Genomic DNA, 53,116 nt, shown 5'->3' with positions numbered 1-53,116 from the left:
GCGTCTCCATAAGAGTGAAAAATTTTCGAGATCAATGTAAACAATATCTATACAATCATCTTTAATTAATATTACAGATGCACCATATCTAGGTATAAATTTACAATATGGTACGGGAACCTTCTGTACTGAATATACAATTGTGAACACTTATCGCAAATCTCGCTCAAAAGTAATTTACACTTTGACTTTATCAGCATTGCGTTGGGTGACGACACAATTGGATTTACAGTTTTACAATTCATTTCGGCTGTATACAAACTATACAATGCAACAAAGAATCTGATTGGTGATTTTTTATAAGCCCGCCCACCTTCTCATGGAATGTTTCCAAGATGGAACAGCTGTAGAAAACTTGTAAACGAGTGGTAGGCCCCCTTTGACTGAGCGAAGTATTCAGAGGACCCCCTATGCAAAATCTTATTAAATTATTGTGAGTGTGGGTAACCTGTAATGATCTTCAAATAATATCTGTCCCAGGACTTGGCCTTAAAATGATACACATCATCAGGGCATATTTTTGCGATTGAAAAACACGGCCGTTTTTTCCGTTTTTTCTTCAGTACAACAACATGATCAATAAAATTAAACGTACTTAGTTTTGGTGTATATATAAGTGATATTAATTATTTTATAGTGAACATGTAAATTATATTCGCTATTACAGTAAAAAGTGCACTGCACAAGGATTTCGTTTTTTTTTCCAGATCGCAACTTTAAATATTGCCATGACGACAATTAAAATAGATATGCAGTAGCACACACACATTTGAAACATGCAACTTTTGATACTCGTGACAACAAAACAGTAAACTTTTAATTAAATCCGATGTTTTGGCACATATGAATCTATGTTTTTCCAACGGGTGCTCCGGTATTAGCTGGATATGCTTTCTACGCACGTACGCGTTTTCAATTTGCACCACCGAAAATTGAAAATGCCGTGAATAGAAAATCGGCAGAATTATATGGAGAATAAAATGAAATTAGTGTTTGTCATCAAACGATTATACATGTACAGTCTGCGATAGGAATATATCATGCTATAAAGTGATTTCATAGTTAGTCTTTGTTTTTTTTCTCTCAAAAAATCACCATCGGTTTTCGACCATCACAAGGTCGTTGGACGCTTTCCAACTTACAAAGGCAAAGGATACTGCACGAGAGTGGGGCGGGTCCTAATCAACCAATTAAAGCGCTTGTTTTATAAAATTCAATCCGTGATTCAAATTGTTCAATTGTCAAATCCAATAGTGTCATCACTCAAGGCAACGCTATTTCGGCCGCAGTGTAATACTTTCAGGCGAGATTTGCGATAATACAGAAAATAAAATTAGGTAATAACAATTATTTAATGCCTGTCGAAATGATACACAGAATATTACATACTTAAATACATATCATATGTCATATCAGCCCGAGTGGCCCCATATCAATTCTATGAACTCCAAACACTGATATGGACACAAACAGACAGACAGATCAATAGCTGTAGATAGCTGAGACCAGTCAACTAGAACCATACATAAAACGTTTTCATTTTCAATGTTACAAATGAATATATCACAGAAACTGTACTCATGATAAACAACCATCATGTTTGCATGAAAAGATGCAGACTAGTTCTTGAAGCAATATAGCACAGTCATCAAACAAGACTTTAAAAAGAAAGCACAATATAACACAATGTCATATGGAATAAGTTTCAAAACTAAACATCTAATTTTTATTTTTATAAACACTCCTCTAAAAAAATTACTACAAGGATTTTCAGTAGGAGATATTGCACATTCATGTATGTATGTGGTACATGGACTTGTTTTACTATGTACAAGCTATTATCTTTCATGGTAAAAAAGAAGCAATATAATCAGCAGTTACATGAGCACTGCAACAGTCTTTTTAAGATATGTCACATTCACTTTGCTTATATCCACAGAACTGCAGCGTGATGTATGGAACGCCGGGACTGTCTTATATGATGATTAAATATTATATGCAGTGCTTACTTTATTATATGCGGTACTATTTTTATTATATGAAGTAGTTTTTACTTTATATTGTGTACAGCTTCCATTATATACAGTGCTTCTCTCATTATATGATGTAGATATGTCATTATAATATACTCTTCATCATTATATGAAGTGCTTTTAACATTATATGCAGTAGTTCTAACATTATATGCGGTAGTTCTATCATTATATGCGGTAGTTCTATTGTTATATGCGGTAGTTCTAACATTATATGCAGTAAACACAACAATATATTATTTACTTCTCACATTATATACAGTATATTCATCATTATACATGTATGTAGTATTTCTGTTATTATGATGATGATGATCGCTAAATATTATGTTCGGTCCTTTAAACATTCCGTGCGGTAGATTTTGCATTTCGTTACGACGTACACACAGCATTATATGCGTTGCTTTCTTCTTTATGATGATGATCTTCGGAAGCTACCCTTCGGAACCCCTCTGTTATATTTAGAAAGTTTTACTTTTTGCATTCTTAAATATGGACATTCTTCATGGATTTAGGTTATATTTTTTTTTATTTATTTATTTTGACAAAAAAAAGACATGTGGCGCAAGTATTTATATAGTCACATGGATTTTCTTATATTAATTAAATGCAACACGTATGAAGATACAAATATTTCTTGTATATTTAACATCTGCTGAATTAAGAATTTCATAAGTTATACATGTATTTTTGTAAAGTGTACAAAATTCACTTTTTAGTTCAGGCGCGGATCCAGATTTTTTTAGGGGGGGGGGTAACCCCAGTCCAAATAAATAAAATCCACCACCCCCGAAAAAAAGGTACAATCGCCTAAATTTCAAATACCTATTACAATGGGGGGTCAATGACTTCTAGTTTTTCAAATCTCTGACTTTTCATACCAATTTAACACAAATTTGCGGTTACCAGGGGGCGGGGGTCTGCGATTTCCGAGGGTGGTCCAAGGTTACCTTTTCTTGCTTTAGTATTTGCAAAGTCCAGGGGGGGGGGGGGGGGGTTCACCGATCCCCTCTAGATCTGCGCATGATAAGTTGTTTATAAAGAGGGCACAAACAAATAAAAAATTATGTTCATCTTCAACAACAGTTGATAGAATATCTTTCATCTCTTGGGTAACATAATCTGCCAACCTCTATCTTTATTTTGTGGACACTTATTTTCAATCCAGTTAAAAAAGAACAAAGATTTTTGGAATTGGTAAAAATTAAGTATCATATGGTTGAATTTCAAGCTTGTTAAGATTTTGTTGACTTATTAATTATATTATCCCTACATTACCGAAATTAAAGGAATTTCGAAGTCATGTCAATACTTCAGTAGTTTAATTACAATGAGAGAGAGAGAGAAAGAGCGAGAGAGATGCGCTTATCATTGAACTATTTTTACCATTCCATCGTATTAATTGTTAAACTATGGCATATAAAAAATGTATGATATTCACCGTCTTTTACTGTACTATATAAATGATATGTATCAGGAAAAGACATGCAATTTTCAGAGCAGACATTATACACGCGCGTAGTAAAACCCTCCCCCTTTTCCTAAACATAATTTTTACTATTGAAAATTCTCAATGTTTTTTGACTTGTCCACTTTCTTCAGGTAACTTGAGTTATTTTTTTTCCGGCTCAACCGCCCCCCCTCCCACTTTCAAAAACAACGTCTACGTCACTGTATTGAGTCGTCGTGGATTGTGCTTCAAGAATTTACTTTTAAAAAGATATGTGGTAGAAACCCTTGTGCCTATTAAATTGAGAGATAAAGGGTAATTTTACATTATGAAAAATTAGCACACCCCACCCCAAAAAACAAGTAAATAAATAATGTAATGTTTTCTATAACGCGCTGTTAAAGACCTGCGTACTCGAAGACATCAGTTATTTTTTTTTCATTACCCATTTTGAAATTGATTGCTCTACATATGAAACGAATCTATTTGAATGCCATATTGTTCACAAGAAAGAAAAAATCTTCATTTCTTTTCCCACTCCCCTTCTTTCTCTCTCTCTCTCTTACTTTATACCATAAAATAGATGGCATTTTATTTTACTCTATTACCATACTTCTTATCTTTTAAAAAACAATTTAATCAGTTCATGTAGCATTTATTATTCACTGCCTTAATCAGAGACATAAAGAATACGCGCATGTATTTTTATTGTACTGAATTCAACAGTTAATAGAAAGAACCTAGAACAGAGAGTTCCGAAGTGTAGCTTCCGAAAGATCATCATCATAAAGAAGAAAGCACCGCATATAATACTGTGTCTACATCATAACGAAATGCAAAATCTACCGCACGAAATGCTAACTGGACCGGACATAATATTTAATGATCAGCATCATCATAATAACAGAAATACTACACATAATGATGAATGTACTGTATATAATGTGAAAGTACATAATATATTGTTGTGTTTACTGCATATAATGATAGAACTACCGCATATAATGTTAGAACTACCGCATATAATGTTAAAAGCACTTCATATAATGATAGATGTACATAATATAATGACATATCTACATCATATAATGAAAGAAGTACTGCATGTAATGGAGGTTGTACACTATATAATGTAAAAACTACTTCATATAATAAAAATAGTACCGCATATAATAAAGGAAGCACTGCATATAATATTTAATCTTCATATAAGACAGTCCTGGCGTTCCATAGTGATGCATTTAAATCATTAGGAGGGTTCAAGAGTTTTCCCCTTTATCTAAATGCACTTTTTTGTCCAGCTGAAAAGATGTCAATTTCTTATCATGAGGTAGAAGACTGTGTCTCAAGACTAGAAAACAAGTCCATGTCATCCCAAGGAGAGGTTTGACCCTGTGAACTCTGTAAGGTTGATTGGTCGACCGGTGTAAAGACGAATAATGACCCCCATCGAATAATGACCGGGGGTCATTTTTTGACAGCGAAAAATGACCCCCGGTCATTATTCGACGTAGAAAAATGACCCTTTTGCCCAGAAAAGTGTCACTTCCCTAAAAATTTGCAGAACCCACGTGAAAGAAAAATGACCCCCGTAGAAAAATGACCCCCTGTAGATTAAAGCTAAAATCCCAAACAAAAACTTTTCTTAACAAATCATGCCAAAATCACATACAAATCATATCAAACTCACGAATTCATGGTTTTGAACTATGATTTAGACATGATCCATTAAATGGATCATACTGAAATCATAGATGACAAATAAGGAAGTATGATCCTGATGTGGTTTGTTTCTGGGGAATGAGTCTGCTATGATTTTCTTGCGATTCTGACATGTGCCATTAACTTAGAAAACAAAGGAACATGAGTTGGAAATGATTCGTTAACTTTAACTGCTAAAAGTTTGTGATTTTGATATGGTTTCTTACCCAAACAAAAACTTTTCTTAACAAATCATGCCAAAATCACATACAAATCATATCAAACTCACGAATTCATGGTTTTGAACTATGATTTAGACATGATCCATTAAATGGATCATACAAAACTCATAGATGACAAATAAGGAAGTATGATCCTGATGTGGTTTGTTTCTTGGCTATGAGTCTGCTATGATTTTCTTGCGATTCTGGCATGTGCCATTAACTTCGAAAACAAAGGAACATGAGTTTGAAATGATTCCTTAACTTTAACTGCTAAAGGTTTGTGATTTTGATATGGTTTCTTAACTTTGTCTTTAAACTCCATACGAGTTACACATGATCTGTTAACTTCTCTGTTGAGAATCATGAGTTTTATATGATTTGTTGACTTTGTCAGAATTGGTTGTATGATCCTGATATGGTTTGTTAACTTTGTCATCTATGATAGGTGAAAATGCAAGCTATAAATTCACTCTAGCTTGGAGAATCAAACAACATGCATACATCAATAAAAGTCTTATTTAAAAGAGAACAGGAAAATTAGGTTTTAATTATTAAAATGCACACAACATGTACAGGTATAGTTACAAAGACAGTAATTTTTTTGAAAGTGAATGAAATGACAAACATATACAATTATCATATTTAAATTAGCACACATGTTTTTTGTTTAAATAACGCAGCCAGGATTTTATCAAAACTTTTAACCTTCATGTAATATTTGCAATCCACTCCCAATCTTACTTTGAGGCATAAGATTAGGATTGGATCACTGGTCAGTTTCAGAGTCATAGTAACCTTGTTATGCAATTCTCCTGCTGGGCAGCACGCTGTAGTACAGTGGTTTGCAGCTGATCTAGGTCAGAATTTGAATTCTGATAAACAAGATGTGCGCGTTTTTTTGTTGCCGATTTAAAAGAAAAGCCTTTGCATCATATAAGCAATAAAAATAAGTGCTGGACTATTTATTAACTCTATACTCGGTGAGTATATAATTCATTAATTTTATTATTGACCTTTTTTTTTAATTTCTAATTTCTACCAGCAAGTGCATGATTTATTTTTTCTTTGTAAATGTGTAGAAGAGACATAGCAAAGCTTTACATGGATTTGAATTGAAAAACTTAATTTAAGCATCAAATTGACCTCCTTGATTGAAATATTTGCTGTACATGTACATGTTAATCGTTATATAAAATGATTATTTATAAAAATGAAATTCTTTTGCAGCTACCGACATTTCCATCTTCATGATTAACATCTGAGTTGCATTCAAATTACCAAATTCAAAAGACCCGCCTTCGGTGAAGACAACATTTGTGTACGTAAATAATATTACATTTCAACAATATTATTCTTTTGGTGATTAATCCAATTCTTTTCACTAATGCAATGGGAAAAGTACTTGAATATTTTATATTCATGATCTAAAGATAATTATATGTTGATCGATAAATAAATACCACTTTCTCTACGTTTCTTTTCAGGGTGCTTATATACACATATAAAGAGATTATATCAGAGGATAGACAACTTCATTTGGAGCCCTTTCAGTGTTTGTGATTCTGAATAATAGATCCACCACTGTGCTGATTCTGTAGTGAACAAATGTTGTAATTATATGGTTTTGCAGAATCATAAATAAGCAGTGATATCAATGAGTTCCGGATTATTCTTTAAGAAGAATGGATTTCAGTGATTTTGTTCTTACAAAATTCAGTGAATAGTTTGGATAATGTTTTATATGCAAATCGTCATTTTATTAAGGAAGATCATTTGTTGGGATTATATTTATATGACGTCATGGTTCATGTGACATATGTGCATAATATTTTTGTTAATTTTTGGTAACTTAAATTATTTATCAAATATTAAAGAGAACTCTATTGCAAATATCAAAGTGTTTAGTTAAATTGTATAAGAAGTAGAATTTTCCTATGAGTTGTTCAATTTAACAGATCATACCAGGATCATGATTTTGATACGAGTTGTTAGCTACAACAGATCATACCAGGATCGTGGTTTTAATACGAGTTGTTAGCTACAACAGATCATACCAGGATCATGGTTTTAATATGAGTTGTGAGCTAAAACAGATCATACCAGGATCATGGTTTTCATACGAGTTGTTAGCTACAACAGATCATTCCAGGATCATGGTTTTAATACGAGTTGTTAGCTCTACAACAGATCATACCAGGATCGTGGTTTTCTTGCTAGTTGTTTAGTTTAACAGATCATCTCAGAACCATGATCCATTAGCTCATTTGCATGTGAAATTTTCCTATACCGAAATCATATCAAAACCATGATTTACACATGAGTTGTTAGCATGATCCGATAGGCTGTTTTTTCTGTTTGGGTAACTTTGTCTTTAAACTCCATACGAGTTACACATGATCTGTTAACTTCTCTGTTGAGAATCATGAGTTTTATATGATTTGTTGACTTTGTCAGAATTGGTTGTATGATCCTGATATGGTTTGTTAACTTTGTCATCTATGATAGGTGAAAATGCAAGCTATAAATTCACTCTAACTTGGAGAATCAAACAACATGCATACATCAATAAAAGTCTTATTTAAAAGAGAACAGGAAAATTAGGTTTTAATTATTAAAATGCACACAACATGTACAGGTATAGTTACAAAGACAGTAATTTTTTTGAAAGTGAATGAAATGACAAACATATACAATTATCATATTTAAATTAGCACACATGTTTTTTGTTTAAATAACGCAGCCAGGATTTTATCAAAACTTTTAACCTTCATGTAATATTTGCAATCCACTCCCAATCTTACTTTGAGGCATAAGATTAGGATTGGATCACTGGTCAGTTTCAGAGTCATAGTAACCTTGTTATGCAATTCTCCTGCTGGGCAGCACGCTGTAGTACAGTGGTTTGCAGCTGATCTAGGTCAGAATTTGAATTCTGATAAACAAGATGTGCGCGTTTTCTTGTTGCCGATTTAAAAGAAAAGCCTTTGCATCATATAAGCAATAAAAATAAGTGCTGGACTTATTTATTAACTCTATACTCGGTGAATATAATTCATTAATTTTATTATTGACCTTTTTTTTTAATTTCTAATTTCTACCAGCAAGTGCATGATTTATTTTTTCTTTGTAAATGTGTAGAAGAGACATAGCAAAGCTTTACATGGATTTGAATTGAAAAACTTAATTTAAGCATCAAATTGACCTCCTTGATTCAAATATTTGCTGTACATGTACATGTTAATCGTTATATAAAATGATTATTTATAAAAATGAAATTCTTTTGTAGCTACCGACATTTCCATCTTCATGATTAACATCTGAGTTGCATTCAAATTACCAAATTCAAAAGACCCGCCTTCGGTGAAGACAACATTTGTGTACGTAAATAATATTACATTTCAACAATATTATTCTTTTGGTGATTAATCCAATTCTTTTCACTAATGCAATGGGAAAAGTACTTGAATATTTTATATTCATGATCTAAAGATAATTATATGTTGATCGATAAATAAATACCACTTTCTCTACGTTTCTTTTCAGGGTGCTTATATACACATATAAAGAGATTATATCAGAGGATAGACAACTTCATTTGGAGCCCTTTCAGTGTTTGTGATTCTGAATAATAGATCCACCACTGTGCTGATTCTGTAGTGAACAAATGTTGTAATTATATGGTTTTGCAGAATCATAAATAAGCAGTGATATCAATGAGTTCCGGATTATTCTTTAAGAAGAATGGATTTCAGTGATTTTGTTCTTACAAAATTCAGTGAATAGTTTGGATAATGTTTTATATGCAAATCGTCATTTTATTAAGGAAGATCATTTGTTGGGATTATATTTATATGACGTCATGGTTCATGTGACATATGTGCATAATATTTTTGTTAATTTTTGGTAACTTAAATTATTTATCAAATATTAAAGAGAACTCTATTGCAAATATCAAAGTGTTTAGTAAAATTGTATAAGAAGTAGAATTTTCCTATGAGTTGTTCAATTTAACAGATCATACCAGGATCATGATTTTGATACGAGTTGTTAGCTACAACAGATCATACCAGGATCGTGGTTTTAATACGAGTTGTTAGCTACAACAGATCATACCAGGATCATGGTTTTAATATGAGTTGTGAGCTAAAACAGATCATACCAGGATCATGGTTTTAATACGAGTTGTTAGCTACAACAGATCATTCCAGGATCATGGTTTTAATACGAGTTGTTAGCTCTACAACAGATCATACCAGGATCGTGGTTTTCTTGCTAGTTGTTTAGTTTAACAGATCATCTCAGAACCATGATCCATTAGCTCATTTGCATGTGAAATTTTCCTATACCGAAATCATATCAAAACCATGATTTACACATGAGTTGTTAGCATGATCCGATAGGCTGTTTTTTCTGTTTGGGATTTTTAGGGGGCAAAAAAATTGGATAAAGAAGCATATTGGCCAAAATGCTAACCTGAGCTTATTGGGAATAAACTGATGATATGTTGATCTCATAACATTATACAATTATAGCTATATTTTAAGGTAAATGCAATGATTCAGAATCTAAAGGAGTAAAAGATTTATCAAGCCTAAGGGTTAGGTAAACATTGTTTTTGATGGTGGAAATCATCGAACTGACAGAAAAAATCAGCAGTATCATATATTATTATATCCTCCGCTTGAAAAGCGGGAGGGTATATAGTGATTGGGATGTCCGTCCGTCCGTCTGTTACGCTTTGATGTATCCATCTCTTATCCGCAAATCCTCATATATAAAAAGATGTGTTTGTGAAACAGCTATGCCCCTGTATGGCAACATAGTGAAGATTAAGTTTTTCTGAAATGGAAACTAAATATATTGTTACCCAAAGTAGGGTCTTCTCACATGAAATACAACTGCAAAATAGGAAAGCCCTAGCACCACTTGTTCAAAAGTAATGGCTAAGGATAAGTTTTTGAAAGGTAGGTCAAACTCAAAGGTCAAAGTTGATGATTTCTTAAGAAAATGTTTAATGTAACAAGGATTACATATGTGAAGTATGAATACCCTAGCCCTTACCGTTCAAAAGTTATGGCCAAGGTAAAAAAAAATCATAAGTACGGAAAACTCCAAGGTCAAGGTCAAAAGGTCAAGGTTTTTAGTATCCAATGAAAGGTAATGCCAAAAAACTACATATTTGAAGTATTAGAGTACTAGTATCTACCGTTTTAAAGTTGTGGCCAAAGTAAAAATTTGGCATTTTTGTGTAAAATGGGATAAACTCCAAGGTAAAGGTCAAAAGGTCAAATTTGGTGGTACCCAAAGTAAGGTCTTGTCACAAGGAATATTCATATTAAGTATGAAAGTCATAGCTCCAATAAATGAAAAGTTATGGTAAAGGTTAAGGTTTTTGCGGACAAATAAACCGCCAGATAGACAGACGGACATACAGACGAACACGATAAAACTATATACCCCCGAATCTTCGACTACAGGGACATAAAAAGAAATGGTCTTCAAATAACTTTTCATATTAATATACATTATAAAGAAGACGTTACAACAATGAAAATGTTTGTTCTGATTTTCATATTAAATTCTCTGAAAAATATACTCAGAACTGAGTAAAAGGGTGGAGTAAAACAAGAATTAAGGTAGAACCTATGTCGGAAAAGTCTTAGTCACAAGATTTTCAAACTTTTCAAAATGATAAATTAGTACTTGCTTATGAATCAGTTAAGATATCATATGTTTCCTTGTTATTTAATCTAGAACAGGCTGTGAAACTTGGTAGGGTATTTACATACTGCGACTTCACATTTTCAAATATTTTTAGGGGTACTTGTCATAAAGGGAATATGAAAAATCACAAAAATACTTCTTCAAACATCGTCGTTTATAAACTTTTTAAACTGAATAATATTAAACAATATTTTATCAAGAATAATTTCTTTTTTATTCAATTAACATAAAAGATAAGTCCACCATTAAAAAATCTAGTCAAATGAACTCATTATTTTTAGTCAATTACTGTAAACCAACTTTTATTCGCGTGCGAGAAAATTTCGCGAAGTTCGCGAGAGCCTCGTTATCGCGAATATTTCTCGCCGCGAATCAGTCCTTTAAGTCTCTCTGTCTATTAACAACATATCATAATAAGCTTGATCGCGAAAATTAATCGTCGCGAACTAGTTTATTCCAGGTTAATCGCGAAATATAGTCGTCGCGAATAATAGTTGGTTTACAGTATTCACCCTATATTTGTAAATATTTTTTAGACGTCTTTGTCACAATGTTTTCAATCTTCAATATGATGAAGAACATAGCCAAATGATTACAAAAACTGATTAAAATATATACCTTTCCCCTCTAACTAATGAAAGATAGGCTGTTTACCTATACTCATATTCTTGACCTTTTTGCACTTACCGGGATTTAATAATTGAATGACCGTTTGGGGTTACTTTTAGATTAAATGTTTATCAGAAATTGTACTTTTTCTTTAAAAAGATCATATTTAATAGAAAAATTGTAATCAAACACCAAAAATATGAATAGGTAACAAATAATTGTTAAAAGAAATGCACATCATTTAATTATAGATATCACAAAAATGTACAAACGATCTACAACACGTACATCTTTGACTTAGACACATTTCATCAAGATATTACACTATATAGCTGGCAACTAAAGATTTCTTACGATTTATGCATTCCTTCAAAATGGTTACATACCATTCAAATTATTACGAAAGTTGTATGTACATTGTAATTTCATTACACTAGATAGTCTTGGGTTTGTCAACGTCGGGTCTAGATCTAGTAAATAAAAGATGCCTACATATTTTCTCTTATTCCAGAAATATATTGCCATTAAGCATTATAAACCAAAAAATATATGAATTGAATCAAGATTATGTTGGCATGATTGAATTCTGTGAATTTCAAAATGCAATATTTTCTACCATTTTTATTGAAGCTGTCAAGTACGGAAAAAGTGGCATTGAATTAATTATGACGTATTAATGGGTTAATTAGCACAGGTTTAACACATTTACAAGTTATGATGTCATACGAAGTAGGTTCTACGTTAAAAGAAATGTAATGAATACTGTGTGCTAAATCAAAAGTTTATGTCTACATGTATAGTTTTTGCATTCGAATGACTGTGTATTTTACACTAGCCCATAGTTTACAGAGCATATTTTTAGGTCTTATACTTACCCTCACCCCCTTTCTTATTTAGGAGGAAGTCGATATTGAACAAAAGCAAAAAAACCACCCTACCTTTATTTTTCTATAAGAAAGGAATTAAAAATAAGCTAAAAATAATCTACTATTCTACTAATTTTTAACTGTCACTTTGCCACAATACTTTCAAGTATTCCTCCACCAACATTTAAAGTATGCTTTAATCATGGCGAAGTAAATTATGATATGATAGTACTTGTGTGAAGGCTTAACTTCATTTCAATATTTTATCTAGAGCCTCTTTCAGAATTATTGAAAGGTATAGAGTTTCATTTATATTTCTTCTTTTCATTTATTATTATTTTTTTGTTTTGATTTAACGTAATGTTCTTTTTTTTTGGGGCGGGGGGTAAAAATGTCTTCCTCTTTCATTGTCAAATAGAATTTGCCAAACTTAAACAAACTAAAATTTTCCTATTAAAGAGTATTTAAACCTGATTTTTGCATGGTTTGATTTCTAAAAGCAAGTGGAATATCATTCTTTAAGCAAACATTATAAGGAGGAATATTAAAAAGAAATTTTATTTACTTGACAATTAAAGAATCTCTTTTCATACACAATTTTAGCATTGAAAGACTACGTGAATCTCTTAATTATTTCATACGATTTTTTGTATTTTTCTGGTTACAGACAATGTATGTAAAACTTAGTTTCGCTGTGGAAAAAGACATCAAAGAGTGTATATTTTGTATCACTTTAAAGGGGGTCATTTTTCAATGGGGGTCATTATTTTATAGGACTAACATATAAAATAATGACCCCCTAGGACCCTTTTTCTACAAAAAATGATTTTTTTCTACGGGTGGGGGTCATTTTTTGTCGTTGAAAAATGACCCCCTGGTCATTTTTCGATGGGGGTCATTATTCGTCTTTACACCGGAACCGTCACCAGTTCCTCTACTTCCTGTAGTAAGGCCTCAGCTTTTTCATTCAGTAACACCTCCAAAATGTAAACAAGAGGTTGTTTAATGAAACCTTTAAGGATATACAATCCTCAGCCAGGAATGATAAATCTTAAATTTATAATTTAATTCAATAAGTCTTAAAATAAAGCTTGAAATTGAAATTTTTTCATGCAACAATTTTCTTTTTATGTCTCTACGTATGATTCATGTTCTTAAAAGTTTTAACAATCGGTATTTAAAAAGTTGACATTTGTACCTCATAAAATGAAGTAAAACTTGCATATTTAAAAAAAATCAAATTTCTTTAAATTAAGTCTTAGTTAACATATGTTTATATGCATGATTTGAAATTAGAAGTGATTTACAGTGTTTTCTTTGAAAGGAAACACTTCATACACTATGCATTTTGAAACAATTGAAGTAAGTAGGAGAAAGTAAAGTCCAAATAAGTATAAAATTCTTGCAATTTTCTTCAAAAGCCTGGATACCTATGATTTTTATTCCTAAAATGTATTTCTTGATCAATTATCAATTAAAAAATATGCAGTAGGTAGTTCAAATCGCATTTCCTGAAAAATTATATGAGATTTACTATATTTTACTATTTAATTTACAGATGAATTTCAAAGAAAGACCGTGGGTAAATGCATTTTAATTTGAGAATTTAGAAACATCTATGTGAGCATTTTCAATTACTCAATGCTTGATTTTTAGAACCTGAGGATCGGATAACCTTAACATAGACATAAATTATATTTAGATTTGAAAAAAAAATCATATTTCATTTCTATCAACGAAAGAAAGTGCATGAAATCTCTATCAATATACCAGGGTAAAATGGCTAAGAAATACATGTACATAATCAGAAAAACATTAAAGATGTAATCAAATTAATAACTCATATTTTTTGTAAATATACAGAGTAGCCATGAATTTAAGCTTATATTTTATGACTTTTTAAGACAAAAACTTTTCTGTACAAATAAAATATTAATAATTAAAATTTAGCCACACAAGAAATCTTACTTCAGCAGAAGCGACGATCTATTTTGCCACTTTACGAGGGATCTGTTGTATCGATTTAACAAGGATCTCTGGACCAGCAGCCGCCACTAACGCCACAGACTGGAATCCGGCATTGTATAACTGCTTAGCTCTACCCTGTGCAATTTCGAAAACACTTTGTAAAGAATATCTTATTGTGAAATGCTTTAGACCAAAACATTCAAATAGATTAAACAACTAGTTCAATGACATAAAGTAAATTAATGCAATGGAACTGTGATACATAATAATGTTTTAATATCATCAATTATAGAAATTTAAAAAAATATATTTTACACCTGCAATGTCATCAAAATGTACATTTTATAAAATATATTTCAACTGCAATGTCATCAATATGTACAATTTTTTATCAATCTCTTAAAAAAATTTCTTCTAGATGTTGCCACTTAAAGGATTCATAGCACTTGATCTTCATAAAGAATATTTGTAATGATAAATGAAATTACAGAAAGCTTGTCTAATGCAGACAGCACTGGCTCCATAGAAATTACCAACATAAGATAAACTACATTTTAATCGAAGGATTTTACTTTTAATTGTAGGAAATGGTGTAAATTTCAGCTAAATCGGAGACATGTCATGTCCACCACCCTATTTAAAATTTTGATTTTTTATAGAGAATTGATATTAAAAGACTTTGAGTAAACATTATAATAGACAAGATCTAAAAATACAGATATTTGTATTTTTAGATCTTGTCTATTATGATGTTTACTCAAAGTCTTTTAATATCAATTCTCTATAAAAAATCAAAATTTTAAACAAGTTTTACTGTATAAAATAAAGTACCAGTTTGACGCCGGGTATTTCCATGAGAGGCAGGAGTTCTGCGGACACACAATAAGCCAGGCGCTTGACAAAGGTTCCCAGTAATTCTTGATAGGCCCAGAATTCTTCTAACTCCTGAAATGATTAGAGACAATTTGTCAAATGTACTAAATCAGTATTATATACTACATGTACACTACATATATACACAATTAAGGTAATCAGCATATGTCGTAAATTTTTGCTGTATATAAATTTTTAACGAATTTGCGAAGTTCAATGCATTCGCAAAAATATGTTTTAAAAAAATAAATTACAAATAAGAAAACTTCAACTAAGCAGTGGTCATTCGCAAAATTTTGAGACGTAAAAATTAATCATAAGCATTTTGACCATAATTTGTAAAATAAAATCGACGTAAAAATTTCCAGATTTACAGTACTTACATATCTACAAATATCAGAATGAATTTTGTAACCTTCTTTACCCAGATGCAGAAAGTAATAGCAACAGAAGGATTATAAACTGAAGAATCATAAATAAATGCTGTTGCCATGAAAAGATGGTTCAATATTTTTAAAATCATACATACATGTGATAGTGTTTAGACCCAAATTCTGTACAAGATTAAAAAAAAATATTGGATTTGGGTAAAAATATTATTCATATATTGTTGATCAAAACACTTTTCTAAAACCTCTACAAATTATTGACAAAACAATCAACGTGATAGGTTCAAATCAAGAGTACTACTGCATACATTGTTAAAACTGCAATTACTCATTTCAAGAAACATTTGCAGCTTAAACAATTTTTAGGTGAGAGAAATAAAAAATGAAGGTTACTTAAGCTAAGGGCAAGTGGAGGGTAATATGACTCACCAAATTTCATACTGATGATAGAATTGTAACATATTATGTCTGAAAATACTTCTGTCATTTAATTTATTAATTACCTTTTTGTATCTAAAAAAATAATTATTCATGTAATCACCTTTTAATTCATCGTTTTTTCTAATCCAAATGATTTTCTCACTTCAGATAAACCCCTTTACGCTTACATTTCAAAAGAGTCACATTGAATAAATTTAAAACCCAACTTAAAAAAATTTTGTTATTTATATAATATGCACATTAAAAATGAGGTCATTCAGGTTAGCTACACCCGACAAACATGGCTGACAGTAACTCAGAAAAATCTTCCCTTGGTTCTCCTCTGGCACCCATAGTTATGTGTGAAACCCATGAATTACCTATTGATATGGTATGTGAGGACTGTGATGAATTTATTTGTGCTAAGTGTGCTAAAACAGATCATAGAGATCATGACTGGAACACTATATCCACGGCAACCATCAAAATGAGAAGAGGTCTACCTAATTTTTTTTAAAAAGATCAAGGAAGAGGATCTGCTTGGGATTTATGAGAACATAGAGAGGATTTCACAACAGATGACAGAAAATAAAGACCTGTGTGATGCTGAGATTAAAAAACTTCAGAAGCATGTTGATGATATAATAGCCAGGTTGATAGAAATCAAAAAATGTCATGAACAAACAATAAGAGACAACTTAGTTCAAAAGAATGATGAATTACAGCAGGTGAAAACTGAGTTAGAGAAGATGAAAAGAGGAATTATTGACATAGTTAAGTTCATGGAGGAGAACAACAGCACCATGTCAGATTACAGCTTGATTGATAACCACAGAGAACTGACAAAAATGCTGTCTGAAATGGAAGTTCATGTGACAAAATGTGAACATTCAGTGAGGTTCATTAGAGGTGAAATTAATGACTTAGTCGACTCTTTGGTTGGAAAAACTTTAAATTTAGATAATATTACTGTTACTCAGACAAATTCGTTCCAATATAGCGATAAATCAATATCTGTTTTGGAGGCATTCAGCGAAGACCAATGTTGCATAAGAAACACTTTATCAGGTTATACAGAAAAAGTTGACAATAACGGTGCAATAATACAAAGATTTAGTATTTATCTATATGACATATGTAAGACTGGAAACAGTGATGTTTATTTCACTGATTATAGTGACAAAGTTATCAGTTGTCTGTCATCATCAGGATCTGTCTCTACAGTCATCAGCACAGATCCATTGGTACCAATAGGAATCTGTCAGTCAGTGGACGGTGGACTTCTGGTCACCATGAGAGACAAGGAATCAGATCGTTACAAATTAGAGTCACACAGCAGACGTCTGGTGAGATACACCACAGTGACAGGTGACGTCATCAGTGATTATGAGTACCAGGAGGATGGTCAGACCAGACTGTTTACAATACCAGTCAGGGTCACACAGAACAGTAACAGTGATATCTGTGTTGTGAACCGTACAAGTGACACTACAGGTGAACTAGTGATTCTGTCTTCCTCTGGTCGTATTAAGTCTGTCTATCGTGGACAGAACCTGACAGGGAACTTTGATCCATCTGATGTAGTGTGTGATTCCCTTTGTAACATCCTTGTTACTGACCGAGCTAGCAATAATATCCACCTACTGAGTCCTGACGGGGAGTTCCTAAAGTTCTTGCTCTCAGAGAACGAAGAGAACTGTCCAACCAGATTATCTCTGTACAAGTCTACACTGTGGGTGGGATACGATAAAGGACTTGTAAAAGTGTTTAGATACTCAGTGTATCATTTAATATAGATCAATTGTAAATTTGTTACTGAAATCATTCATATCAGATTTGAACTATTTCATCACAAATCATCAATTAAATGTAGAATGATATAAATTATGTATAAAGACTTTTCATAAAATCAGAAATGATTATAACTTGTGATATGTACTGTTTGTATGCAAAATGTCAAATATTTTTTTACCCGATTTAGTCTTACAGCAGTAATCCAAAATTCATGGAAAATGAAAATTTGTACCCTATTTGAAATTTTACTGGAAACCGCCATTTTTCTCTCTTTCTTGCGAAACTGGAAATCTTACCTGAAGCATGACTAACTGAGCTTGGTTAATGTGAACAAAACATCATAAATTAGAAATGTGTCCATAGGACATGAATGCCCGTCAAAGTGTAAATTACATGTAGTAATGTAACATGAAATTTTGTAGAAGTGTATGAAGATTGATGAAAATATTTTGAACAGTTTCTTTAAATGAAATTGAAATCTAAAGGAAAATATAGATGAAAAATTGTCAACAAAATGTATTAGTGAATGCTTAAATAACTAGAAATATGTCCATAGGACATGAATGCCCCGCCAAGGATATATTAGTAAAGCAACATGAAAATTTGTATGTGTATAAAATTTGATCTGTTTGGTTCAGGTAGGGCTTATAGTTACTTGGGAATGAAAATGTAAGTCAGATCCAGCATCCGAAGCATTTCTGGTAGTGTCCATTCCTAGATGCATCATCAATGCAAGTTTGGTTTAGCAAGGGCTTATAGTTACTTGGGAACGAAAATATAGGTCAGTTCCAGCATCCGAAGCAAGTCTGGTATTGTCCATCCCTAGATACATCATCGATGCAAGTTTGATCCAGGTAGGGCTTATAGTTACTTGGGAATGAAAATATAGGTCAGATCCAGCATCGTAGCAAGATCGTAGCAAGTCTGGTAGTGTCCTTCCCTAGATGCATTATCCATGCAAGTTTGGTTCAGGTAGAGCTTATAGTTACTTGGGAATGAAAATATAGGTCAGATCCAGCATCTGAAGCAAGTCTGGTAGTGTCCATCCCTAGAGGCAAAATCAATATACGTTTGGTTCAAGTACGGCCTATAGTTACTTTGGAATGAAAATATAGGTCAGACCCAGCACCTGAAGCAAGTCTGGTAATGTCCATACCTAGATGCATAATTCATGCAAGTTTGGTCCAAGTAGGGCTTATAGTTCCTTAGTAATGGACCTGCTCCAAAAATGTACGTCAGATCCAGCATCCGAGGCAAGTCTGGTAGTGTTAATCCCTAGATGCATTATTCGTGAAAGTATGGTTTGGGTAGGGCTTATAGTTCCTTGGAAATGGACTTGCTCCATAAACTTTAACCTGATCACTCATCTGGAAAATGTAGGTCAGACCAGTATCTGAAGCAATTCTGGTAGTGTCCATCTTAAGATGCATCATCCATGCAAGTTTGGTCCAAGTAGGGCTTATAGTTCCTTGGGAATGGACCTGCTCCAAAAACATTAACCTGGTCACTCATCTGTAAAATGTACGTCAGATCCAGCATCCGAGGCAAGTCTGGTTGTGTTCATCCCTAGATGCATCATCCGTACAAGTTTGTATCAACATGTGAAGTTTGATAACACCATCTTTATACACAACAATTCCCCACGACAAATTAAAATCCAAGCTTTTTGATATCATTGACAGCTGCTTCTTCAACAAAAATGGAACTCGTAAGTTTACTTACCTCGTCATTGGTCATTTGAAAAATTATTTTGTTAAAACAGATTCTGATTGCACACATAAGTACTCTGAAGTTGACATCAAGAAGATGCTTGAGTTTCTGATTGACAATATCTATGTGGTTTTTGGAGACCAGGTATTCCAACAATCTATTGGGTACAAATTGCGCTCCGTTATTAGCAGACTTATTTTTATATTCATATGAAGCAGAATTTATGCAAAATCTTTTGCGTGAAAAGAAGAAAACACTTGCTGTGGCCTTCAACTCGACATTTAGATATATCGACGACGTATTGTCAATTAATAATGATAATTTCCATTCCTACGTCGACACGATATATCCTGGTGAGCTTGAGATAAAAGATACCACAGAGTCCGACACTCCTGCTTCATACTTGGATATTTTACTTGAAAAAGACACTATTGGTAATCTAACAACCAAGCTATATGATAAACGTGATGACTTTAACTTTTCTATCATCAACTTCCCTTACTTATGCAGCAATATACCTTCATCATCTGCATACGGAGTATTTATATCTCAGTTGATTCGATACTCAAGAGCATGCCTTACGTATGAACAATTTCTTAATCGAGGTAAATTATTGACAAGCAAGTTGATAAAAAACAAGAATATCAACAGTCACGTTTAAAGTCATCATTTCGTAAATTCTATGGTCGATACAATGACCTTGTCAGCAAATACAATTTATCATTGAATGAAATGCTGACTGACGTTTTTCATACCAATTGTTAGTCCATTATTTATACACTGAATACACCACGGATTTTGTCCGTTATTTCCTGATTATGACAACGAGCACACGGCGGGTGTGACCGGTCGGCAGGGGATGCTCACTCCTCCATGGCACCTGATCCCACCTCTGATGTTTCGGAGGTCCGTGTTTGCTCTGCTCTTGTTTTGTATATTTGTTTAATGGACGTTGAGATTGAATACTGTTCGTTATTTCCATATCCTTCCTGAAAAGGTTTTCATCAAAACTGAGCAAAATACATATTCAAAGCAAAAGGAGTTGAAGAGATCCCACTGCATGATACACAAACATCAGTGTAGTGTAAACACATAAAGAGCTACATATATCAGCATATTATGTTTAAGGACGTTCGATCCTGATATTTTGTGCGTATTTCGCGCAGGTCCTCTATTCATAAAATTAAGCATCATTTTTAGGTTCTAAAAATAAAACTGAATTCTACAATGCAAATAAAACTATATTCAATGAAAAAACCGCGATTAAATTCCATTCAAGTAGAAATTAAGCTAGGGACTATATTTTGTAGCGGAAGGTTTTTTAGACGAAAATGATCAGTTTTTTTTCTATTTGAACTATAACAGTACTGTTAATTTTGGATGCCTATTTTTCCATGCTGGTTGCACACAAAGCTGTTTTTTGCAGTGAAATATCTTATGCTGGTTCTGAAATATCTATTAAATTATTTTTTTATGAATTCTATCAACAAAGGTTGACAAATATATTTAATATTTTTGAAAATCCGGGGGGAAATTTAGCCAATTTTAAAGTAAAAATCACACTTTTTTTTAGTAATATCTGAAAATGTACATCATATACCCCCACTTTTGATGTTCTTGTCTAAATATTCAAGATAACTTTGACCTATTTGCTTAAAATCAGAAAAAGTTTAAGACTTTAAAATAATTTTCTTGCTTATTATATTTCCAATGCCCTAAAAAAACATTTTATTAGTGCAGAAAGGTCAAATAATTAATTATGCGAAGCAATTTGAAACTTTTTCTTAGTTACAGTTTTTAAGTGTCTTTTATTAAACAGATTTCAGAGTTCAAAGTTCAGAGTTCATTTTGTTTCATGCTTTAATTGGATAAAAATATTGGAGGGAAAACGTAGAAGATGTAATTTTTAATTAAGACACAAATTTCAGTGCAGAAAAGGCATATTAAATGTACTGTAGCGCTAAAAGAAGCATATTGACCTCTATTTTTTATTTGAATTTTAATTAAGCTATGTATGTAGAAACTAAAAATATTCTTGGCAAAAAAGTTTAAGACTTTAAATATCAGGATCGAACGTCGTTAATAAAAATATCCTGAATGGCGTCTTTTAAATGAGCTTAACACTACAAGAGGCCCAGGGGGCACATCGTTCACCTGAGCAAATTGGCTAAGCAAAAGCACAAATCAGATCATAACTGAAGGGGGAGTGGGGCTTGAATTTTAATACTACTTGAAATGCCTTCATATTTTTTAATACAGCATATGACTTTGATGTTCTTGATAAAAAGATTTTTTTTTAAATCATTTTCTTCCTATATATATAACTTCATAATAGTATGAATTTGATTCCCCATTGTTTCCCTCTCTACCCCAAAGGGCCATGATTTGAATACATTTAAATCTTCACTACATGATGATGCTTACATGTCAATATGACTTAACATAGCTTTTCTACTCTTGAGATTTTTCCCATTATTTTTCTGTGTAAAACTTTGATCCACCATTGTGGCCCCATCCTACCCTTGGGGGTTATGATTTGAACAAATTTAATTTTACACTACCTGAAAATGCTTCCATATAAATACAATTATCACTAATCATGGCTTTGCTATTCTTGAGAATAATATTTCTAAAAATATATTTTAATGTAAAACTTGGATCCCCCATTGTTGCCCCACCCTATCCCTGGGGGTTATGATTTGAACAAACTAGAATCTACACTACATAAGGATGATTCCATATAAATATCACTAATCACGAGTACTTGAGAAGAGGATTTTAAAAGATTTCCCTATCTAGTCCTATGTAAAACTTTGATTGGCCATTGTGGCCCCACCCTACCTCCAGGGGTATTAATTTGAACAAACTCGAATTTATACTACATGAGGATGATTTCACACGAATTTCATCTTTCCTGGCCGAGTAGTTCTTGAGAAGCAGATTTTTAAAGATTTTTCCTATATATTCCTATGTAAAAGTTTGATCAGCAATTGTTGCCCCACCCTACCCCTGGGTGTCATGATTTGAACAAACTTGAATCTTCATTACATGATGAAACATGAAGAGTTTCATCTTTCCTGGCCCAATGGTTCTTGAGAAGAAGATTTTTAATTTTTTTTTTTAATTCTTTATATACGCATATGTGAATATTTGATCGGCTATTGTGGCCCCACCCTACCCCCGGGGTTAATGATTTGAACAAACTTGAAATTACACTACTTTCCAGATGAGTTTCATCTTTCTTGGCCCAGTGGTTCTTGAGAAGAGATGATCGGACATTTTGGCCCCACCATAACCCTGGGGTTATGATTTGAAAAAAAATTGAATCAACACTACCTTAGGATGATTCTACATGAGTTTCATCTTTACTGGCCCAGTGGTTCTTGGGTAGAAGATTTTTCAAACATACCACCAAATTTTCTTCTGGAGAAGAAGTCGAAAATGTTCAAAGTTTACAGACAGACAGACGGACAGACAGGCGGATTACAGACAAAATGTGATCAGAAAAAAACTTGATACAGTTGAAAAGCTTACATCAGCATGTATCAACATATGATGTGTGATAAAAATATTTATCCCATGTTTACCCATTTATCCCGTAGATATAGCTTATGTGGTATCATTTTCGTATCCCACATATAAGTACAGTTATGATGTCACAATGGTTTTTGCGTTAGCATGATGAAGTAAAATGAAGTGGAGTCCTAAATAAAAATAGTTTAAAACATCAGTTGTGAAGTAATAAACATGGGATAAAAAGAATCTCTCATAATCCCACAACTTGTATTGTGTTTTTATCCCGAGGCTTATGGATAAAAATCACATAACTCGTTGGATAAAAATCATATCCAACTTCTAATCATGGGAGATCCTATATCTAAAACCGAGTTAAAAAATAATTCATGAAAGTTGAGGTCAAAAGAAAGTTCAAGGTCAAAAGATGTTGATGAATTTGAATAGATTACATCAGTATGTATCAACATACGAAGTTTGGTTATACTATCTTGAATGGTACATGTATCTTTAAAACTGAGTTAAACACTAAAGTGCGTAAAGGTCAAAAGAAAGGTCAAGGTAAAAAAATGTTGAAGCATTTGAATAGCTTAGTTACATCAGTATGTATCAACATATGAAGTTATATCACACTATCTTGAAAAGTATCTTCAAAACTGAGCTAAACATTAAATTGAGAAAATGAGGTCAAGGTCAAAGGAAATTCAAGGTCAAAAATAATTGATGCAGTTGTATAGCTTTCATTAATATCTATCAGCTCATAGAGTTGATAAAAATATCGTGAACATTTTTTTGAAACTTGGTTTTGAACAGAGCTAAATGTAAAGTGTGATGGAAGGACAGAAGATGGACATGACAAACACTATATTCTCTGGCCATATTCATGGTGGGGCATAGCAAATTGTAATAAAACATACCAAAGTTTTTTGTTAGGCTAAATATATTACAAATTTTAACAATTTGCAATGGTGCACATGTATGTTGATTTGAAAAAATCTTTATTAATACAAAATAAACATTTTATCAAGCAATATGCTCATGTGAGCAATGCAGTCCAGGGGCCTCTAATACTTTAAAAATGCTACTTCCACAGTTTTGGACTGATTTAAATATATTAATTATCCGTTGAAATTTTGTACATGTTGTTAAACAGTTTTTTTTATTAACAAAGCACAAAGTTTTTACCCAAATTCTAGTATTTCTAAGACTCTTGTACGGTATTTGGGTCTAAAAATTATATTTATTTTGTATAAAAACACAACAAGAATTGCAGAAATATTTCTCATGACCCCATTTCTACAATTTACATATAACAATTGTTACAACGCACTTATGAAAAAATTACGCACTTTGAAAAAAATTTTCAAAGTGCGTTAAAATTTGGGACCAAGCTAACGCACTTTGAAAAAAATATTTTTTTTTTCAAAGTGCGTTAATATAGACCATTTATTTTATAGACCCCTTATTTTGGAAAGACATATACATCATATAAGCATTGAAAATGCAGCGTACCTTTTTTAGGTTTATTGCTCCCCTCCCCCATTTGTTACCGACACCTATGTATTGGAAAGATAAAGATTTGGACTGAGGGTCTCGGGGATCTTATACCCGTCTTCTCTTCTTTTCGACAGGAGTAAATCAATTCATTTTTTTGAGGTTAAGGTTAGGCTAAGTTTTTTGAAAGATAAATAACAAATAAAATCTTTCCATTACTAAAATATGATTTTTTTTCAAAGTGTGTTAAGTGTCTCCATGGTAAAATATATTGATGTAGACTCTTAACGCACATTGAAATATTTTTAAGAGTGCGTTGAGTTGGTCCCAAATTTAACGCACTTTGAAAAAAATTTAATTTTTTTTTTCAAAGTGCGTTGATTTTGTCAAAATTTTACAAACTTTGAAAAAATTTTCAAAGTGCGTAATTTTTTTAAAGTGCGTTGCCACAAACCATCCAGGCCCCCCCTCTCCATAACTTAAAAAAGCTAAATGCTAACAAATCTTCATCACAAAAAGATGCTTTCGCATAACTTCCATGAAGATGGTTCTTCAGGAGAAACATTGATAAGAAAAGCACATGATCACCTTAATTTCAGAGAAATATAATGTGGTAATATACATGTACCTGGCAGAAGTGATAGACACAGGTCGCAAAACTAGCCGCCCCTGACAGGAGGTTCTGGACAAAGCCCCGAGGATATTCAAATTTTTCTGCCACTTCCCAAAGTGTCTTCTGCTTCCAGAGATCATACAGCATCAGAGTCAGGTAGAATCGTTTGACAACTAACTCATCAACAACCTATAAATTTAACAAGCCAGTTATCTTCATGTTCATTAAAATATAGAATTTATCTCTCACCTACCTTTAAAATGGAATAAATATTGTCCTTGCAAAAATTAAATGTACATAAAGTGTATACATATCTTTCTTTCAAAAACAAATTTATTATACCCAATGATAAGACAAAGAGTAATGAGCTGTCTTACTTCAAATCTATTACTGTAAATTTACTTCAACACTTGAAATTGAAGTTATGATTTCACACAGAGAAGCTGTATAGACCTGTCTGGTGTGTTGGCCCGGGGCTTTCTTTGCTATGTAAGATTTAGGTACACCTTTCAACTGAGCAGGACTAAGCATACTTATCTACAAAATAATACTATGAGGACTCAACATGCTTATCTACAAAGCAATACAAATGTGTCAGACACCGACGTATAGTTTAACTTAGAAATGAAACCTACCCCAAATATGTTAACTTGGTCATTCCTTTGCTGAAATAACTAATTCTTCTTTCAGTACCAAATTTTCAACATACAAAACTTGATTATCCTTATTTCATCTTACTGTAACTATAAATGGGAAGGCCAACCACCTAGCCTTCAATCAAGATTTCAAGTACATGCAGTAAAAAGGGATGATTGCCCCCCCCCCCCTTGCTTCGTGCCCGAAGAAAGAATACTGTACCAAAAACCTAACCTGGGACGCTGACGGTATTACAAAGGCTCCTCCAACTTTGTTGAAGTGAGCTTCTTTAATTATTTCAGTAGGTCTAAATCAAACAAGCTGCATGGTTTTAAAAAATATATACTAGTTCAATGTTGAACTGATTTAAAAACTTTTTATTGTTCTTTCAAAATGGTATTGTAATTTGGAAACATGTATGGTAAATTGGATATTCAGATACAGTAACAACAGAATCGTCATCCACACTGCATAGTATAGGCATTAAATATGGTGGAATAAATGAAGACTGTAACCAAAAGTTTACTGCAATTTTCAAATTCACTTTTTATTTAAATCATAAATCATGGATAACACAAGATTTTTTTTAAATAAAACACAATACCACCAGATTTTCCTCTTCCTTCAAGTACCTTTAAGTATGGACATGTCACATTACTATTGGCAAACATATACCAGGTATTCAAATATGGGGCTTCGTTTAATAGATGCATAAGAGCACTGGAATAACTAATTTCTACAAATGAAAAATTTAACACCATTTTGGTGGACGGAAAAGTCAATAATTAGCTGGCTGAGACCAGTCAAATGGGACCATGACATAAACGTGTTTATTTTCAATTGAACAAAAGTTTATATCACAGAAACTGTACTCATGATAAACAACTATCATGTCAACATGAAATGATACAGACTAACTCTTGAAAGCAATGTAACACAGTCTTTAGACAAGAATTAAAGCACAATATCACACACCTGGAAGAAGTTTCAATACACTGTACCAGTAAGCTAGTTAATATTCCTATAAACATTCCTCTTTCATTAGGAGATATTGCACATTCACTTTGTATGCTATACATACAAGTTCTATGAAGTACAAGTTATATTTCATGTGAAAAAAGCAATATTCATAATCAGAATTTAAATAAAAAATTGAACAACCTAAGTACTACTGTCTTTTTAACTAAGACGTCACATTCAACTAACTTTCAGCTTTCTCACTCAGCAAAACCTAAAAAAGAAAACAAATAGGTTGTTTTATTATTCCTTTAACATAGCCATAAATTATATTTAGGTTTGAAAAAAAAATCCTATTTCATTTCTATCAACCAAAGAAAAATGCATAAAATCTCTATTAATATATAAGGGTAAACGAAAAGCTATTTGAATTTGAAAAAAATGATCATATTTATTGCATGCCAAACTCACAAAAATGAGCTAAACATAGTTTCACAGATAATAAACTAGGTTTATCGAATAGTTAACAATTCCTTAACTATAGTTTGCATCTGTGAAACTATGTTTAACGGTTGTTAACTATAGTTTACGAATGCTAATCTAAATTTATCTGTCTGTTTTATAGACTGGAATCCCACATTGTATAACTGCTTAGCTCTACCCTGTAAAATGTCAAAAACACTAAAAATTATCTTATTTTAAAATGCTTCAGATCCAAAATTTCAAATACATTAACAACTAGTTGAATGACATAAAGTAAGAAGACGGTATGATTTAAGCTTTATTGTGCCCTAAAAATTTAATGTTCTTTAAAAGTTATGAAATTAGCTGTAACAGTAATTGAGTAGATGAATATGATAAATCATTAAAGAATATGGCATGAAGAATATCAACGTCTAAACCCAACTTCAACTAATACTCATCGTTTAAACAACGTTGTGTGCCTGCTGGGAAGAGCCTTTCTTGAAAATATGACGTCATTAATTTGGTATTTTTTAAAGTTTTAATTCAGAAAAGCTTCAAATGACTCGTTATTCTGTTAATTTTCTTTTAGAAAATAGTGTCTGCCATCGTCGCCCTCTTTAATTTTTGGTTATATTAAGCAAACAGCTATGAAAAATCACATATCTTAAAATCTTTCCGGGCGACGGTGGCAGAGTATGTTTTCTGAAAGAAAATTCCACTGAAAATTGATGTCGTCTGCGACTTTTAAAGAAAAATACAGGAAAATGAACAAGCCGATGACGTCACAATTGGCAATTAGGAGGTCTTATGAGAAAAAAAAACATTTGTTTATTCTTACTGCAGAGAATTTCTATGCTTCAGAAAGAATACATTTTAATTTCTTATATCACTTTCATATTTTAGAAAAGTATAGGGCTTTATTTGTATTGAAACTGCACCTTCTTCTTTATGTGATGGATCTCTGAATCATTTATCATAAATTGATCATGTTGATAGAAACTTAAAACTTTATCTTAAACCTGCATTGTCACAATATGTATAATTTAAAAAAAATTCTTCCAGTTGTTGCCACTTAATGGATTCATAACACTTGATTTTTATAAAGAATATTTGAGATAATAAATGAAATTACAGAAAGCTTATCGAATGTGGACAGCACTGGCTCCATAGAAATTAGCAACATTAGATAAACAACATTTTAATCGAAGGATTTTATTGTATTCTGTTTAACGTCCCTCTCCAGAATATTTCACTGATTTGGATCGAAGGATTTTAGAAAAATATATAAACTGAATATCTGGTTTAAACAAGTTTTACTGAATAAAATGATGTACCAGTTTGACGCTAGGTATTGCCATGAGGAGCAAGAGATCTGCGGACACACAATAAGCCAAACTCTTGACAAAGGTTCCCAGTAATTATTTATAAGCCAAGAATTCCTCTAACTGCTGAAATGATTAGAGACAATTTGTCAAATGTACAAAAAAGAATTATTTAGTCCATGAACACTACATATACACACAGATAAGGTAATCAACTTATATTTACATATCAAAAACATCAAAAATTTGTGAACTTCTTAACTCAGTTGCAGAAAGAAATAGCAACAGATGGATTTTAAAATGAAGAACAATGAAATAATTGTGTTGCGAAAATTGGTAAAATAAATAGTTAATTAAAATAACATGTGATAATTAATTTTAGACCTAAATACTAAATTATATAAAACAAGTCAAAAATAAATAAACTTTAATGTAACAAAAATAAATAAGCTATAATTATGATATCTTAAGTATCGCTTACTACTGTGAGTATATAGACAGTACAAATACTAAAAAAAGACCCTTACAAATATGCGAATAAACTCGACAAAAATGCGACATCGGCCGTCCGCACGGGACAACGTCAGATCAAAAATAAGTTTTTAATGGTTGAAACGATGTTCGAGACAAATTATTTCTGAAAGCAACTGAAAATTAATGAAATGTATTTTGTGTATGAATATCAGATAGGTAAAAACATTTTTTTCAACGGTGTGTACAACTTGTAAACCACTAAAAGAATTTAAAAACACATACTGTATAATTTACTGAAAATGGAGATTTTCATTCATGACGTCTAAATCTAGCGCAGCGTCGGACTTGGCTGCGCAGTTTGTATATACTAATTATTTAATTAGATGACGCTCGTAAATTAATATATACAGTTGTACACCATCTTAACTTTGGAATTGGGGTAAAAATCTGGTTCACATATTGTTCATCAAAAAACTTTTTCAAAAACCTGTACAAATATCGACCAAAAAAAAAAATCAGTGTGATAGGTTTAAATCAAGTGTACCACTGCATGCCTTGTTATTTGCAGAAACTTTTGCATCTAAAACCAATTTTGAGGTGAGGCAAATAAAAATTAAGGTAGATAAGGGCAAGTGAGGTGTAATATGAGTAATCAAACTTCATCATGCTGATAAAATTGTAACATGTTTAATCCGAGATTCCTCTGACTCTAACCCCTGCTAAAATATTGCGACTTTTGAGCACAATTCTGAAGCGGGGGTTAGAGTCAGAGGGATCTCGAATTATGACATATTATGACTTAAAGGATATTTACTTTTTTGTATCTGAAAAAATAATTATACATGTAATCAACTTATGATTCATCATTTTTTTTCAAATCAAAAGAATATACCCTTTTCAAATAAAACAGCTTTATGTTTACATTTCATTGCACATTGAATAAATTTAAAACCCAACTTTCAAATCCGTCGTTACCTAACATGCACACTTGAAACTAGGTCATTCAATTATGATACACCCGATAAACATGGCTGAAAGTAACTCAGAAAAATATTCACTTGGCTCACCTCTAGCACCCATAGTAATGTGTGAAACCCATGAACTACCTATTGATATGATATGTGAGGACTGTGATGAATTCATTTGTGCTAAGTGTGCCAAAACAGATCATAGAGAACATGATTGGAACACTATACACACGGCAGCCACCCAAAGAAGAAGAAGTCTACCTGTATTTCTTAAAAAGATCAAGGAAGAAGATCTGCCCAGAATTAATGAGAAGGTAAAGAAGATTCCAAAACAGATGACAGAAAATAAAGAATTGTGTGACGCTGAGATTAAAAAGCTTCAAAATTATGTGGAGGAGATAATGGCCAGGTTGATAAAAATCAAAAAACACCATGAACAAACAATAAGAGACAACTTAATTGAAAAGAATGATCAGCTGATCCATGTGAAATCTGAGCTAGAGAAGAAGAAAAAAGGAATTGTTGATACAGTGGAATTCATGGAGGAGAACATCAGCACCATTTCAGATTACAGCTTGATTAACAACCACAGAGAACTGAGGAAAATGCTGTCTGAATTGAGGGTCCATACAACAAACTGTGAACATTCAGTGAGGTTCACTAGAGGTGTATTTAATGATGACTTCGTCGTATCTTTGGTTGGAAAAACTTTAAATTTAGATTATATAACTGTTACTCAGACAAATTCATTTGAATATGGGAATGCATCAATTTCTCTTTTGGAGGCATTTGGTGAAGACCAATGTTACATAAAAGACACTTTATCAGATTATATAGATGAAATTAACGATAAAGGTGAAATAATTAATGGATTTATTATTGATCTATACGACTTGTGTACGATTGGAAACAGTAATATTTATGTCACTAATTACAGTAACTATTCCATAGACGCTGTCTCTACAGTTATCAGTACAGATCCACTGATACCAAGAGGAATCTGTCAGTCAGTGGATGGTGGACTTCTGGTCACGTTGAAAGGCAAGGAATCAGATAATTACAAATTAGAGTCACACAGCAGACGTGTGGTGAGGCACATCACAGTGACGGGTGATGTCATCCATGAGTATGAGTACCAGGAGGATGGTATTACCAGACTGTTTAAATTACCAATCGGTGTCACACAGCACAATAACAGTGATATCTGTGTTGTGAATGGTACAAGTAACACTACAGGTGAACTAGAGATAATGTCGCACTCTGGTCAGATGAAGTGTGTTTATCGTGGACAGAACCTGACAGAGAACTTTGATCCAACTGATGTAGTGTGTGATTCCCTCTGTAACATCCTTGTTACTGATCTACGTAACAAACAGATCCATCTGCTGAGTCCTGACGGGGAGTTCCTGAAGTTCTTACTGACAGACGAGGAAGTGAACCATCCATATTCACTGTCTCTATACAAGTCTAAACTGTGGGTAGGATACAACGAAGGAATTGTAAACCTGTTTCGATACTTAGTGTAACATTTAATGTAATTTTTTACTGAAATTTTTCTTATCAGTATTGAAATATGAGTTCATCACAAATCATCAAATGAAATCTAGAATGATATGCGTATGCAGGCTATTCAAATTTTGTTACCAAAATTATTAATTAATATTTTAACTGTGTGACCGTTGGTGCAACGCAGTTGTACCATCAAAAACACTTTAAAAAAATGATCAGCCACAGTCTTCAAACATCAAGCCGCAAGAGACATCTCGACTACCTATGTCACACGACGTCACAGAGATCGTCGGAGCTAACAGAGACAGGCGTGTCTGGTTAATACTTATATAGACCTAGTTCAATTTTGGTAGAAAACATTGTAGTGGTATTCTTTTGATTCTTTGAAAGATTTTTCCTACAAACTGAAAGTCGTATACGCTTTACGTTATTATTCATTTATTTATTCGCCGAAGGACATTTGGTTGTTAAGGAATTCTGGGGATGTCTCATACAAAAATTTGCCTGACGTATTTACTGTACAGATTTCATTCCGATTTTTTTCTTTATTCTTTCACTTTAGTCTTTTGAGCTTGCTTCGCCAAAAAGGGCATACTTGTGATATGTACCATCTATAAAGAAAATGTCAATTATATTTTTACCCCATTCACTGACTAATGGCAGTAACGCCAAAATTCACATGAAATGAAAATTTGTACTGTATTTTAATTGTTGTTCATTGGAAACGCCAATTTTCTTTCATTCTCACAACTCTAAAAATATCGTTTGATGCATGACTTACTGCGCTTGCATGGGTAATATGAACATAGCATTGGGAACCAGAAATATATCCATAGGACATAAATGCCCCGCCGAGTTTATATTAGTAGAGAGGCATGATAATTTGAATAATGATAAAGATAATAAATTGTCACAAAAAAATGTATAAGTGAACGTTAATATAAAAGTATCTTAAATGGCTTTCATTAAAACTTAGCAAAATACATAATAAAGAAAAGGGAATTGAATAAGTCCCACTGATAAATTTCAGCATGCTATGTTTTATAAAAATATTTTGAATGGTATCTTTGATACTGAGTTAAGCATTTATATCATAAAAAGTAGTTGAAGGGTAAAAGGAAAGGTCAAAGTAAGAGAAAATGTGGATGCAGTTTAAAAACTTACATCAGAACGTATCATATCAAAATATGATGCGATATAAAAATATTCAAAACTGAGCTCAACATTAATATAAGGAAAGCGAAGTCAATGTCAAAGGAAAGGTGAAATAAAAAATAATGATGCAATTTAATAGTATACATCAGAATGTATCAACAAATAATATTGATTACACAATCTTGTATAGAATATCTGAAACTGAATTAAACACTAAAATTAAGAAAAATCGGGTCAATGATTCAAGGTCAAAGAAATGGCCAGGGTCAAAAAATGGTAATGCAATTTAAAAGCTTACATAAGAATGTATAAGCATATGACGTGTGATAATTATATGTAAAACTGAGCTACGCACTAATTTCTGAAAAATGAGGCCTAGTCAAAAGAAAGATCAAGGTAAATACAATCGATGCAATTAAAAAGCTTACATCAGAATGTCTCAACATATGAAATTGATTACATAATCAGAATAAAAAAAATGTTGGACTTGAAAAGATTACATCAGTATATATGTATCAACATTTGAAGTCTGATCACATTTTGTTGAATCATATTATTAAAACTGAGCTTCCCATTTTATTTAGAAGTGAGGTGGAGGTCAAAGGAACCGTCAAAGTCAAAAAATTTTGATGCAGTTGCAAGACTCTCATCAATATTTATCACTTATGAAGTTTGATAAAATATATCTAGTATAGTTTGTTTGAAACTGAGCTTTGAACTAAACGCAAAGTTTGCTTGAAGGACAAACGAAAGAACGGGAGACGGACATGACAAACATCAAAATAAAAGTTTTATTTTAGGTTTCGTTAATATTTGGCACGGGTTTTTCTTTGATGATAAAAGTACAGCATTTTTGGCAAAATTGTACTTTGGTCTAAAAATTATCGCATGTTATAATAGATCGTTATACCCCCCACTTGAAGAGCGGTAGGGTATATAGTAATCAGTGTGTGTAGCCGTCCGTCTAGCTGTACATGCGTCCGTCTGTCTGTTACGCTTTGGGGTACCCATTTAATAGACAAATCCTCTCAACTACCACAAAAATGAAATTTGATAATCCTTTCATAGAATCTTAATTATATATAGGAACAGTGACTTCCATTATATTCACATGGGTGGTGGAAGTTATCATTTAGCGAGCTCAATGCTCACAGTTCCTCTAGTTTTGAATAAAAATACTACAAGAATTGCAGAAATATTTGTTATGATCATATTTCTTTATTTTACATATGTCCATCCTAGCACTCCATATTTTGAAAACCAAAATGTAAAATTTTCATCACAAAAACATTCTTCCAAAAAACTTCTGTGTAGATGGTTCTTCAGGAGAAAAGTAATCTAAATACACATTACTCATGGATGTGTTCTCCTTTTGGTTGAAACTGGTTAAGGGACTCCGACCCTAAGCTAGGAAGGACAACTCTTTAATTTATGATTTAATTCAAAAAGTCTTTAAATGAAGCTTGAATATTAAATATTCTTATGCAACAATTTTCATTATATGCCTATCAATGTACTTCATGGATCTTTGCAAAGCTTCATAAATCAGTTTTAATTTCATATCATGTTATAAACATTAGTATCTAAAAATATTTTTACGGGATAAAAATTTCTAATTTTTATTAAACCTTTCTGAGAAGTGCATAGAACCTTGAAGCACATTGAAAGATTAAATTTCCCTAACTGAGGGTCGGAGTCCCTAAAGTCATATATTAGAGGTACTCAAAAATGATAGATGCCAACAGATAAATGAAATACTAAATAAGTGAGTACTTATGATTAGAGAAGCACATGATTACTGGAATTTTAAGTCATGCCCAATGTAGTCTGAATTTTATTGGGATCTTCTCTTGCAGTGAGTTGAAGAGTTCCACTAAATGAAAGACTTGTATGTAATACCTTTATTGTCTATATATGGATTTGTACACCTCTTCTAAATCAAATTTTGATGAAAAAATCTGGAATTTATGTTTTGTAATTTGTGTACATTTTTCTTTGAATAATGCAAAAATTTTCATAATTTGATATTTTAAAAAAAACCTGGTAACACATGCTAATTTTTTCCTAAATCATGTAGTGATATTATAAGTTTAAATTTAGAATATCTTTAAAAATTATTAAAAGGTAAGGTACCTTGAGTATGTCCTTAAGAGAAACATAATGTGATGATATATACATCATACAATATTCTCAACAATTTTCAAAATAGAGTAAAATATTCTGTTTACAAAAAATACATGTACATGAATTATATACATAGTCAGCTAGTTTATATTTCTTTAAGCATCACTCTTTCATTAGCAGACACCGATCTTGCACATTCACTTTGTATGCTACATACATATTTGACTAGGTACAAGTAATTATCTTTCATGTAAAAAAAAATAGCAATCTGTATATTCAGAAGTTAAATGAACAATTGAACAACCTAAGCACTACAGTCTGTTTAACTAAGACGTCACATTCAACTTATTTAAACCCAAAGGACGGCAGGAATTTACACGTAAATCATTTGTGGGGTTCATGATTATTCCCTCATTTTCTAAATGCACTTTTTGTCCAAGTAAACAGGATGTCAGTTTTCATAATGAGGTAGAGGACTGTGTATAAGACTAGAAAACAAGTCCATGTCATCCCAGGGAGAGGCTTGACCCTGTGAACTCTGTACAGCTGATCGGTCGACCGGAACCGTCATCAGTTCCTCCACTTCCTGTAGTAAGACCTCAGCTTTCTCATTTAGTAAAACCTACAAAATTATGTTCTGTGAGCACATTTTTATTTTAATTAAAACAGTAGCCAAAAATATATTTTATTTGGGATCTATCAACCAAAGAAAGTGCATAAAATCCCCATCAATAAAGAAAGTTTAAGAAATGTCAAAAGGTAAGCATAGAAGTTGTAAAGATATGTTATAACAGGGAAACCAGAAAATAGTTTTGTTTTAAGATATGTAATAGCAGAGAAACCAGAAAAAAATAATTTTTGTAAAAAAATAAATAAAAACAAAGAAACAAGAAAATTAGTTTTTGTAAAGGTATGTAATAACAGAGAAATCATAAAATAAGTTTAAGAGTAAATAGGCATAATTCATTGCATCTAGTTCATCAACAATGAATATTCAGCTTTGCAATGCTGATGTATCATTATCCGCATTACTATTATGACACCTGATCCCACCTCTGATGTTTCGGAGGTCCGTGTTTGCTCTGCTCTTATTTTGTATATTTGTTTAATGAACGTTGAGATTGAATACTGTTCGTTTTTTCCACATCCTTCTGAAAGTCATTTAATTTAGGCCCACGAGAAACTTTATTTTTGTGGATGTGACGATCTGTTTGGCCACTTTACAAGGGATATGCTGTATGGATTTAACAAAGATCTCGGGATCAGCCACAGACTGGAATCCCGCATTGTATAACTGCTTAGCTCGACCCTGTACAAATATGTCAAAAACACTTTGTAAAGAACAATTCATTTTTATATGCTTATAAAAAATTCAAATAGATTAAGCAACTACTAGTAGTTCAATGACATAAAGTAAAGATCTTTATGTAATGTAACTGAAATGCATTATAATAGTTTAATATCATCAATTGTAAAAATTAAAAAAAATTATTTTACACCTGCAATGTAATCAATGTGTACAATTTTTTTTATCAATCTCTTCAAAAAATTTCTTTCAGATGTTGCCATCTGTACAATAACACTTAAAGGATTCATAAAATTTTATTTTCATAAAGAATTTTTGTGATGAAAAGTGAAATAATTATTATAAAAAGCTTATCAAATGCAAAAACTGGCTTTATAGAATTTAACAACATAAGGTAAACAACATTTTTATCGACGAATTTTACTCAAAAGACTTTCAAGGAAACATTGCCTACATCATAATAGACAATATTAGACAATTTAAACAACTTTTAATGTATTGTACCAGTTTGACGCCAGGTATTTTCATGAGCGATAGGTGTTCTGCAGACACACAATAAGCCAGACGCTTGACAAAGCTAGGTTTCCAGCAGTTCTTGATACGCCCACAATTCCTCTCACCCCTGAAATGATTAGAGACAATTTATCAAATGTACTAAAACAGCATTATGCACTACATGCATGTACACAGCATGTACACATATAACGTACTTCACTTACATTTGCATATCAATAACTATAAAATATTTTTTGTAATCTTCTTTACTCAGTTGAAGAAACTAATAGTACCAGATGAATTAGTAACTGATGAATCATGAATGATAAATGTTTTTTGCAAATAAAAGTTGGTTAAATAGTTAATTACCTGGTTTGCATACATATGATAATTTTTAAACCCAAATATTGTACAAGAATATACTGGAATTTGGTTGAAAATACTGTACGTTGTTTATCAAAAAACTTTTCAAATACCGGTACAAAATATCGACAAAAATCAATGTGAGAGGTTCAAATCCAAGGTACCATTGTATGCATTATTATACATGTAATTACGCATTTTAAGAAACGTTTGCATCTAAAACAAGTTTTAGGCGAGACAAATAAAAATTAAGGTAGCTAAGGGCAAGTGAATGTAATATGACTCACCAAATTTCATCCTGGTGATTAAATAGTAGGATATTATGAATGAAAGGGCTAATCTCATTTAATTAATTCATAATCAATTATTTGTATATCTTAAAGAAAATAATAAAACATGTAATCAACTTTAGATTAAGCATTTTTCCTAAACCAAGTGATTTCTCACTACAAATAAAAACATCTTTACGCTTACATTTCATTGCACATCAAAGCGTCACACTGAATAAATTTAAAACCCAACTTAAAAACCTGCTATTATATATCTAGCATGCATACAAGAAACTAGGTCATTCAGGTAGCTGGCTTCACCCGATAAACATGGCTGCCAGCAACTCAGAAAAATATTCCCTTGGTTCTCCTTTAGCACCCATAGAAATGTGTGAAACACATGAGTTACCTATTGATATGGTATGCGAGGACTGTGATACATTTATTTGTGCCAAGTGTGCTAAAACAGATCATAGAGATCATGATTGGAAAACTCTAACTACTGCAGCAACCCAAATGAGAAGAGGTCTACATATATTTTTTAAAAAGATAAAGGGAGAGAATCTGCCTGGGATTGATAAGAAAATAAAGAAGATTCCACAACAGATTAAAGAAAATAAAAAACTTTGTGATGCTGAGATTAAAAAACTTCAGGAACATGTTGATGATATAATAGCCAGGTTGATAGAAATCAAAAAACGTCTTGAAGAAAAATTAAGACAAAATTTAGTTCAAAAGAATGATGAATTGCACCTGAGGTGAAAACTGTGTTGGAGAAGAAGAAGAGAGAGATTGTTGACACAGTGAAGTTCATGGAGGAACACAACAGCACCATGTCTGATTACAGCTTGGTTGACATCCACAGAGAACTGACAAAAATGCTGTCTGAATTGAAAGTTCATACAACAAACTGTGAACATTCAGTGAAGTTCACTAGAGGTGAAATTAATGATGACTTAGTCGAGTCTATGGTTGGAAGAACTTTTAATTTAGAATATATTGCTATGATTCAGACAAATTCATTTCAATATGAAAATGCATCAATATTAGTTTTGGAGGCATTCAGTGAAGTCCAGTGTTACATAAGAAAAACGTTCTCAGATTTTTCAGTAAAAGTTGACAATAACGGTGCAATAACACATAGATTTAGTATTCTTCCACATGACATATGTATGATTGTAAACGGTGATGTTTATTTCACTGATTATAGTAAGAAATCCATAAGCTGTCTGTCACCATCAGGATCTGTCTCTACAATCGTCAGTACAGATCCACTGTTACCATGGGGAATCTGTCAGTCAGTGTACGGTGGATTACTGGTCGTCTTGAGAGACAATAAATCAGATCGTTTCAAAGTAGAGTCACACAGCAGACGTCTGGTGAGACACATCACAATGACAGGTGAAGTCATCCATGAGTATGAATACCAGGAGGACGGTCAGACCAGACAGTTTACATGGCCATACATAGTAACACAAAGCAGGAATTGTGATATCTGTGTTGTGAACTATACAAGTAACACTACAGGTGAACTAGTGATTCTGTCTCCCTCTGGTCATTTAAAGTCTGTTTACCGAGGACGGAACCTGACAGAGGACTTTGATCCAGGAGATGTAGCATGTGACTCCTTCTGTAACATTCTTGTTACCGATAAATACTACAAACAGATCCATCTACTTAGTCCTGACGGGAAATTCCTGAAGATCTTACTGACAGACAATGAAGTGAATCATCCATCCTCACTGTCCCTTTACAAGTCTACACTGTGGGTAGGATACAAGGAAGGACTTGTAAAAATCTTTATATATTCTGTGTAACATTTAAAATACAATGTAGATCAATTTTTACTAAAATCATTCATATAATCAGATTTATTTGAAATATTTCATCACAAACATCAATTGAATGTAGAATGATGTATATACTATACAGACTTATCATATTTTGTTGCCAAAATCATAAATTGTTATTCTCCAAGTGATGACCAGAATACTTAATGAAAGTTCAGTTTGTATAAGGGCATATTTGTGCTGTGTACCATCTGTACACAAATTGTCAAATTTGTTTACCCCATTCACAGGCTCACAGCAGTACACCAAAATTTACCAGAAATGAAATTTTGTACCGTATTTGAAATTTTACTGGAAACTGCCATTTTTCTCTCATTTTTGCAACATTGGAAATCTCCTTTGATGCATGACGTACCGTAGTTAATGTGAACAAATTATCATGGAATAGAAATATGTCCTTCGGACACGAATTTCCCGCCGAATGTATATTAGTAATGTAACATGAAAATTTGTATAAATGTCTGAAGTTTGATGAAAATATCTCGATCACTTCCTTTAAGGTAGGATTCTTCTCTGGTTTCTGACTAGATGAAACATTCAAAGTATATTTGCTAAAAATATGTCTTATATATTTAGGTGTAAGGGATTTAAAAAACCATATTTTTTCTTTCTTCATCACAATTGTACTACTTTATATAGAAATGAAAAACTGCGCTTGAAAACTCGGAAGGACTATATTTTTGGCGGAATGGTGGCGTATGAAAATGTATTCTTTTTCTGTCTCTCAAAATTATAACATATAGATCAATGAATTTAGTTATAATTTTTACACAATAAAAGACTTGAAAAATTGTTCAATGTAAGTTGAATTAATAATAAGGGACTAAACTTTCAAAATATATCAAATAAATGTGATATTTCAAACAAACTAGAACTATGTTAGCTTTTGAACGCTTCCAATCAAAGTATAGATTTGAGCCAAAAATCCATGAAAAGCATATTTTCTCTCTTAGTAAACGATCAAATCTTTTTGTTTTTGTATCATTTTGTACATTTAAAAGACTACTTTATCATATGCGAAAATAACAAAAAGTGAAATATAGGAAGCATATGAAGATAACTAATATAGCCTAAAAAATTAAGAAAAACAGAAAAAATTCGGATAAGCCATTATTACGTTTGTATTATTACGAATTACGTATGTAAATTTGGTAATGTCTTGCTATTGACCCGATATAGTAATATCTTTCCATGCAAAAAGTACAATCTTTAAATTTTTGAAATAGAAGTAGGCATCACATGATTGGCAACAGTATTTTTTTTATTCATAATGTCAAGGAAAAAGATAATGACCTTGGCCTGACCTTGCCTCTAAGATAAAACGATCAAATTTAATCTCACTGATACTATCACTTACTGATATTGTCTTCTTGATTCTTTAAAAAAAAGTCATTGATTTTTAAGTACAAGAAATATGAGAAAAATCCTACCTTAAATTGAAATTTAAAAAAAAATGATAGAAAATAAATTGTCAGCAAAAATGTATTAGTGAATGCTTACATAAATATGCATGTATCTAAAATGGTTTTCATTAAAATTTACCAAATACAAATTCAAGAAAAAGGAGTTGAAGGCACCACAGTTACGTATCAGCATAGTTTGTTTAATGAAAATATCTTGACTGGTATCTTTAGAATGAGCTTAGCACTTATTTAAGAAAAGTGAGGTCAAGGTCAAAGGAAATTTAAAGGTCAAAGTAAAAAAAAAATTGATACAGCTGAAAATCTTGCATCAGAATGTATCAGCATATGAGATTGATTACATAATCTTGTATGGTATCTTTAAAACTGGGCTAAACATTAATTAAAGAAATTGAAGTGACGTCAAGTTCAAAGGAAAGGAGCAGGTAAAAGAAATGTTGATAAAGTTTAAGTTTACATCATTTTTAATGATTATGACGTGTGATAAAATTATTTATCCCATGTTTACCCATTTATCCCGTGGATATAGCTCGTGATATCGTTCTCGTATCCCATATTTTTATTTGCAGTTATGACATCACAATGGTTTTTGCAATAGCGTGATGAAGTAAAATGAAGTGGAGTCCTATATAAAAAAAAATATAAACAGTGTAAAACATCGGTTGTGAAATAATAAACATGGGATAAAAAGAATCCCTCATGATTTGTAGTTGGATATGATTGTTATCCCACTCGCATGTTTTTATTTCATTTATAAAATTAACAAGAGGCCCACGGGCCTTATAGGTCACCTTAGTATTGTGCAACAACTTTCAAATTATTAATTCGGTTCCTGTTTTAAACCAGAGGCCATGAAATTCGCAATTAACAATTTTGAAAAGGGCACCATTGCTTATCATAATTATAGACTTAGCATGCTTACTTTATTTACTTAATACCAAAAGGTAGATCAGAGTAACAAAGAGAAAATGCACTTCCGCTTTAACTAGTTGTGCACATCATTCCAAAGGAACCACTGACCTTGAGGCCACATATTTCAAAATTTTGCAAATTTTATCATAAGACGGTTGATTAATACCAAAGAGCAGATTTCAAAGCATTAACTTATATTCAGACTATGTACCACAATCCCCCACCCCGACCCAGGAGGGGGGGGGGCATAAAAACCTAATCATTTTGCTAGATCCACCTTTCTTCATCATAAGTATATATTCTTAAATCATTGGCATAAAACCCAGGAGCAAAGAAGAAGGTTTTCAAAGAATTAAAGTATTTTCACTATATGATCAATAGTGCCCCGCCCTAACACCAGAACCCCTGACCCTGGTGCCATAAAATTCACAATTTTGTAAAAGGCACTCTTTTTAACTTAACTATGTACTAACATGGTTTATTTAATACCCTGGAGCAAAGAAGAAGGTTTTCAAAGAATTAAATCAATAGGGTCCCACCCTTACACCAGAACACCTGACCATGAGGCCACAAAATTCACAATTTTGTAAGAGGCACTCTTGCTCATCATAACTATGTACTTAGTTAGTTTATTTAATACCCAGAACCAAAGAGAAGATTTTCAAAGAATAAATGCATTTTCAATATATATAACCAATAGTGCCCCGCCCTAACACCAGAACCCCTGACCCTGTTTGCCTGCTTGATGTCCAGGAGTAAAGAAGAAGATTTTTAAAGATTGCTATAATTTTAGTAGTTTTGGTCCCACCCCTCAGGCCTCAGGGGGGCAGGGACCATAAAATTCACAATTTTTGTTTCCCTTCACCCATAGATGCTTTGTACCAAATTTGGTTCAATTGGTTCAGTGGTTTCATAGAAGAAGCTGAAAATGTTCAAATGTTAACACACGACGCACGACGACGGACGAAAACGGAAAGCAATAATTCACCTGAGTTACTCAGGTGACCTAAAAATTACACAACTCATTGGACAAAAATCATATCCAACAACAAATCATGGGTGATCCTATATCTAAACACTAATTTACGAGAAGTGAGGTCAAAAGAAAGGTCAAGGTCATAAGATGTTGATGCATTTGAAAAGATTACATCATAATATATCAAAGTGTGAAGGTTTATCACACTATCTTGAATTGTATCTTCAAAACTGAGCTAAATGAGAAAAAATAGGTCAAAATCAAATGAAAATTCAAGGTCAAAAAATGTTGATGCAGTTGTATAGCTCTCATCAATATCTATCAGCTTAGAAAGTTGATAAAAATATCTTGAACAGTTTCTTTGAAACTTTGCTTTGAACTGAGCTAAATGCAAAGTGTGACAGAAGGATGGAAGATGGAGATGAAAAACACTATACATGTATGCTAGCTGGTCTCTGTCTCTGTTTTATTCAGTTTGTTTGTCTTGTTCAAATCGTTCAAGTAGTCCTCTTGTTTCCTTATTTTAAACATTCATTTTAGTGTAAATTTCCAGTTCCTTATTTCTATTTTTGGTACATCGGTTAAGTTAGGAATAGAAGATTTTTTTGTGCAGGGTTGGGTCACTTCTCTTAAATTAGGACATTGCATTGGGTAGGACATCTGTTAGGCAGTGACGATGTTGAACTGATATACAACCTTTTTAATGTACTTTCAAAAAGGTATTGCAATTTAGGATCATGTATCGTAAATTGGGTATTCAGATACAGCAACCACAAAATCTGTTATCCACACTGCATAGTATAAAGATTTAATGGTGGAAAAAATGAATTTTCACAGAAACCAGAAGTTTAACCCCCCCTTTTTTTTACTTTTTTTAATCATATATACCATGAATACACAAGATGTTTTTTAATAAAACACAATACCACAGTAAAGTTCAGATATGTCTCAGTGAAAAATTGTCAACAGGTGTAGCTTCGTTTATCTGGGATCTGTGAATAACCAGGTGTTTTCTCTTCCTTCCTGTTCCTTTCAGTTTGTACATGTCACAGCGACAAAACAATTTTAATTATGAGACTTCATTTAATAGATGCAGTAAACCACCAGAACAACGAATTTCTGCAAACATTTCAACACCATTGTTGAACAGAAAGGTCAATAATTTGCTAGCTGACACCATTCAACAGGAACCATGACATAAAACGTTTTCATTTTCAATGGTTCAAATGTTTATACATGTAATACTCTATATCACAAAAACTTTCAAGATAAATTATGGAATCAAAATTACTTGACAAAATACAAATCCACACATTAATTTGAAGTGGGGGGGGGGGGTGAGAAATTTTCTTAAATAATAGGCAAAACTCATAAAAATCATAGGTTGACAAAATTATGTACAACAGTTTTGGAGGAGTGGTGCTAACAAACTGTTCATCTCTATATTCGGAGTGCGGAAATTCCAAGAAAAATAAAGGAATCTGAATTTCCTGGTAATATGCACATATACATATTGTGTTCTAAATATCTGCAAAGTTTAACGAAATTCTATGCAGCGGTTTATGAGGAGTTGCGCTGACAAACTGTTCATCTCTATATTCAAGGTATGGCCAAATGCCTAAGTTAAAAGTGCAGAAAATCCCGGAAAAAATAATGGAATCGGATTTTCCTTGTAATATGCACATCTACACATTGTGTCCTATATACCTGCAAAGTTTGACAAAATTCTGTGCAGCGCTTTATGAGGAGTTGCGCTGACAAACTGTTCATCTCTATATTCAAGGTATGGCCAAATGCCCAAGTTAAAAGTGTGGAAATTCCCGGAAAAAATAATGGAATCGGAATTTACTGGTAATATGCACATCTACACATTGTGTCCTATATACCTGCAAAGTTTGACAAAATTCTGTGCTGCGGTTTATGAGGAGTTGTGCTGACAAACTGTTCATCTCTATATTCAAGGTATGGCCAAATGCTTAAGTTAAAAGTGTGGAAATTCCTGGAAAAAATAATTGAATCGGAATTTCCTGGTAATATGCATATCTACACATTGTGTTTTACATACCCGCAAAGTTTGACAAAATTCTGTGCAGTGGTTTATGAGGAGTTATGTTGACAAACTGTTCATCTCTATCTTCAAGGTATGGTTAAATGCCTAAGTTAAAAAGTGCAGAAATTCCCGGGTAAAATAAAGGAATAAGAATTTCCTTGTAATATGCACATCTACACATTGTGTCCTAAATACCTGCAAAGTTTGACGAAATTCTGTGCAGCGGTTTATGAGGTGTTGCACTGACAAAAAAAGAGGACTGACTGACGGACTGACTGACTGACTGACTGACGGACTGCCTGACTGACGGACCAGTCAAAAACATACCTCCCGCAACTAGTTGCGTGGGGTATAACAACCATCATGTTGGCATGAAATGATAGATTAGCTCTTGAAAGCAATGCAGCACATTCTTTAGACAAGAATTAAATATCACACATCTGGAAGCAGTTTCAATACCATTCAGCTAGTTTATATTTCTATTAGGAAATATTGCACATTCACATTGTATGCTACATACAAGTTCTATTATGTACAAGTTATTATCTCTCATGTAAAAAAAGCAATAAATGTAATCAGAAGTTAAATGAACAATTGAACATCCTGAGCACTACTGTCTTTTTAAAAAAGATGTCACGTTCACTTAACCTAAACACAAAGAACTGAAGGAATTTTCATTTAAATCATTGGAAGGGTTCTAGAGTTTTGAGTTTTTCCCCTTTATCTATATGCACTTTTTGTCCAAGTAAAAAGGATGCCAATTTTTATCATGAAGTAGGAGACTGTGTATCAAGACTAGAAAACAAGTCCATTTCATCCCAGGGAGAGGTTTGACCCTGTGAACTCTGTACGGTTGATCATTCGACCGGAACCGTCACCAGTTCCTCTACTTCCTGTAGTAAGGCCTCTGCTTTCTCATTCAGTAAAACCTAAAAAAAAAAAAAAACAACTGAGTTGTTTAATTATTCCTTTAACAGAGACATATATTTAAATTTGAAAAATAATCATATTTCACTTCTATCAACCAATGAAAGTGCATGAAATCCTTACGATATACTGGGGTAAAAGGAGGGCTAAGAAGTGTATTATGAGACATAAAAGCTAGATGTAAACATATTTACAAAACACATTAAATACAAAGTTGCCACGAATATAAGCTTATCTTTCATGACTTTTTAAGACAAAAACTCATCTGTAAAATGAAATATTTATAAATAAAAGGACAATACACCTGTACGAGGGTTGTTCGGAAATTATTGAGACATTGTGTATATTTTGCTTTCTAATGAACGTCTTTCAGTGAAAATTGGCATATACGTTTGAAATACATTAAAAATTAATAAGAGCAAGAAATGTTTTACAAATATTAAATATTTTCTCTACAATGGTATAAAAATGTGTCAATAGTAGGGGTACCCGGAGCAGTCGCGGAATCAGACATTTAAAATATGAAACCCCAAAATTCTAACCCTTCGTGGATCAATACAGAGAGCGAAAATAATTCAGTTTAAGTGTATAATTTTTCAGCTTTGGTTCAAATTCATGTTGTGCAACTTTGATAGAATTTTGATCAGAAATATGGAGATCATAAAAAAATTAAGCGCGGTTGAGAAATCTGCTAACAACGAAAAAATGTATTTTGACGTCAAGGGCGGAGCAGCCAGCATGCCTAAAATTTTGTGTAGCGCAATGCAGAACTCTTTTCAAGACTGAACGACCTGCTAAAACAATAACACCGAGAAAAAAAATGATGTGTTAGGTTTGTATTTCCTTGGTATACTTTTTTAGCAATTAAATATTAAAATTAAAAGATCTGAACGACCCATGAGTTATTACATGCAGTATTGATATCGTTACGGTATTTAACCCCCGTTACATATAAATTTGCACCGCATGATTCTAAGTTGTTCTTTCCGATAAATGAATTTTTTTGAATGGGGTAGCAACAGCATACATTTTTAAAGAATAGTTTAAGAAAAGAGACTTTGATTTTTGTAATGTTATTTATGTAATAACAAAGAAGGAAAAGTATTAAACGCTTCCCGATCGTTTCACATCCGAAACAATCTACTGCTAACGTAACGTTAAATGACGTAGCGAGGCTGCTCCGGGTCGATAGACATATGCATATTTATTACCTCACAGAACCTTATATAGTTATCGTAGGAATTTGAAAATTTGCTTAAGTGTTTTAGACGTTCTTTATAAGATATTGATGAATTTTCATGAAATTATCTTCGTCCTTAAAGGAGTAAATGTAATTGTCTCAATAATTTCCGAACAGCCCTCGTATCATTATCTGAAAGTCATATAATTCATCACACAAGAAATCTTACTTTTGCGGAAGCGACGATCTGTTTGGCCGCTTTACGAGGGATCTGCTGTATGGATTTAACAAGGATCTCGGGATCAGCAGCCGCCACTGACGCCACAGACTGGAATCCAGCATTGTATAACTGCTTAGCTCTACCCTGCACAATGTCAAAACCACTTTGTAAAGAATATATCATTTTGAAATGCTTCAAATCCAAAGCTCGACCCTGTATAATGTAAAAAACAATTTGTATTAAAAGAACAACTTATCTTTATATGCTTTAGACCAAAACTTTCAAATAGATTAAGCAACAAGTTCAATGAAATAAAATAAATTTTTGTAATGGAACTGTGATTCATTATGTTTTGATATCATCAATTGTAGAAATTTCAAAATAAATATTTTACACCTGCAATGTCATCAAAGTGTACAATTTAAGAAAGCTTGTCTAATGCAGACAGCACTGGCTACATACAAATTCGCAACATTAGATAAACATTTTTATCGAAGGATTTTAATAAAAAGACAAGTAAACATGGTCTACATCATAAAAGACAAGACAATATCTGGCAAAACTAGGTTATAACGAAGTCACAGGGACCTAAGAAATTACTTCGCTATATCCGTAATTCGTTATAACTGTATAAGAAATCACTTAAATTTAAATAGCTGGGTATCCAAGACGACCTCGCTATATCCATAAATTCGCAATATCCCTGTTTGCACTAAACAAGTTTTGCTATAAATATCTGGTCTAAACAAGTTTTACTGAATACTATAGCATGTACCAGTTTGACGCCGGGTATTTCCATGAGTGGTAGGAGTTCTGCAGATACACAATAAGTCAGACGCTTGACAAAGGTTCCCAGTAGTTCTTGATAGGCCCAGAATTCCTCTAACTCCTGAAATGATGAGAGAAAATTTGTCAAATGTACTAAAACAACATTTTGTTCTACATGTACACTGCCTACTGTATAATCCCTATTAACCGCACTGGATGCTTAGAAAATTGTGAAAAAGGGGTGGTTATTTTGGTATTCTCTTTATAATATTTAATATCATAATTTAGGTTTATAATCTGTTTAAAAAAATATTAAATTCAAAGAAGAACTAAAACAATGTCTAACTTTACATTTTATTCTAGATGATTTTAATCAATGTACATGGGGCCCTTCCCAGCAGGCACACAACATTGAATAAACTTTGAATCAACGTTGTTATTGTATGTTGATTCAACATTGATTTTATGTTAGATTTTGAAAATTTGTATCAACGTTGAAGTCTTAACATTGAATCAACATTGATAATCAACGTTGATTATATGCTGAAAAACATTTGATTCAACATCTTTTCAATTATTTATTTTGGAAATGGGGTGTCATATAGTAAAAATATACTAACTTAAATTTTCAACCGTTTTATAGCACTTTTTGCTAAGATGCCCTCTTAATTGTTGAAGGGATAGCGACCCTTTGATAAGACTGAGACTTTCAAAGTACAATATTGTAACACAACTCACAGTTTTATTATATATGAAGGAAATATTACTTTCTATGTCTTTTGCAAATTTCTTTGTAATTGCTTTATTATATTTAACAATAAAACATTCAAATCCAACATCAAATGCCATATAAACTGAACAAGTTGTATCTTTTTAAGTACCAATTTAAAAATGGTTTAATATTTCAAGTACTTAATACAGTATTTAATTAGAGTGACTTTTTTTTCACATGAAAATTTTTTTACAAGATAGATAACTCCTCATCACAGATATTTTTTTTTCTCACAACCACATACAACACTTTGATTTTCTGACTCCATGATGTTTTCTAACATGATTTAAATAGGTATTATAGTAAGTATTATTTTCATATGCATCTCATATATTATAATTAATGTTGTGGTAATAAATCGTTACTCTTTCTATTTTCTGTGTTCAATTTGTTCATTTAATTATCTACACATAAAATCATTTCTGAAAAAATAATCATCACTTTTACTTCAAACTATTTTCCATGTGGTTCTAATGTTATTGTTTATTAAAATCAATATTACAAATTTAAAACTTTCTAAAGTGAATATTTGCCTATATAATCAGAAAATACTCAACGTTAAAAAAAATGTTGAATCTTCAACGTTGTTTCAACGTTGAATATCGACGAGCATTCAACGTTGAAATTGTGTTGCAGCTTCAACGTTGGTTCTACATTGAGATATCGACGAACATTCAACGTTGAAAATATGTTGCAGCTTCAACGTTGTTTCAACGTTGAAAAAAGGTTGAGGATTCAACGTTGAAACCTCAACGTTGAAACAACGTTGATATATAGGTGATCAACGTTGCAACCTATATTCAACTTCCTTTCAACGTTGAAACAACGTTGCGTGCCTGCTGGGTTATTTCCTGACATTTGAAAAAAGATCAAGGGGGTGCTTATAGGGGCAGGGGCGCTTAATAGGGATTATAAAGTATGTAGTGTACACGATATACACAAATAAGGTAATCAACTTAAATTTACATATCTAAAAAGATCAAAAACAAATTATGTAACCCTCTTTACCATATGTTGCAGAAATTACTAGTGACAAATGAATTATAATCTGAAGAATCATGAATAAAAGTTAATGCAAATAAAAGTTGGTTAAACAATTAATTATACAAATATGTGGTAATTTTTAAACCCAAACATGTACAGAAGTTTTTTTAAAAAAAAAACTGGAATTTGGGTAAAAATACTTTTCATTATTCACCAAAACACTTTTCAAAAACCTGAAGAAAATATCGACACAAAATCAATATGAAAGGTTCAAATCCAGTGTACCAATGCATGCATTGTTATACCTGTAAATACTCATTTCAAGAAACTTTTGCAGCTTAAACAATGTTTAGGTGAGACAAGTAAAAATCAAGGTAGCTAAGGACAAGTGAAATGTAATATGACTTACCAAAGAGTAATATATGGTAAGTGTCTCAATTGGCCCCTTAAAATGAATATCTTAATTTAACTTTATACAAATAGCTTTAATTTTTACAGCTATATATGTGACCTTTAATGGTCATTTTCATTTTGATTAAAATGCCATTATTTTAAAAATTTGACATAATAAAAATCACGTTTTATAACCATTTTAGCATATTTTGTATAAAACTGCTTATTTTCAAGCAATTTTTTTTCCATAAAATATCCAGCGCAGCCTTGATCAAGATTTACATTTTTACCAAAGACGTATCTTTCCAAAACTAATAAGTGACAGAAAAATAATGCATGCTCTACACTGCGCTCTATGTTTCCCATAAGAAAAAAAAAGTCAAGAAAAAGGCATATTTTTGGCTTTTTTGCTAGATAGCAAAAATAGCATTATTTCTAATGTCATTTACAGTTAGTGAGTGCATATAAATGTGAAAAATATATTTGAAATATTTCTAATATAATCTCTTTTACCAAATGATTATCAATATTACTTTTGATTCATTATTTTTTTTCAAATTCCAAATAATTTTCTCATTTTAAAAAAACACCTTTACGTTTACATTTCATTGCACACCAAAGTGTCACATTGAATAACTTTAAAACTTTAAAATCCATTGTTATCTAATGTGCACACTAAAAACTAGGTCATTGGCATAGACTACAGCCGACAAACATGGCTGACAGTGACTTAGAAAAATCTTCCCTTGGTTCTCCTCTAGCACCCATAGTAATGTGTGAAACCCACGAACAACCTATTGATATGGTATGTGAGGACTGTGATGAATTCATTTGTGCTAAATGTGCCAAAACAGATCATAGAGATCATGACTGGAACACTATACCCACGGCAGCCACCCACAGGAGAAGAGGTCTACCTACATTTCTGAACAAGATCAAGGAAAAGGAGCTGCCTGGGATTGATGAGAAAATAAAGAAGATTCTACAACAGGTGACAGAAAATACAGAACTGTGTGATGCTGATATTGAAAAGCTTCAGAAGCATGTTGATGAGATAATAGCCAGGTTGATAAAAATCAGAAAACGTCATGAACAAACAATCAGAGACAACTTAGTTGAAAAGAATGATCAGCTGAACCAAGTGAAATCTGAATTAGAGAAGAAGAAGAAAGGAATTACTGATACAGTGGAATTCATAGAGAACAACAGCACCATGTCAGATTACAGCTTGATTGACAATCACAGAGAGCTAACAAAAATGCTCTCTGAATTGGAGGTTCATACCACAGACTGTGAACATTCAGTGAGGTTCACTAGGGGTGAAATTAAAGATGACTTAGTCGAATCTTTGATTGGAAAAACTTTACATTTAGATTCTATTACTGTGACTCAGACAAATTCATTCCAATATGGAGATAAATCAATATCTATTTTGGAGGCTTTCAGTGAAGTCCAATGTTACATAAGCAATGCTTTATCAAAGTATACAGAAAAAGTTGACAACAATGGTGCAATAAGACATAGATATAGTATTAATCCATATGACATGTGTATGACTGGAAACAGTGATGTTTATTTCACTGATTATATTAACAAATCAATTGCCCTCCTGTCAACATCAGGATCTGTCTCTACAGTCATCAGTACAGATCCACTGGGACCATATGGAATCTGTCAGTCAGTGGATGGTGGACTACTGGTCACCTTGAAAGACAATGAATCAGATTATTACAAATTAAAGCCACAAAGCATTCGTCTGGTGAGACATATCACAGTGACAGGTGATGTCATCCATGAGTATGAGTACCAGGAGGACGGTCACACCAGATTATTTACATTGCCAGTCAGAGTCACACAGAACAGTAACAGTGATATCTGTGTTGTGAACCGTACAAATGAAAATACAGGTGAACTAGTGATTATGTCTCCCTCTGGTCGTATGAAGTCTGTCTACAGTAGACAGAACCTGAAAGAAGACTTTAAACCAACCGATGTAGTGTGCGACTCCTTCTGTAACATCCTTGTTACTGACCATAACAACAAACAGATCCATCTACTGAGTCCTGACGTGGAGTTCCTGAAGTTCTTACTAATGCAAAATGAAGTGCACCATCCATTCAGAATATCTCTGTACAAGTCTACACTGTGGGTGGGATACTATGGACGATGTGTAAAAGTGTATAGATACTCAGTGTAACATTTAATATAGATCAATTGTAACTGAATCATTCATACCAGACTTATTATAAATATTTCATCACTGTGACAAATTATCAACTAAATGTACTTGGGGCGATCAAAAATAATGCAAGTAATGTTATTCCATAGATATTTTTCGTAATTGACCATAACCGATGTCACGTACGGCACGGGTAGATACATTCATTACCTGAGTCTGTCTAAAATTTCTAATCGTTTTATACAATATTTTTCTTGATATACCTGCAAAAATAATTTTGAATGAAATTTGTCTGATTTATGGAGATTCTGCAGTTTCGTTAAGCACAGTTTGTTGTTGGTTGAAAAAGATTAAGAGTGGCATTGACGTCGTTAAAGATTCTTCAAGAACAGGGCGCCCAAAACAGCTAGCTGTTACTGATGGAAACGTTGCTGCAGTAAAGAAATTGGTACAGGAAGACTGAAGATATACTCTTAAATATATTGCTAGCATTGTTGGCATCTCATCAGCAAAGGTACATCAAATTTGGACGAAGCCCCTCCCCCAACGTAAGGTATGTGCACGATGGATACCGCATCTCTTGACACCAGATTAAAAGACAATGTGTTTGAATTTTGCAAGAAAACTGTTGAAAATCTATAAAAACTGTGACAGGAGAAAATTTGCTGACTAACTAACAGGTGATGAAACTTGGATTACTTTTTTTAGCTGCAAAGAAAAAATAACAATGTGATGTGGGTAAGGAAGAATAGCGAGCGTCCTGTCATTGCAAAAAGGTGTCCGAGTGCTAAGAGAATTTTATATGCTATTTTCTTTAATTCTAGTGGTCCAGTTGTGCAAATTCCAACTCCGCAAGTAGAAGTATCTCAGGACAGTTCTACAAAATTAATGTACAGAAAAAAATTAAGAAAGTGTATGAAAAGGAAAGACCAAAGACAGTCTTGAAGAACATGAAGATCATTCATGACAATACCCCAGCTCATAAGAGTAAAACAGTTCAAATTTTTTTGAAGGATGAAAAGGTTTTTCAGCTCCCAAACACCCCGTATTCTCCTGACTT

General features: G+C 32.5%; 4 protein-coding genes and 1 long non-coding RNA gene across 5 annotated transcripts; 3 read left to right on the top strand and 2 right to left on the bottom strand.

Annotated features, from left to right (window-relative positions):
- Nucleotides 1-6,311: 6,311 nt before the first annotated feature.
- LOC134235278 (uncharacterized) lies at nucleotides 6,312-7,128 on the top strand. The gene is made up of 3 exons (XR_009985374.1): nucleotides 6,312-6,388; nucleotides 6,636-6,726; nucleotides 6,893-7,128. It is a non-coding gene; the product is annotated as an uncharacterized LOC134235278 (long non-coding RNA).
- A 7,457-nt stretch (nucleotides 7,129-14,585) lies between these two features.
- LOC134235277 (helicase POLQ-like) lies at nucleotides 14,586-25,912 on the bottom strand. The gene is made up of 4 exons (XM_062717402.1): nucleotides 25,835-25,912; nucleotides 25,397-25,570; nucleotides 15,407-15,520; nucleotides 14,586-14,710 (listed from the first exon to the last, which is right to left on the bottom strand). Exons 1-4 carry the CDS (start codon nucleotides 25,910-25,912, stop codon nucleotides 14,594-14,596), a joined length of 483 nt encoding a protein of 160 aa, XP_062573386.1. The 3' UTR covers nucleotides 14,586-14,593.
- Nucleotides 25,913-30,262: 4,350 nt separating this feature from the next.
- Nucleotides 30,263-31,729, top strand: LOC134235276 (uncharacterized). Its single transcript, XM_062717401.1, has one exon. The coding sequence runs from the start codon at nucleotides 30,263-30,265 to the stop codon at nucleotides 31,727-31,729; it is 1,467 nt and encodes a 488-aa protein (XP_062573385.1).
- A 3,409-nt stretch (nucleotides 31,730-35,138) lies between these two features.
- On the bottom strand, nucleotides 35,139-48,783 carry LOC134235275 (helicase POLQ-like). Its single transcript, XM_062717400.1, has 4 exons — nucleotides 48,735-48,783; nucleotides 47,736-47,881; nucleotides 46,970-47,104; nucleotides 35,139-35,613 (listed from the first exon to the last, which is right to left on the bottom strand). Exons 1-4 carry the CDS (start codon nucleotides 48,781-48,783, stop codon nucleotides 35,443-35,445), a joined length of 501 nt encoding a protein of 166 aa, XP_062573384.1. The 3' UTR covers nucleotides 35,139-35,442.
- Nucleotides 48,784-50,592: 1,809 nt separating this feature from the next.
- Nucleotides 50,593-53,043, top strand: LOC134235280 (uncharacterized; the record flags this gene model as incomplete). The annotated part of the gene is made up of 3 exons (XM_062717403.1): nucleotides 50,593-52,047; nucleotides 52,406-52,504; nucleotides 52,881-53,043. Coding segments are annotated over exons 1-3 (1,717 nt in total), but the record flags the coding sequence as incomplete, so codon positions are not given.
- Nucleotides 53,044-53,116: the final 73 nt, after the last annotated feature.

The sequence above is a fragment of the Saccostrea cucullata genome, unplaced genomic scaffold, assembly GCF_032062105.1.
Source record: "Saccostrea cucullata isolate Sc308-1 unplaced genomic scaffold, CSIRO_AGI_Scuc_v1 ctg7419, whole genome shotgun sequence".
In the NCBI taxonomy this organism is placed as follows: Eukaryota; Metazoa; Mollusca; class Bivalvia; order Ostreida; family Ostreidae; genus Saccostrea; species Saccostrea cuccullata.
This window is presented reverse-complemented; position numbering and strand designations above follow the sequence as displayed.

Bases quoted from the DNA above. Each gene is read 5' to 3' on its own strand.
- LOC134235277 (XM_062717402.1), bottom strand. From the start codon at position 25,912: ATGCTTAGTCCTGCTCAGTTGAAAGGTGTACCTAAATCTTACATAGCA. The intron at 15,521-25,396 runs GTACATGTATAT...TAATCATTTCAG, and splicing joins GTGTCTATCACTTCTGCCAG to GAGTTAGAAGAATTCTGGGC. The intron at 14,711-15,406 runs GTACTTTATTTT...GAAATTGCACAG, and splicing joins AAATACCCGGCGTCAAACTG to GGTAGAGCTAAGCAGTTATA.
- LOC134235276 (XM_062717401.1), top strand. From the start codon at position 30,263: ATGGCTGAAAGTAACTCAGAAAAATATTCACTTGGCTCACCTCTAGCA.
- LOC134235275 (XM_062717400.1), bottom strand. From the start codon at position 48,783: ATGTTAGAAAACATCATGGAGTCAGAAAATCAAAGTGTTGTATGTGGT. The intron at 47,882-48,734 runs GTGAGAAAAAAA...ATGTTGTTTTAG, and splicing joins TCAAAGTGTTGTATGTGGTT to TACATTTGACAAATTTTCTC. The intron at 35,614-46,969 runs GTAAGATTTCTT...ATAATTTTGTAG, and splicing joins AGATCGTCGCTTCCGCAAAA to GTTTTACTAAATGAGAAAGC.